This window comes from Rhinolophus hipposideros, assembly GCF_964194185.1.
Source record: "Rhinolophus hipposideros genome assembly, chromosome: 19".
NCBI lineage: Eukaryota > Metazoa > Chordata > Mammalia > Chiroptera > Rhinolophidae > Rhinolophus > Rhinolophus hipposideros.
Genome location: NC_138065.1, coordinates 50,448,362 through 50,520,450, shown reverse-complemented (window position 1 = coordinate 50,520,450; position 72,089 = coordinate 50,448,362). Strand labels below are relative to the sequence as shown.

Below are 72,089 nucleotides of genomic sequence, written 5' to 3'. Positions count from 1 at the left end.
ACCAGTGACTCTCCTCGCTGTTTCTTAAATACGTGACCCAGAATTTTCAACATGGTCGTCAAGACATTGCTGAGCTGTGTCGTGGCACAGCCCATCTGAAGCGTTGCCTACTCATCAGCCTGCTCCGCCTCTACAGGTGGGGCATTGCCACTCCATGGAGGCCCCTCGGTAAAGAGCGCTGGGGTTTGCCCCGTGTACACTCCGTGGAAGCCTTCCTCCACCCTGCCTCAGCCTGTCTTTGGCCATCCTCTGACATCTAATGCTACAGTCACTCACCAATCTTAAAAAATCCCATCCTGTATGCGTAGGGCATCCTACGAGAGCAAACCTATTGTTACGGAGAATTCAGATGTCATTAAACCATTACCTTCATCCTCTGATTTGCGTTTATGTCATTGTAGTTTTCTTGTCCCTAGTCTCTCCCTAGCCCCAGCAGAACAGTCAGAATGATCTTCCTAATATCGAATATTACTCTTGTTCTTACCTCTGATTGTTCAAGAGTTTGGGGTACTTACTGAATAAAGTAGAAAACACTTCTTTCTGAATTTCGCGGACCCCTCCAGTCTCATTCTCCACTACGGGCCCATACACACTGTGTTCGGCTGCACGGTACCCACCAATTTCTTAAGGTGCTCCTCAGATAGTTTTCCTTCTCCACCCCTACGACCCTCGTCCAAGCCACCACCATTTCCTCTGAGACACTACACTAGCCAGCCCCAAGCTTGTTTTTCTGACCCTGCCCTCCCCCCACTATAGTCTGTTGGCACAATAGCCAGAGTGGACTTCCTAACGCCGAAACCAAATCATGCCACTCTTCTGCTCACATCCCTCCAATGGCTTCCCATTGCATCTGGAATTAAACCCCAAGCTTTCCCCTTGGCTACCTGGCCACCCTGCTGGATCTGCTCACTCCCCCTCAGTATATCTCTGACCTCATCTCCTTCCTGTGACTCCACCTCCCCACTCTGGGCCGGTCACACTGGATTCCTCAGGGGCCCTTGGAGGCACCAAGCACCCACTGTAGGACTCTCGCACTTGCAGGTTCCTCTGCCTGCGACAGTCTCTTCCTAGATTCTTGCCCGATGCCCTCCGTCACTACTTTCAGGTTTCTGCCCAGTTATCCCCTTATCCTCCTTAAAATAGCGCATACCCTCATCCCGGCAGGACTCGGCCCTCTCCCCTGCTTACACATCTTACTACTCATCTCCACTTGCTGTATCACGTGTGTATGTGTTTACTCTCCGTTTCCAGAAGGAGCATTAGAATGGGAGTTCCGTAAGAGTAGTGACTGTTTTCGTTTGCTAGAACTGCGCCTGGCAACAGGAGTCTGGACGTCATACACATTCCAGGAGCCAATCTAAAACTTCTTGTAGCAGAAAAGAGCGCTGGATAGGGAGTTGGAAGCCCTAAGTTCTAACTCAAGTTTTTCTACAAATGGGATATGTGCCTGGGTTGGTGGCTATACCTGGCATCTCGGGATCCTCTAACACAGGTAGTGGGACTGGAACTCCAAAAGCCTTTCCAGGGATAAAGTGCTGTCCGTTGTCAGGTGGGAGATTGTAGCCAAGTGGCAGGAATCAACTGAGCCTGGGAAAGGAATGTGTGATCTCTCACTGCTAATGACCTCGCATGCTGAGGGTGTGACAGCAGTCTGACACCTGGCTGAGCCTGGACCCAGGCTCAAATCCCATTTGCTTTCTCGTTCCTATTGACACAGCTGCCTTCCTCAACCTTCCAGCAGCTGGGCTCCCACCAAGATGGAACCGGAGAAGAGCGGAGGAGTGGGGACGCCTCTCTAGTGGGGTTTAAGCAATATGCATAGCTGAGAAGGGCTGACTCAGGAGAATGCAAACCTGCTGGCATTGAGCTGGTTGTCTTAGATCTGCTTTGGCTTTTTCCCTGAGAACTAGAGTTAACGTGGCCCAGGGTTCAGGGCCCATCCTTTAGTGTTTCCCAGGGAGGGGGCAGTCGAGATTGCCAGAAGCTTCCTGGGTACGGTCACTTGTGAGGCAGCAGTCCTGGGCGTCCCTGGCTGTGACTCAGCTGAGAACATCCTCAGATCAGACAAACCATAAAGAGTGGATTTGACCTGAGGCCAGAACTGACTAGACTATTTAGCCAAGCCAGGGGGTGAAATAATTTATTTTCTGATATACTTTGTCTTTTGTAAAGAACACATAGAACATTTAGAAAAATGTTAAGTCCTGTTTCATAAAAGCATGTGGCCTTTTATAACAACCTCCAAAACCAGCAGTCACGATCACATGTGAGTGAGTCATAAATTAGGAAATCCCGGATGAACTGAAGGGTGTGTTGATTTCTCTCATCAGATACTCATTTGTGGCAATGTAATTGGCCGTGGAATAGGTCAAGTGCTTGATGCGGTTCTCACGGCCACAGTCAGGCCATATCTATTCAAATATTTCTGATGTGTAATTCTCCTCCCTTCCTATCAACAATGTATAAACACATACAAACACAATCACACGCTTATTTTCTTTCCTCTCATTTAATAGTTATGTATTCTCCATGTGGGTTGGTGAAATTCTCTCCAAGGGAAAATTAAGGGTTCAAAACATTTTATGTGAAGATTACCCAGATAGAAGACATTAGAAAGGAAATGCCCTTCCCAACTCTTAATCTGAACACTAATTCAGGACCTTTTGCCCTGGTTCTCATAACCCCAAATTCCTGTTAAGGTTTTCATCTTCTCCCAATTCTGAGGATGAGAGGTCTTAGCTGGAATCCTGATAATAAAGAGGACATGTTCTGTTCTTGGTGGGATATTCAGGTACCAGGGGACTCGACTACTCAAACCACATGGACTTGTGCTCAGCCCTTGTCACCTCCGTCCTGGGAAATCATTTCTGGTACATGACTTCCCTCTCACTAACTGGGCTTTTGTGATCACTGAGTGTCGTCTCTATCTCTGTATTCCCTGGGTTTACTCTGGTGTTTTGAGCATAGAAGTGGTTCAATAAACGTTTGTTGGTGGACACGTTTCCTAGACCTCGTGAGCTGCACTTTCAATCTTCAGTCATACTTTTTTTTACAGCTTATTAACAGGTATAGGCATATGGGATAGGCATATCCCTATCCCAGGGATATGGTGGATCCAGTTCCAGACCACTGCTACCAAATGAAAATTGCACTGAAGTGAGTCATATGAAATTTTTGGTGTCCCAGTGCATGTCAAAGTTATGTTTATACTTAATGTACTGTATGAAGTGTGCGATAGCATTATGTCCAAAAAAACACTGTACATACCTTATACGTTACTGCTGAAAAATGCTAACCATCATCAGAGCCTTCAGTGAGTCGTGATCTTTTTGCTGATGGAGGGCTTTGCCTTGGTGTTGATGGATGCCGACCGATCAGGGTGCTGGTTGCTGAAGGGTGGGGTGGCTGTTTCTTAAAATAAGACAAAATCATGAAGTTGGCCGCATCAATTGACTTCCTTTCACAAATGATTTCTCTGTAACCTGAGATGCTATTTGATAGCATTTTACCCGTAGTGTAACTTCTTGCAAAATTGGAGTCAATCCTCTCCAACCCTGCCGCTGCTTTATCAAATCAGTTTATGTAGTAATTCTGAAATCTTTGCTGTCATTTCAATAATCTTGACAGTATCTTCACCAGGAATACATTCCATCTCAAGAAAACACTTTCGTTGTTCATCCAAGAGAAGCAACTCCTCATCTGTTTAAGTTTTATCGTGAGATAGCAGCAACTGAGTCACATCTTCAGGCTCCACTTTTAATTCTAGTTCTCTGTTTCTACCACATCTGCAGTTACTTTCTCCCCTAAAGTCTTGACCCCCCTCAAAGTCATCCATGAGGACTGGAATCAACTTCTTCCCAACTCATGTTGATGTTAATATTTTGACATCTTCCCATGAATTATGAATGTTCTTGATGGTATCTAGAATGGTGAATCCTTTCCAGATGGTTTTCTATTTACTTTGCCCAGCTCCATCAGAGGATTCATTCTCTATGACAGCCATGGGCTTACAAAATGTGTTTCTTAAGTAATAAGACTTGAAAGTCAAAATTATTGTTTGATCCCTGGGCTGTAGAATGGGTGTTGTGTTAACAGGCATGAAAACAGTAATCATCTCGTTGTCCATCTCCATCAGAACTCTTGGGTGGCCAAGTGCACTATCAGTGAGCAATGATGTTTTGAAAGGAGTCTTGTTTTATCTGAGCAGCAGGTCTCAACAATGGGCGTAAAATATTCAGTAAACCACGTTGCAGATGTGCTGCCATCCAGACTTTGTTCTTCTATCCATAGAGCATAAGCAGAGTAGACTTAGCAGAATTCCTAAGGGCACTGGGATTTTTCAGAATGGGACATGAGTATCGGCTGCAATTGAAAGTCACCAGCTGCATGAGCCCCTAACAAGAGTCAGCTGGTCCTCTGAAGCTCTGAAGCCAGCCATTGACTGCTCCTCTCTAACTATGCAAGTCCTAAATGGTATCTTCTTCCAATACAAGGCTGTTTCACCTACATTGGACACCTGTTGTGTAGTGTATCCACCTCCATGAATGGCCTAGCTGGATCCTCTGGATAACTTGCTTGCTGCTTCACCTTGCACTTTCTGTTACGGAAACGGCTTCTCTCCTTAAACCTCATGCACCATCCTCTGCTAGCGTCACACTTCTCTTCTGCAGCTTGCTCACCTCTCTGCCTTCACAGAACTGAAGAGATTCAGGGCCTTGCTCTGGATTCGACTGTGGCTTAAGGGACGACGTGGCTGGCTGGTTTGATCTTCTATCCAGACCACAAAAACTTTCTCCATATCACCAACAAGGAAGGTTGTTTCGCTTGCTCAACACTCATGTGTTCACTGGAGTTCATTTTCATTTCCTTCTAGAATTTTTTCTTTGCATTCACAACTTGGCTGACTGTTTGGTGCAAGAGGCCTAGCCTTTGGCCTGTCTCGGCGTTCAACATGCCTTCCTCACTAGGCTTAATTATTTCTAGCTTTTGCTGTAAAGCGAGAGACATGCAACTCCTCCTTTCATTTGAACACTCAGAGGCCATTGTAGCATTATTAGCTGGCCTAATTTCAATATTGTTGTGTCTCCAGGAATGGGAAGGCCTGAGGAGAGGAAAAGAGAAGAGCTGGTAGGTGGAACAGTCAGAACACACACAACATTTATCAAATAAATTTGCCATCATATATGGGCACAGTTGGTGCTGCCCCAAGTATAATAGTGACATCAAGATCACTGATCACAGATCACCATAACAAATACAATAATAATTTAAAAATTTGAAATATGGTGAGAATAACCAAAATGTGACATAGAGACGTGAAGTAAGCAAATGCTGTTGGAAAAATGGCACCAATAGACTTATTTGACTTGGGGTTGCCATAAACCTTCCATTTGTAAATGCAATGTCTGAGAAGTGCAATAAAGTGAAATGAAATCAAAAGACATATGTTTATATTATACTGTCACACTTAGCTATAGTAGAAGCATTCTATGCTTATAGCCCAGTGTTTCTATCTTGATGTAAAGATCTAATCTGATTTCAAATGAAATCAAACTTTACAATCTGTTAAGAACCACAAGTTGAAAAAGGCCTATCTCTCTATTAGAATATGAATTTCCTTTAAGCGGAGCAATTCATTCACGCTTTTGCCTATGACTCACACCAATTTTTATTTCTAACTTCACCTTGTCCAGCTCTGCAATCCAGGGCAAAAGCTCTTCCTACTTTGAAGTATGAGAGAGGATATACAGATTCAAGATACTGTGTCAGTGGTCCGCCTAGAACTCTGTGCTTTAACTCATAATATTGGCTGGGGGTAGTTGGTTTGACAGCACTTAGATGTGCGCCCTGCAATAAGGACCAGGGGCTTCACACGGGATAGAGAAATGCACAACACTGGTGAGCAGCTGATTGCTCAGATGTCTTACCTCTCCACTCCTACTCTACCTGAAACCTCATTACCTGGCGTATTACATGAAAAGCTTAGTGGCGAGGTACATCAGAGAGACCCGGGCTTCAGGCCCAGCCTCCACGGCTTCTTTTGGCAACCTTGGGCAAGGGACCATCCCTTCTAAGGCTCAATTCTCTCAAGTAAACTGTAGACAATACTACCTGCTTCTTAGGGTAGTTGGGGAGGGTTCCGTAAGGGTAGATATGATCAGTCCTTTGCACAATGCTTGGCAAAATTGATCTGAAACAGTAAGATCTATTATTTTCTAAGTACCATAGTGGATCAACTTCCAAGTAGGAGAGAGCTTGGCATACAGCAGGAGCTTGTGCAGACAGCAAATGCAGATTACATTTTCAAATTTAGCTTTTGTTCATTTTGTTAGAAGTTGGAGTGTATTTATGAGCAGAGGAGAAAAAAACAGGAGAGATTCAGCTTTGTTTTTTTTTAATCTTCATTTTATTGAGGTATAATTTTCATCCAATAAAAGTCATCCATTTTAAGTGTACAGTTCAGTGAATTTAAGCAACTGTACAAAACAGATAACTACCACTATGAGATTCAGGGGTGTCTGAAACAGGCCTCTGAGTTAGGGAAGCTACTGGAATTTAGAATTGAAATGCAAGGTTTGGCCTAGCCTAAGAAAGAGGGAGTTTTTCTTTTCCCTCAGGGAAAGAGGGTAGGTGGATGGAAATGTAGATAAGTAAGCAAGGGATGGGTTGGGAACACTGAAAGCATTCCTTGATGTTATCTGTTCTCCTGTGCGGTGGGAGGCCAGTATGCGCTAAGAAGAAGGTAAACAGGAATGGGACAAGTTCTGCCATACAGTATGAAAGTTTAAAATAGCCTATGCGAGGCGTGGCTGACCAGGGATGTGGATGGCGAGAGACGGCCTAGCTCAGCCTAGCTGTGGGCATGGAGTATCCATAGCTGGGCCTTTCTTGGGGCATGGATGAGGGACAGACCACAGAGAAGAGTGTTCTGAGGGCTTGCAAGTCTCCTTGATGAACCTTGGAAGGGAGCAGAGAGGCAGGAGACAATGCAGGCAGGGCCTCCGGGGGTGGGTGGGAGTTGATAAGATCTACCAGGAGTTTCTGGCTGGTTGGGTTTAACATCCCACAGGTAGACCTGTTCCGAGAGATGACAAAGTTCAGGTCACACGGGAACGGGCTGCTGAAATCCAGTGGAATGCAGAGTGATCAGCTAACAATTGATCAAGACACAAAGACACGGTCATTTAGACAAAGCTGGGCTTTCCAAAAGCACGGCCAGGGTTTCACTGGGAAGGGTTTCCCATCGTGTTGGGGTACACAACTGTTATGTTGAACACTGTCCAACCTGGCAACAAATCTGGTTGGCTTAAAATATGTCCAGACTCCACCACGCTCACTACCTGCATTGCTACCACCCATGCACATGGCTCTGCAGTTGAATCCAAACTGGTCTTCCTGTGATTACCCAGGCTCCCTAGGGTCAGTTCTCAACACAGCAGCCAGGAAGATTCATGGAAAGCATAACACACAGCATGTCACTTTTGGTTCTGAATTACAGGACAACTTCCCATTTCATTCAGCAGAAAACATCTAAGGACTTTCCCCCTCCCCTAACCTACCCTTTCCTACCCCTTCCTCTCTGGTCTCACCTTCCGCTCTCCCTCTTGCTCAGTGGCCCTCTCCAGCTGCTGTCCTTGCTATTCCTACACCGCCCACTGTGAGTGTCTCTTGCTGGGTGTTTGCACTCCTGTTCTTTCTGTTGGCCCACTTCTCCCATACACCTGTGTTATTTACTGCCTTACCTCTTTCTGTTCTTTGCTCAAATGTCAGCTTTCTTTCTAGGGCCTTCCCCGGCTATCCTATTTAATATTATCTCCCTTCCACAGACACCTTGTTCCCTCCTGTATTTATTTTTGCTTTAGGACTTATTGTCTGACATCCTATGTTTTTGTCTTATTGTTTGTTGTCTGTCTCTGTTTGTTGTCTGTCTCAGCGTGGGGGCGGGAAATGCCATTACAGTGGAGATTTTGTCGGTTTCTTCGGTACCTATTAGAACAGTGCCTGGTGCTTCATGAGCAATTAGATGAATTGACTGAAGAGATATTTGCTCGTGACCAGAGGGCAAAATTTAACTGAATGCAAGCTTTATATAGAGAGACCAAGGAGAAAAAAACATGATAAAAAAGCCATTTTCTCTGAAAAATGAAAAAGACAGAAGAAAGGAAAAACTCAAAAGCTCCTAATGTTTACTAACAGATCCTTAATAGTCCAAAGGCAGAGGCAGATCAAAGGTCAGAGAGGAAATAAAGGGGAAGGATGAGGATTTCAGAAATCAACCGGAAACCTTCTACTCCAAGTATATATTAAAGGAAAAGCCTGCAATCGAATATAACATCCCTCCCCACCCATACACTTTTAGTGTGTAAGAAACTGCAGAACGTCATTCGAAAGGGTGTTTTTAAAAGCGTGGCCTTAGGTTCAGAACTTTAAAAAGGGGACAAAACAGGATGACAAGATGAGTTTGTCGGGAGTAAAGAACTTCAGAAGAAATTCTTATAACATGTAAAAGAGAAAAAAACAAAAAAACAAACCTGCGTCTTGTAAGCACTGAAAAAGCACAGTGAGTAAAGTGTTAGGGAAACGGGTGTGTGTTGGAGAGGAGAATGGGGAGAGGTAGTTAAATATAAACCGGGCTTTGTTTGCAAAGCTATAATCTTGATAAATGGCACCTACTTAAAGCAAACACCTGGTCCAGGTGTCTCCTAACATATTTATGTTTCAAAATCCAGGCTATAGTCCAAACGACGTCACATTCTGGGGGAAACTATTTAGAATCCATTGTACTGAGTGTTAATATGACAGCAAACTACAAAATATTAAGCAGAAATTAATATGTGATTGTTGAAACCAGGCCTTAATAAGTAGAAATTTGTAAATAAGTCTGTTAGTTCCTTGAGTGCTATTCATCTCTGCAGTACCCAAAGCTTCCTTTTCTATAAATGGTTAACAACAAATATTCGTTTAACTGAACCGAAAGTTGCCAAACATGCTATATTCATTTTCAGGAAAGATGATTATTTGAAATGATTAATCTCTACTAAATGAAACAAATTATAAACAAGAATCAAATGATGTCTATACTATGTTTGAATGTTGATGTGTTTAACATAGGTATTCTTCTGTGAGCCGGATTAAGGTCTTCCACTACCAAAATAGAATGGTGTTCTCTTCCAAAATTACAGGGAAAAATGAGATGAATGGAAATAATTTTCTCAATTTACATTTTTTTCTCCCTTTAATTGTGCTGAACGATTTGGCTTCTACCACAGTTTGCTTCTAATAGAATCTGGTGCAAGAACATGGCGCCATTGCAAAAATTGGGTTGCTCTGCTTTGCAGAGTATGCAATATTGAACTCATCGCCACCGAATGGCTTAGAAAAAATATTTATGATAAGAGCTGTTGTCTGAAGGAAAACTATTTTCCTTTAGAAACTGTAAAATCTACCTGTGGCTTCAGCCAGACCAGCAGAGCCTTGCACTTGGACCACAGAGCACTAGGCTTTGAAGTCTTGTTTTCACTGAACTGTGCTCAGGTGAGAACCCATCCACCTCTCCCGAGGGGTGCATAGGAAACAGCCTTTTAAAAACTGCTCTTCTTACAGGTGCTCTACACATCATATGGGACCTCTTTTTGTGGACCTTCGGGAGGAATTTATTTTTAATTTTGGTATCAAGAAAAGTGCTTCTTTTGAACATCTTTGGGGGGACACTCTATTGCATAACTGATAAGCTTTTTCTTTTTGCATCTGCTATTGAAAAAACTTCCTGCTATATTCAAGCCCACCCATAGCAAGACGTAGGGCTTTATGGTATGCATTTTCATGTCAGCCTCTTTCTTGTTTCCTGTTTATGTTCCTAACGCTGTTTTTGCTTTCTCTCCTACATCTAATGCATGTTATCTACTAGTAGTTTATGTTCCTTTTTATTTAAAAAAAAAAGCAATTTTAAGTCTTTTGAGGGAACAAGATGAGAGATTAATATATTCTTTCATATATACATAAAACTGTTGTGTTAATTTGAGTTTTTATTTTTTGGTTAAGAGCTTTCCAATTATTTGGCCTCCTGAAGAAGTAGGAGAACCTTTGATTTAGAATGTTAGCTGCTAGAAGGGCAGAGAAGATACCTGGCAAATATCAAACCACAATATCACCAGCCAATAATTTTTACAGACCTATTTGGTGCATTGCAGAAAAGTGCAATTTTCACAATCTGCACATGAATCTATACAGCACTATAATCGACCATTCTTTCTAAGTCAGACTCTGGCGCAACTCAGTTAGCTCTCCCTGTTTTACGCCTCCTTAAACCAATCCACAACCAATTAGTTTCTCTTGTTGAGCAAATTTCTACTTAATTCTGTTTTAAATTATCCAATTTGTCTGTGGGTAATTTTCAGTAATTTCTGAATCCCATTCTAGGCCTGTGGACTCAGGACGTAATGCTAATGTTTACGTCTGCCATTAAAAATCTTCCATTCCCTACCCCTGAGAAAAACATAATTAGGTCAGTTAAGTCCACTGAAAAAAGTCAATGCAAGATGTTCAATTCTTTGTTTAGCCTGGATAATTAAGGCTTGATCTCTGTGTGGAAGGCCTCAGAACTCTGGCTACATGTACAGTTGAACCAGACTTGCCACCTACTGGGAAAAGCATGGAGTTACAGGTAGAAAATAGAGCAGCTATAAAAAGTAATGATGGCTGCACAACAGTGAGAACACACGTGACACCACTGAACTGCACACTTAGGAAACTTACCATTCCAACCATTTTTGTTATATGCATTTAACCACAATTTTAAAAAAAGCAATGAGTGGTAGAAAACAAGGTGTTCAACACAGCAGAAATTAACAGTTGTTCATAATCATATCATTATATTGATATTATAGAAATCATATTTGTACTATTGTTGTTATTAACAATGTTAATATTAATAATAATCAATAGCTACATAGTGGTTGCTATGTGCCAAGGACCAGTCCAAGCACTCCACATGGAAATATAGCCTTTGCCACTATTTCCTTAAGACTGCAAAGAAAATGAAAGGTTTACATCTTTATCTGTCACATCTGTAAACATGGTTACCAGATTCCAGACTTTCTGAAAACCTCTTTAGTCAACAAGGTGGACCGCTGATAGAAGGCAGTTGAGATAAATAGAACAGGTAAACCCACTACCAAACTTCTTGTCAAAAAAAACTAGGTGAGTGTATAAAATTGTCTGCACATCATTCTTGGGACATTGAGAAGCTGCCCCTAAATGTAAAATATAAAAGTGCAGGAGAATGAGGTGATTCAAGTGTGGGCTAGTGGAAAACAAAACAAAGGAGAACAATCAGACAAGGACTTCAAAATCTTATCCAAATATACCTGTGTGATTCTCATCTCTCGATTAGTCAGTTTCCCACATATGACACACATTTACCCACCGTCTCCCTACTCTATTACCAATCCCTCTGACACAGGGTGAGAAGACAAGGCACGCCTTGTCTTCTCACCCTGAGCAAGTCAGAATGAATCCTGTCCAATGTGGAATCTTCCATAACACTACGAAAAGTGACCCACTTTTAATTCGGTCACCACCATCCATTATTCACAGTTTGCAGGTTAGGGATATGTTTTGTATCTGTATGTTTCTCTTACCCCACAATCAGGTCGTCAGGTCCTTCCAGGTAGCTGTTGTTTTTATTTCTTTTGACCTTACAAATACACTGGACTTAGGGGTATGGTGTGGGAGATAGGGGGTGAAGGGAGGTGAATAAATAAGCCACTATCAGACTGTGCACACAGGAAGTAGGGAAAATGCGTGGGTATGTCAGGGAAAACTTACAGGGTCCTGAATTTAAGCATAAATCTCTTACATGAGGTGTGATCAAACAACACGGTGAATGTTTAAATAAAACAAATGTATTGAAGGACACATGGCCATTAATCCCCCTAAAAATATTCCCCCCTCACTTTGAACACACTTATCCCATTGTTCTTGCCACTTTCTGAAGCAGATGAGAGATTGGAAGTTCTCTTTTGTGAATGTCTTTCGTTGTGCTTCGTGGCTACCTCAATGTCCTGAATCGATTCAAAATGTTTACTTTTCATGGTCGTTTTGACTTTGGGGAAGAGCCAGAAGTCACATGGTGCCAGATATGGTGAATAAGGTGGATGAGGACACACTGTAACGTTTTTATTTGACAGAAATTGCCATATACTAGAAGCGATGTGTGACACAGAGCCTTTCTGTTGTGATCAAACAATATGGTGAATGCTGCAGCCGAATGCCATCCACTGGAAAGGCAGGGATCTTCAATATGGGAAACGGCGCATTGAACCTTAGTAACAGTGTGTGACAAGTTTCAACTTGTTCGGTACAGTCAGTCAGGTGTGAGGTACTGTTGTGAGAAGGTGTGTTTTAAAGTGTGACTTAAATCATCCTCCATCATGACAACGCTCCGTATCACACAACACTTCTGATACAGCAATTTCTGTCAAATAAAAACATTATCACCTTATTCACCGGATCTGGCACCGTGTGACATCTGGCTTTTCCTGAAAGTCAAAATGATTCAGGACATCAAGGCAGACACCACAGGGCAACTAAAGACACCCAGGAAAGAGAACTTCTAGAACTGCTTCAGAAAGTGGCAAGAATGATGGGATAAGTGTGTTCGAAGCGAGGAGGAATATTTTGAGGGGATTAATGGCAATATGTCTTTTACTTTAATATATTTTTTTATTTAAACATTCATTGTATTGTTTGATCACACCTCATACTTCTCCGATTTTCATTGACCTTTCTTATCCCCATCCAATTCTTTGGGGTTCTGCACCGGTTGCCTTAATATATGCCCAGTGTCTTCAAGGTCTGGGTCAAATCACCTTCTCCAAAAGTTTTCACAGCCTGTCTCCATCCTACATGCATTACTCCTTTGACTGACCTTGTACCACTTGGTGTGTAATCTGCCCATAGTCTGTATTTGCTTCTCATGCTTGTCTTCTCTGTCCAACTAGGTGGTATGTGTTCAAAGAGCCAGAGCAGTATCTTTTATTTTCTTTATATATTCTCCCCTACTATGCCTGCCATAGTGCTTTGTTGTGTAGCTAGAATATGCGTAATACATATACTTTTTAAATTAAGATGGTGGTACCTCTAGGGAGGATAATATTATTGTTTTGTTTCCAAATACCAAATGCAAAATACTGTATATCTTTTGGTGAACACATTTCATACACTCAAGAGATATCAAATCTTAAATCTCTAGTCTCTCCCAGCAAAGTACCTGGATATGAGAAACTTTCTCATTTCCTGGACCTTGACAATGCAAATCTCACTTCACACACAGTTGTTTGTCTGCCTATGTCCTACTGCTTTCCCTATCTCCAGTCTATTAGGAGAATTAGGCATTCAGAATTTTCCAGGAAATAACTCTCCATAAGGGGCGGAAAGAAAAAAAAGATAAGTGGTAGCACGGACTTGGATATTTGTAGGTGTGTATTAGGTCTCCTGCGTTAGGACAGGTGCCAGTTGTAGAACCAAAGTCCACCGTCCTTGACTTGCTTCTTCTTGGCCCATCCAGTGAAGTAAACGGTGAAACATGCATGTTTCTTGGGAGGATCCAAGCTATTTGATTAATGCTTTTGCCTGAATTTGCCAAAATGGTCCTGAACTCAAAATAGAGTAATTATTCAAAATTATTCTAAAACATGGCATGAACTTCTAACAACTTGAAAAAATCCTGGAGAACTAATTCTGTGTTTCCTCTGACCCTTCTGTATCTATGATACACTCATATACCCTCTTTTCCAACTCTCAGTTAGAATGATTAATAATGCTTAGATTTTATCTGTTTTTTCCTCCATGTCATGATTCTACTGAGTGATTTATTTCTTTTCCATAGCAATTAGTTATGATATAACAAACAGTGGACTGGTGTTATGTCATTGGAGAATATATCATATGGCAAAAGTTGTGATTTCATCTCAATGACTTCAAAGAGAGGAATAAAAACATACATTTTTATTTCAAAATAAGAGGGGTTATACTATTGCTACACAGATCAGATATAACCCAAATATCTCATTGGTCCCCAAACAAATAATTTTCAGATCAATTCATAATTCTTATTAATTAATATTCATGTCTACCTGTCTGGGGAGATGAATCACAGTCATTATAATTTCCATTTTATGCCACAGAGACCAGACTGAAAGAGAGGCTGGGAGTCTGATCATCTGCTTTCTGGTTTCAGCCCTGACAGGAACAAGAAATAGCCTCAGGCCGTTGTTGAGCCTTTGTGACCTCATTTTTTCATATATTGGATAAGGAAGTTGGATCTTGGGCTACATTCTCATTTCTTCCCCTCCCTGGCATTCCGCATGATTTTCTTGCCCCTGTTATACCTCGGTCGATTCTAGAACAGAAGAGATCCTACCCATTTCTTCAACAGAGGGACCCAGGACTAGCTATATTAAGTGTGGGGCCCATTATATAGTGAAAAATGCCTCTTTTGCTGATATTTGCTTTCCCTTAGGTGAGCCTATATTTCGAAAGTGTGAGACAGTGCTATGTAGTGTCAGCTAGAATGAAGCCAAGGACTCGTGTTCAGTTCTCCCATGGTTATTTCTGTTCTGTGTCTAATGACCCCTGATCTGAACATCAACATGTGCCATCAGGCCCAAGGGAGACCAGGCCAGATTCACAAGTCCCCCCAGGACTACTGAAAATATGTTTACTTGTATCTTTCCTCATGGAGGGTCAGAAAAATCATTGTCATGTGGGTGAGACTGAGCATTGTAAGCACTCACTGTTTCATATGGTCATATTGTTTTTCTCTCCACTGTCAAGAAAAGTCAACCATCTAAAAATCGAATTTGTTTCTGTTACTCTTAAATCACAGTTTCTTTAAAGAAAAATGTAGGAGTGAAAGCTATCCAGGTCTAGAGGTTGTTTCAAAAAGTAACATCTATTTTATTAATGTGTTTAGGGTTTAAAAGAACTACCATGGGGAGGTTTAACTACATGAATATTACTTTATACAGCATATTTAATCATTGTGAAAGATAAGCCATTTTCTTTTTGGTTCTTGATATTTTCCATTTATATTCAAATTAATGCAGATGTAATAGCTGTCATCTTATTTAATAGTAGAAAGGAGTTACCTTACAAAAGTTTCATATATAAATTTTATTCTCTAATAGAGAGTTTAACATAGCTATAAAATGCGTTGCCCACTCTAACTGGTTCAATACCTTTACAAGTCCTTCCTGTCTCTCTGAGAATTTGGTTCTAGTAAATATCACAGCCAAAGAGTTCCAGACGAAGAGCAATACTCTGATTCCACGTTTTTGGAATGATGCGGATAAACCGAGAAATGATTGGCGGGTTGAAAAAGTTCTTCACGTGTCCTTTGATATTACTGTTTCCTTCAAAAATCTGAAAGCAAAATATGAGAAAGTCCTTAACGATGGTATAAAGGGTATAAAAATCTTATAGAGCCTTTTTTCAATCCTTTTAATTCAAACTGGGGGCATCACGCAACGTACGACATTAACACTGAGATGACCTTGAATCAATTATGGTTTCACACTCCAGGAAGACCTCTTTAGGGATTTCAGCTCACCCGAGATCTGAGCTGAGGTAGGGACAAATAGACACCTGATGTGATGCAGTGGAGCAGCTTCACAACCATCTCTGCCCTTAGGCCCTGGGCAGCTGTGTGGCTTTGAGCAAGTGACTTGTATTTTCTGATTCTCCATTCCGCATTGGCAAAATGGGGATAACAAAATTTTACCTCATAGAAGTTGTAAGGATTAAAAAAATGTATGTGAACATATGACAAGTGCCCAGTAAGTGCCAGAGCTATCGGCAAACGCAGGTGCCATGCTCATCATAGCACCGTTTTCGAATCGTTTTCTTCTTGCCCAGATGCCACCCTTTACCTGGTCCACCATGGAGGATTTCTGCCTGTACGGCTTCCATGCCACTCCCTGGTCACTGTAGTGGATGGCGTAGCTCTTCACGTACATCTCAGAGGACAGGGACTTGCAGCCCTGTGTTACGATCGCAGTTATCTTCTTGACCTTGAGCAGGTCAATTTGTAACCACTGCTTGTTGTTGTTTGCCTATGAACATGATAAGAGTACATGCATAAGACAGAAGCTAAAACCTTGGCTTTTTTAGACCAAGATACTCGGAAATGCATAGAGCGCAAAGGATTTTTTTCGCCTCATCCCTTAGGGTTCCCTGTCTCCTTCTTGTGTGTTGTCCCAGCACACAGATTAGCTTCTACTGAAGTATGTCACACATTCTGCAATTATTATTTGTTTACTTGTGCGTGTCCCTTACTCTTTGAGAATAAGGACGGACTTAGTTGTTGCCAGGTACTTACCTTAATATACGACACACAGTTGGTGTTCGACAAATATGTGTGGTAAACAAATAAATGAAATTTATTTGAGGAAAAAATACTGCATTGATAAATTATCTGTAAATACTATTCTGTTAAATGAGTTTGTTTAAATGCTGTGACCATATTACTGATATTACCAAAGGGTTATCTGGGAAAGAATTGGATAGTATCCTCTGTCTATTTTAGAAAAGTTCCACTTTTCATTCTACTGCTAACGTCAAGTAGGAGAAGTAGTCCAATTTCTTGTTTTCTGATATTTCAAATAAATATCATATTTGAGAGACCTAAGAAAGCTATACCTCAGGCTCGATAAGACATAGTAATTGTCCCGTCTCGGGCCTAACAAAATGCCTAATCACGTTTGATGATATGTACTCGGAGAAGGAGGATCAGAAGTAATCTGAGATGAATTTTCAACTTTGGAAGATTTAGCACGCCCTGTATACTCATTCAATTCTTCATGAAATAATGAATATTGATATATTTTCTCAACATTACTCATATGCACATGGCTATCTGTGTACATATGTATACACATGTATGTATACATATAGTCACATGCTTTATGTATTTTTAAAGAAAATTAATCACATTAAAATGATTATATGAGATCATTTTTTTGCTAATTTTATAACACCCTCTAGTGATATTTGGTGGTGTTTTAGTGTGTCTACAAGTCAAAATTGTACTAGTGATACAGAATATAGGTAGCTAGAGTTTTGTAGGCATAAGAGAGGTGGAGACACTTCAGGCCACATGTGTGCCTGCATATGTGTAGCTTCAATTTTCAGCCTCTCTAAAGGGACCCTATAAAGACATTTCATGCCAATAGGTTAAGTGAAACAAATAGTTCCAGATTTAAAATGACAGCATTAAAAATTAAAATTAGCATTTCATCTTTGGCGCCTTCATGACGTCACAAAGTATAACAGCAAATTACATACGGAGCAAATTTATTTTTAAAGGTTGTAAAATGGAGGGTTGGGTGACAGGGGTTATACCATTAGCAGGCCTAAAGGGTCATCTGGGAAAGAATTCGATGACATCCTTTCTCTATTTAACTTCTTAATTATTTTATTTTTTAAATTATGTAAATATAATGTAACATTATTACTTTTATTATTTTAGCTTTTTGGGTCTCAGTTTTCCCCTCTGCAAAACTGCACAATGGATGTGTTTGATTTGCTTCATATGGTGGAAGGAGCATTGACCTGTGTCTCGGGAGAATGGGATTCCTGGTTCTGCCACCAGACTGAGCTAAAATTATTTCATCCCCTCTGTGCTTAGACTTAAGAAGTCTGGACCGGATGCCTTGTAGAATCCCTCGCCGTTCTGACCGTCTGTGGTTTCTAGGATGGCCCAGAAATGAGTTTCAAGCATAGACATGGATTCATTCCCACGGGTGTCCTTATGGGGTCCAGGTGTCTCCCATTACTCTGCTCGCGCCACAACCACCTTTTCTTTTGTGGTGACCTAATGTAAGGATAGGATGTGGAAATCTATAGGAGCCCAGCGAGGTGGAGTGTCGCCATCTTAAGGAAGGGAGTTAGGAGGATAGAAAATAGGGAACTTGATTAGGTCGGTTGATGGGATTGTTCTGATTTCTGAGGCCATTCTGATTTCTCAGGTCGGGTGAAGAGTGAAATAGAAGTGATTCAATTAATAGTTATCTTAAAACTAAGTTGCCTGAATTACTCCATGGGCTAATATTAGAGGCAATAGAACTCTCTGGTAGATATTTCTTCAGCTTAGATGACTCATTGATAACCCTAGTTCTTCTGTAGCATTTTACCACGCTGCCAATGCTCTAAAGGAATGTCACAAAGTTCTCAAAATCTGGGAACAAAAAAATTTTAAATGGCGTTCTTTAGAAAACGAAAAGTATTGCTAAATTGTGGGGGGATAAAAAGATCTTGTGAATCTTTATCACTAATGTAAGTTGTCTCAGAGGGATTTGCAAACTGTAGTTCTAGGCCAAGTCTGGCCAACTGCCTGTTTTTGTAAATAAAGTTGTATTGGAACACAGCCATGATCATTCATTTATATAATGTTTATGGCTGCTTTCCAGCTACAGTGGCAAAGTTGAGTCATTGTGACAGGGAAAGCATGACTCACAAAGCTTAAAATATTTACTATCTGGAGCTTTGCAGAAAAACTGCCCACTCCTGGTCTACACCGAGGCTAGACGAAGAGACACAGAAATGATAAAGAACTTCTCTGTGAGCCAAAGTTAGAGCGAAAGCCATCAAGACATCATCCTAGATTCTCAGACCTAGGATCATAATCTGCAGAAACAGATGACTGTCTGGCTTCCCAGCCCCCCATGTACCCTGTAGCGAGAGCCTGTGTTTTCTTCTGGAAGGCTCAGAGCACTCTGTTCCCAGGGGCTAATTCACCTTGGCCTGCCAGGCATTCACACGGCCCTGGGCATTGAGACGGGCACGGAACGGCTCCCAGTAATCTCCCCACCAAGACTTTTTAAAGGAGGAAGCTGTGATTTGCGTGTTTTCTATCTTCCCATTTTCCATCCCCAGCGGTGTAGAACATCCTGTTAAGAGAAAAGTAACGTGACTACATACAAACGCACCCCCCAGGTCTCCTGCTCGGGTGTTGTGAGCTGCAGGGAGGCAGGGTGTACCAGTCTGCTAAGAAACAGCAAAAACAAGCACAATAAGTCACATTTGTTTCTAGGCTTTCTGTGTACTGCTGTTTAATGCTCCTGTTTATCTCCATCTTACAAAGGAGAAAAGCATGGCAAGAAAACCAACACACCTAAAGTAACACTGCTAGAAGAATCAGAAACTAAATTTGAGCCAGGCAGCCTGATACCAAACACTGTGTTCTAAGCGTCTAAACTCTTTTCCTTCCTTCACAGTCATGGAACCTTAAGTTTTTGCTGTGAGGTACACAATACTCCTATCTTTGTGTATAAAAACAAACTCCATTTCTTCTTCTAACAATGGCTACACAGAACATAGAATGGATACTTGGTAGTCACATCTAGTACTTTACGTTCAGCCGTTGGAGGGTGATTCATGTTACACACCCTTTAGAACTTTGCCAAGTTGCGAGCTGGAATGTCATAGGCAGCAAGACTGATCTGTGAGTGTAAGAACCGTCACTTGTGAGTGGGCCCAGCTGATAGCCCATCCCGTCATCTCCGTGACACATTGTTCTTGCTGGTAAATCACGAGGGTGTTTTCTTTAAGTGATACGTCACTTTCTCCATGAAAAAAAAAAAGGCTTAAAAAGAAGACAGGCTATTTCTAATGCTAAGTATCAAGAAAGTGAAGAGATTTTTAAAAATGTAATGTTTCTTATATAGAAAAATCGAGGTTTTTCATAGATTAACAGAGTTGAACGTCCCATTTTAGGGTAGCTTGACTCTATCATCTGAAGAAACTACCATTTACATCATATACCATATGGCAAGAAAAAACACAATGACTTACAGAGCTGTTTCAAGGAGCGCTCCTGCCTGTATGAGTTGTGCATTTCACGGGGAGATGTTACATCACTGGTATCTGGGCATTGGCAAAATGCCCACATCCGTATCCCTCATGGATGTCAAGAGTATACTGTAACCTTATCTGCTTTGATAAGCTGATACCAAGGTTCAGCCACTTTCTCCGCTGTGAGCCGTGGCTCTTCCCTCCACCTGAGAGAAGGTACTGTAGCTCCCCAACAGGTGGGTCACAGCAGGTCTCAGGCGTGCCTACATATCGATCTCCTTCCCCCCTGTGCCCTGAGCAGCCAGGTGGTGTCTGGATGAGCCCAGCCCTGGGCCACCTGCTTTGTTCTTTTACCTAAGACTGCTAGACAAATATTTTCTGTATGTGCTATGAAGTGAAAAACCTTTGGAAAGCACTCTTTTAACAATCAGAGAAGGAGAATGATTGTTAAGACTCTTATTAAACATCTGTTACATAGAGTAGAATTTCATTATGGCCATTTATGGTTACCTGGATTTATTTATACTGCAGGTCTCATTACACCCCCTGAAAAATAGTGGCTTGCATAGAAAAGTCGTGGTACTTCCATAGGGTGTGAGACAGACTATAGAGTACCGTCCGGTTTCAGGGAGTTGGGAGGCAGACTTAGATTTCCAAAACATTCACTGGACACCTAGTACATGCCAGAAATGTCGCTAGATACTTGTGTTACATTAAAGTGTGTGCGACCTGCAGGATTTGGGAAGAATAGGGTCTAGTTTGAATCTCAGTTCCTATTGAAAATGGGCCGATGGAGGTCATCCTAAGCTGGGGCCCTTCCTTGGAGGGTCAGGATGGTGTCCGTACCATCCAGGCATTATTCAGCGAGATGGTGCCTGCCCTCTGGCTGGCAGAACCAGTGTCGGTCTCGGTCACAAGGAGAGTTTCCCTGAGTGGAACCTCTGCTTCACAAAGGTTTTTCTAGGAGCCTAAGTGATGGAAGAGAATTAAAATTTCTACCCCCCTTCCACACCTCGCAAATCTTGATTCTCTGAGTGGCAGCAAGATAACCGTGCACCTTTTCCCCTTACCGTTAATCTCGCAGCCTCGCAGCTCCAATCGAAGGGCAGGTTTGTTGTAGAATCTAGTCGGGTGGATCCTAATATATCTAGCCACAATAGGCGGGTCAAACCGATTTTCTTTTATTGTAGAGGCATCTGAATTGCCATCAAAATACTAGGGGAAAAGAGAAAAGCTTAACTGTGTAAAAATTCTCTATAAAGTGATTTTATACTAAAATTTTGGTCTAATTTAATATTGTAATGTTAAGTTTTCATGTGGCCAGAACCAAAGCAATTTGGTCTTAAAAAAATAATTGGGGATACTTTCACTTCAGGAACGTGGTATAGACGTACTTGGGCCTATCCCTCCTGTTAAGTAGAACTAAGAACATAAAAAGACTCTGAAAGGTGAAGAGAAGAAGGGAGACTGGCCAGGATTCTATGACCCAAGGAACATGGTCCTGGGTTCCCTGGGTTTCCTTTTTGCCTCATATCCTAGACTTGGAAGTGAAGAAGCCAGCAACCGGGAAACACCAATAGGTACAGCCAAAAACAGCCCCAGTAAAAACCTGCTTTTTCTAGCTTCACAATCAAGGAAGGACAGCCTAGCCATACAGAAAAGTGTGAGACAACAATTGACCTACTTCAAGCTAAGCACCATAGGAACAACTAGGCCTCTGCCCACCCAACAGTAGCAAAGGCCAAGTGCGGAGTCTTGACTTCCACGGTCGCGAGACTGTGATGAGACTTCAATACACTCACTGGGCTTGTGGCATAGAAGGCCCAAAAGGGACCCAGCACTCTCCTCCTCGCCAGCTCCCACCCCTGCAGCGTCAGTGGAGAGCGTCCATCCCTACCCTGCAGCAAAGAGGCGTAATCCCGCCTTAGGTGGGGACCCTGGACTTCAACTCCACCTGGTAGTAATGAGGCCGTGCCCCATCTCCATCCCCTGACAGAGCAGAAAGACGCAGCCAAAACAGAAGATAAGTGAAGACTAAATAAGTAACTGAGTAAGATTGAAAACAGAAAAACTATAGATAACAGCAATGAAATAAAGAGCCAGTTCTCTGAGAAGACAAAGAAAATTGGCAAATCTCTAGCAAGACTAACAAAGCAAAATGAGAAGAGATGCAAATTACCAATATCAGACAGACATGAAAGAGGCAATTCCACTCCAGACCCTGCAACATCAGGACAAATCAGGGATTCTAGAAAACAACTCTACACCCATAAATTTCACAATTTAGAGGAAATGAACCAATTTATTGAATAACAGACTATCCCAACTCACCCAATATGAAATAGATAATTTGAATAGCCTATAACTATTAAATAACTCAAATTTGTAATTTTAAAACTCCTGGAAAATAAATCCCCATGGTTTTACAGTGAATTCTACCAAATGTTTAAAGAATAAACACCAATTCTAGACAATCTCTTCTAGAAAATAGAGTAAAAGAGCATGCTTCCCTATTTATTTTATGAAGCTGGTATTAGTCTGATATCAAAATCAGAAAAGACAGTACAAAAATAAAATAAAATAAAATTACACACCAATATCCCTCTTGAATATAGATGCAAAAATCTCTAAGCGGCAGACTCTAATTAGTCTGTGTTCTCTCTCCAATACTGATTAGTAGTAAGAACCATAATTTACGATTTTTCTGATTTGTCTTAAGGTATGGTGCAAATAATTACTACTAGAAATAGCTAAGTGACAATATAGAAAATTAGGTATGGATAATATAAAAAATTAGGATATAGAAAGGTAGTAAAAATCACAACTCTCCATGACATATTTTTAGTGTCAGTTCCTTAGGCACAAGAGCAGATATTCCCCTCAGCTGTATACCATGTGTCAGTTTGAGAAGTCTGCATATTTAGTTTGAGGATGAAGTGATTTTGAAAAGTTTTGTGGAGTTTGGAAAAGTCAGGAGTCAAGCTTATCCCTTTAATTTGTAATATAGAGACTCATCATTGTACCACTTTTCTTCATAAGGCCCTAAGAAGGCCATTCATACTTCTAACACCCAGAAAAGTGTTTTAAAAAAAGAAGTAGTCATGGATATAGTCATAGTAACCCTAGGGTGATTCTGGGGACTCAGAGAGAAACCGTAAACACAGACCATCACGTTCTTTGTGCTGTTCCCTCTGAAAATCTGCCAGTTGGTCTGGTCGGAGCTATACGCCACCTGGAACTCAGTGGTGTAGTAGGACTTCAGGTAGTGTTTGGCACCTTGGGACTGGATCCCCGTCAACAGGACATCCCTTTGCATGTCCACCTGCGATGGAACAAAGCCAATAAACAGACTGTCCTTGCCAACAAGTCACACAATCCCTGAATTCACTGTGCAGCCAGCTTTCTTTAGGACTAAAGAGTCATCACTTGAGGTCTTAGCAAACTAATACAATGGCTAGATGTAACTCGTATTTGAGCACAGAGTGCCTGGGCTTGAGTCCCAGCTCAACGGCCAACTAGCTCTGTGTGACGCTGAGAAGTTACTTACTGCCTCTGTATCTTAGTGTTTTCATCTGTAAAATGGGATATCACCATAATAGAACTAACCTCGTAGGGTTCATTTTGCGTGTGTTAGGTGCTTAGAAGAATTCCTAACACCTAGTAATTGCTTTTTCCCCTAATAACATTGCAAGAACAACAAGAAGAAATTATTAAATTAGTGTCACGTTTATTATTACAATAGAAGGAAGTATTGTCAGATTAGTAAGTCATACCTGGATCCAAGGTTTAGAGTCAAATTCTGCTGACATTTGTCCTGTGATCCAAGCATTGTATGATCCACCATTGTTTAATCTTGCTAATTTGGGCTCCCAATAACCTAAATCCAAGGGAAGAAAAACATTTATTCCGAATTAAAAAAAAACAACAAACTTACAATTAGCAACATCTGAAAATAATTCAGTCCTAGAGGAAAACCAGATCCTCAGAGGGCCTTCTTGGCAGTTAGGGAGACCAGGAAGTTGACAGAGGCCTCAGACACGGGCTTCATCCATGGTGATGAAATCTAAGCTTCAGGTCTGTGCTTGGTCAGCTGTCAACTAACACCCACCCGCTTTCTTGCACAAAGGTCATGCTTATCTTTTCTCAGTTATGTGTATGTGCTTGCTGCTGAGTGTGCCTGCTTAACAGGATCAGATGGGAGGGATTTATGGGAGCCTCATGGTCCCTTGCAATTGACCTCTTGATCTTTGGAAGGGCTTTGAGCAGAGTGAGGGAAACTAGGAGGAGTTCCTGACACACAGTGTGTGATCACCACAGTTTCCTGAATAGATGAATGGTTAACGCAGCAAAGCACCTAGTAATGGGGACTCTAACACATGGCTCGTAAGACCCTGGGAATGTGGCTGCAATATTATATGTGTGGTCAAACCCAGAATGGGAATGAAGGGGGAGAGTTTTGAAAAAGGGCGCGTGCTCATAAGAGCAAGCTACCTACTCTTGCCCAGTCTGCTGACCGGTCAGCCTGCCTGCGTCAGTGACCAACGACCCCTAGCTCTTGGTCTTCCTTGGGAGGCACTCTTTGGGAACACTATACACTGGAGGGGGTGGCGGTGATAACGGGGTGCCAACTGGCTTCTGGCGCCTTCCTCTACCAGGTGAGCATGGAGCTGCTTTACCACTACGTTGTGATGGAGAAAAGCCTGGAGAGGAGCAACAATGCATAGATTCAGCAGGCAGGGCTGTCGTGTGTGGTTTGGCTGGCTGTGTGCTGCACGGTTGTAGGTGCCTTTCCCAGGCTAGGAGTCTACTGCTCACCCAGAAAGTCGGACGCCTTGATGTGTGAATCAGCTATGACACCAGTGCTCAGTCCCAGTGGCATCTCACAGTCTGCAAAACAACAGAACAATGAATACTTTTTGCTTGGAAAATACATTTAATGAGATAAAAGCTCCATGGCTAGGTTATACCTCTGGTGGGTCAGTAAATAGATATTGTCATCGGCCTTGTGTAGCACGTATTTAAATATAGCTGATAAAATGGTCAATGCGCTAACAAGACTGGTGCTTTAATAGAAAGAGTGACATCCTAGAGGAAAACAACTGAAATCCTCAAATGCAATTCATTTTTAAGCTGATTTCCATATGCTTATATCTTTTTTTAAACTTTTAATTTATTTTTAAGTGTGTTTTTCCAGGACCCATCAGCTCCAAGTCAAGTAGTTGTTTCAATCTAGTTGTGGAGGGCGTAGCTTACAGTGGCCCACGTGGGGATCGAACCGGCAACCTTGTTGTTCAGAGCACCGCACTCTAACCAACTGAGTTAACTGGCTGCCCCTTTATGCTTATATCTTAAAAGAAGCCATTTTACACCGTTAAGTATTATCCCTAAAAAGACTATGTCCTAAAAAAAAATACACCTGAAAGTTACAGGGTTATTTACATCCTGATCACGGAAGGGAATACCACCCACGGGAATACCAGCCACTGGATGTGGACACAGTGCTTGGTACTCCTCAGGTGCTTAAGAAATTCCGGCTGAACGGGTGGTTGGACAGACAGATGGAAACTGTGTTTCTCAAGTACTGAGATGCCAAATTCAGTGACTGTCTTGGTTGTTGAATTCCCTATATCTTTTCCCTCTTCTGTGCTAGGCATCTGGGGAATTTCTTCCATGCACTTTCCCGTGGATCACAAATCATGAAGGAGGAGGCTTTACATTGCTTCCCCGTTGAGGGGAATCCCTTTGGGCTAGACCATTTGATTTCAGTTTCCTGGATGACTAACGTGTGCGGTGTAATCAGACCGTAGCCGGAAGGAAAGCAATTACTGCTACAGATTGTGTCTTTGTCCCGTCGGAGTTCTGAGTTGAATATTTCCTTCTGTCTAAAAGTTGGTAATAGTCTAGTAACAGGACTCTGCTGCTAAACAATGTCCTGTGGCTCTTGGCTGATACCTCTGTCTACGATGAGAAATGGCGTCTGCATCCCGGCTTTCTGGTTTTCTCCAACCTCTGTGTCTAGGAGCCACCAACCAGGTTTGGATGCCTTCATTTCCAGAGTTTTAAATGAACCTAAAATAGAGGGTGAAGGACAGCATTACATACCCAAAGGCTAACAAATTGCTCATGGTTGACTGCTGTCAAAGAATCCTAATATCACTGCATCACAAGAAGTTTTAGAACTTAAAAGATATCTATTTCTCTTTAGGGAGAATTAGAGGTTACCAAACAGATTAAAACACTAATAATAACAAAACACACACACACACACACACACACACACACACACACACACACACACACACACTACTACAAGTAAATCGCCCCAGGACTTTAAAAAAAAATCTCTAACACCCCTTACTAGAAATAAGCTTTCATTTAATTAAATAAATTCTTACAAGTTACCCCACACATAATACTTCACAGTCCTAAGTAGCAAAGCCATCTTGAATGACCCATCATTGAGCCTCAAAAATATTGTCCATGTTTCCTTTCTCTCTCGTCATTTCGTTAGTGTTTCTTTTTTATACAATAAAATGAAAATAAAATATCCTTCTCCTATGTTTCAAATTTTCGATAACGTTTACATGTTTGGATAGAGATGTACATAAAGTGTTTCAGAACATTACTGAAAGAATGATGATTATCCATCCTGGTACTGAATATTACCCACTGCCACTTAATACTTAAATTCTGCGGACTATAATTTGTGACCATTTCCCAGATTGTGAGTAAAAATGAATAGCGAATGGTCATCCTCCTCAAACACTTAGAAAGGTCTCCAGCCTTCCCCTCTCCGATGCAGGTACTTAGGTTTGAAGATGTAGAGGTACCAGCCAGTCCCAGATTCTCAGTGTTTCTCACAGGCTCGTGGAGAGGCTGGCTGTTCTGGTAATCGTTGGTGAAAAGCAAGGAGTGAGTTTGACCTAATCCGCTCTGTCCTGATTTTAACAGAGTGGGTCTTTATAGCTTTATTAGTGAGTCGCTGGCATGTTTATAACAAACAAGAACACTCTTTTTCTGTACGTTGAACCAAACCAGGCCCATTTGGACTTCTGTGCCTCCCTCTGAGGCTGATTCACACAGCAGCTCTCCCACCCAAACCCTATCAAGGGACCACCTTTACTACCTAGCTTCTGCCACGTCATTTATGGAAGGTAGGCTGTTTGTTAGAAATGCAGACTCCTGGGCCCCTGCCCAAACCTGCAGGATCCGTTTCTGCCTCAGCACCTGCGTTTTCACTGGCTGCCTAGGTGTTCATTATGCCCACGACCGTCTGGGAGTCAGCAGCTTTCAGCACTCACACGCCACGCATATACCTGGGACACACAGACCCGTCTACCAAGAACTCATTGGCACAGAACAGTCTTTTAACTGACTGTTGTGTGTTTCAACCTTATCATTGTTTTGCACATGGAAATCTCTGAATACCTTTGTTATTCTTTAGCTTTTACAATCATTAAAAAAAAAAATGTTGTTTTCCTCCAAACAGGCTCATGAGTCAGTTTAAGATCCCTGTAGGTCACTTGTCAGCAAACATCAGCGTGAGAGAGTGAGGAGAAGTCAAGAAATCAAGAATCCCCAGACCCCAGTAAGTTTCCCGTCTCCCTCCCCGCAGCAGAAAGCTTTGGCTGCCTGAGCCCTGTGGGGTTTCTTTTGTAATCTGCTGAAGACCTGGCCTGTGTGACCTAGGTGGCTTGGAAGAACCTGCAGGAGACACAGTGTACCTCTGGAGACCCATGGGGCCACACGGAGCCTGGGCGGGGCTGCAGACCAGTGCGTGTACTAGCTGATGTTTTGGTCCTCTGCACGCAGCGCTGGGTGTGGCTTGCCTGGGCTCTGTGCCCAAACCCATGCCCGACCCCTTAGGCACAAATGCCCAAGTTGGGAATGAGAGAAAGAGTTACAGACGCTAATCGCCCTCTCTCACCATTTTGTAGCGGGAACCTCTTTTTAGGGCCTAGGTCTTACCGGGCAGAAGGGGCCAGACCCCCAGCCGGTGCTGGTGAGTGCCGTTTTCCAGCAAGGTCTGGCCGTGGAAGTGAACCACGTGAATGTCCCGGGAACCGCCCATGTTCAGCAGGTGCAGCCTCACCCACTCTTGCTCGTACATTCTCAGGCCAGGCAAGTTGTAGATCATCCCGTTAATGGCTGAAAGGACAGACAATGGTGATCAGTTAAAAATCTGTGCCCCAGGACAGAGGCTGGTGAGGACACCGGGAGTCCCGCTCAGCACGCAGCTCCCAGAGCCCTGGTGTGTCACGGTCTCAGTGGGAACCACCAGCTCCTGCTCACACTAGCGCCCTTCCCTAGCAGTCTGCCACGTTTCCGCAGACCTTCCACTGCTCCTGCTCTGTGCGTCAGCCATCTACCCTTTGCATTTATAGCATGATTTTGCCTCTGCTACAAACAGATAAGGACCAGCATGAGCCAGGAAAGGGAACTCCAGTGTTTAGAGGAAAGAGACATGCAAGGGGATATGCGGCATGTTACCCTAAGGCCTCCTAAATTAAGAGGTACTTCCAGGCAAACGTGGGAAGTCAGACTTCACGTTGGTGGTACCCACAGCCAAAGTGATGCATGTTTGTTCTCTCCTTCATGTGGCAGCTACTCTGTCCCCTGCCCAGCTTGACGTCCAGGGTTCTCTGACTTTATCCACTACCCCCTCAGTGAAGTGTGTGTGTGTGTGTGTGTGTGTGTGTGTGCGCGTGTATAAAGCACCTGGTAAATTGGATCACCTTAAAAATACAACATTTTTATGATAAAGCTTAGTGCTTCCGTGCCTTTGACTGGGAAGGGAGGGAAGTTTTTGTTGTTTATTCTTCTAAAATTAAAGAAACCGCCGTGACATTTCAGGAACCCAGCAAGTGACTTTTTAGAGGGAGAGGAGTTGAGATCCTTCTGCCTACCCATTTGATTCTCATACTTTTGCTTCCACCTGGGAACTGTTGAATGCAAAAATTTATAATCATTCTTATTCTAGAAAGTACACATGGGTGATCACTTCTATAGAAATACTTTTCCTAGAGAGGTCAAGGAACAGGTTTGTTAACTCCTTAAATTGCAGAATAATGCCAATTCCTTTTCAGCTTATGCGTAACTGAAGCACACTGGCTGTTTATAAGGCAGTGAGGACTATAAACGAGTGGTTGTTGTTGGCTTCCTTTTGCAGCGGCCTCCTTGCCTGTCTGTCAGACTTTCCTCTCCTTCCCCTGCAGTGTCACCTGCTGGCTGGGGCAGTGTCACCATCAGCCCTGAGACATTTAAGGACCTAGTCTTGTTGTAACTCCTGGTTCCTCAGAAGTATCTCATGTCTAATCTTGTGGAGACCTGAGGGCAGATGTCACTGTCACCGAGTGGGATTAAGTTCAGAGATTAGATCAAAGTCAGAAGAAAATACCATGAAACTCATGGGAGTGTTTTCCTTCTGAAGATGGACGTCTCCAAGACCTTTGGGGCTTCTTTTCGTAGTACCAGCTCTTCTTTTCATCAAAGACCATAAAAAGTAAGACAAACTCCCTCATGTCCACAGGCATGTTGCTCTCCTTATGAAGGGTCCCTTTTCGGCAGATCAGAAGGGGACCTATCAGGCCTGAATGGATATCTTTTTCCTGGAAGACAGTGGGAGCAAATCGCAAACATTCTTTCTCAGAATTTTCTTTGTTCCTCTGACAATCACTGATCACATGGGAAAGGAAACCTTCTTAGAGGCTCTGAATTTGAGGATTATAAACAAGTGGCTTAATAAGGCTGGATATTTATCATCTAATTCTATGGCATTCATATTCCCTTTCTCTGATTAATCATTTATCTCCACGTGGTAGTAATGATAATGATGATAATATTGATAGTATAACAAATACTATTTATTGAGCATCTACTACTGTAATCAACATTTTGCCTATAGCCTCTAATTCTGACAACAATCCTATATGGTAAAAATAATTCACTTATTAAACAAATATTACCAAGTGCCTACTATGTGCTTTATACTGTTGTTATCTCATGTTTAACTCAGGAAACTGAGGCTGAGAGAGGGCAAGTAACTTTCCTAGGGCCACGCAGTAAGTGACAGGACAGGAATTGAAATCAAGGTCTGTGCAGTCTCTACCACACCCAAAATGAAGGCGTCTTGACTTGGCGGGTCTTTCATAGAGAAGGAGCAGAAGAAAGCTAATACTTACTTGTTCAAGGACATTGCAAATAAACGTCTGCATCTGTGAAATAGTCACTCTAACAGGGGCCAACCGCCTCAGTAATCTTTACTCCCCTTCACTGAACAAACGTTTAACTCTCACTCTTTTGCAGATGTGGCCATGGTAACTGTGGACGGTTGACCACTTTCCTTACACCTTCCTTATGGCTGGCGAGACGGGCATTTAACAAGAAATAATCTTGACCCTTCCACTTGATGGACTCGGGTTATAAGGTTGGGGAATGACAAAACCTTTCAACGGATTAGGTACCTACCGGGTTCACTGCTGAGTAGTAGGCCCACGCCCGACAGGCAGAGCCGGGGTTTTCTGGCCCCGCCCGCACGGTGGCGTGCCACACGTACGTATAACTGCTGTTTGGCTGAATGGCATTGTCTTCTTTGAACCATTCAGGAGACTCATCTTCATAAGTCTTTCCTTCCGATGATTTTTCATAGGAAAGCCCATGGGCATGAAGAGAATATGGTCTGGATGCTAGATTTTTAAAACGAACCTAGAGAAAACAGTGACCCACACATGTACTTAAGCTTGACAAAACTCCAAACCAAAAAGTCAGCATTGAATGCCAAAGTGAATGGTAATTAAATGACACCTCATGCTTAAAATTGCAAGAAACTGGTGTATATTATTTCGTCTCATTTTTACAACCATCCCGTGAGATAGGGCCCAAGTGGTTTTCCCCAGAAGCACCAAAACATGTTTGTTTGTAGGCTCAAAGCAAAAGTGTTGACATTACAAATAAAATGATACTGGTAAGTGCTGCACATCTGAAGGGAATGGGGCTTGGTTCTTGCTCACAATAAGCTTTTGACACACTGAGGAAGACTGGCACGCACGTGCGAGTTCAAGTTAAAAATCTGGAGACAAAAGGTGCTGTAAGCAATGCGTGAGTGGGGGGAGTGGGGGTGCCTGGCAGGAGCAACTGGGTTTAGGAGACAGACGGTGTCTCCTAAACAAAACGTCTTGGGGGAAATGGAACTGGCCCATGTATAGGTTGGTGCAAAAGTAATTGCCGTTTTTGCAATTATTTCTAACCTTCTGAACCGCAGTTACTTCCGTACCAACCCATAGAATGAGCAAGAGCTTAGCAGAGGGAGAAATAAAATTATGAGATTTTTTTTTTCTTGAAGGTTGTCAAATTCCTTGGCAAGCACTCTTTGAGAAGAAGTGTCATTATTTTTAATTTTGGAACATGAGTAAATAGCGTATCACGGTCCCGCCACCTTCGTCTTTACAACCCTGTGGTACTTGTGGCAAAGCCTCCGATGACCTTAGCAGCGCTCAGAAGCTGACTTACTTGGATGACGTCATCCACTTCAGCTCTAATGACAGGACCAAGAATGCCCAGGTGCTCTTCATGCTCCCCCTGGGGGTCACGTTTGGTAAAAGTGCTATCGAGGTACTTCCTGAAAACAACTTTCTTGTATGCGGTGCCCTGTGGGGTACCCTCTGTGTACTCAGTGTCCATATCACTGAAACGATAATAGTGGCATTTGTTTAAAACAACAAGTGAAAGAAGACTCTCACCATTTAGGAGATTGTCTGAGTAATCATTTCTGAATACAGCCTCTAGCATAAGGAAGATATTTAATATTTGATGAACAAATAAATGAAAATATAAATGACTGAAAACACAAGCCAGTAAATATCCTTCAACTCCCAGATCACGTATCATTTCTTAGGTAAATCCTCCTTTGATCCTTTACATTAGGTCAAATCTCTGTAATATTCCTATAGTATGACTACAGTGTGTATATATGTTGGGTGTATATGGGTATATATATATATATATATATATAATGTTATATATATAATATATATGTATATTAAATTCCTACGGTAGGTATTCTTATTCTATTTCTGTAGAAGATGTAGTAAATGATGTGTCATTCATTCGGGAGATTATCTATTAATATCTGACTCTGACACTAGAGTGGAAGCCCCATGATGTCAGGCATTGGTCTAGTTTGCTTATAATTTTATTCCCAGTGCCTAACAGGTTTATCTGGCACATAGTAGGCACTTCATAAATATTTGTTTATAATCAAATATAATCATATATTAACACAGCAGATTTTAATATCACAAACAGACAAAACCATGCAATGGGACACCGCCAGGGCTTGGGGCTGTCAGGGAACCATGGTTAGCTGACTTAGAAGACCACCGCTGTGAAGACCCCTGGATGGATGGGTGTTTCATACTCTTCTCACATTTCCTTTTCCTAAACCACATTATTCCTCATGTAGTTTACCAGCTGTTCAGTCTGGGGCCAGAGCACATCAAATTTTCCCATTGACTCTTAAATTTCCCAAGCCTCTGGGAACAGGCCAAAAGCTTATCCATCAATCTCACAGTATTTGTTATATACCATGAGTCACCAACAGAGAATCCCACTCTACCTTCTTGCCAGCCTTTCTACCCTATTAATCTCATCCTTCCAGACTCCAAGCATAACATAGAGTCTCATAGAACACATGTGAATGAAAACAACTGACTGCCATAAATGGAGGTGGCATATCTGGAACAGGATGTAAGATTTGAAGGAACCGATTCCGTCACTTCCTACTCTAGAAAGGCCCTAAATATTACTCCCTTAGGGCTTTGCTTAGAAATCCTCGGGTGAACTGGTTATTCTCATACAGTAATGGGTACTAATTTAAATAGGAAGTCACGGGAGAAGGTGTTTTAAACTAATAGAGTTCTGATGCGGAAATGTCAGGCATCAGATTAATAAAATCATTTCTGTGAGTCACATTACTCTGTGTTTGCTTATTCTAATTATACTTTGGTTTATAATTTATGCGTTTGACAGTTAGCTTTTATAAGAGCTGTTGACTACATTTGGATGGTTTAAGCACAGTTATCACGCCATGTCCCTGAGAATCTGTAGTTGACTAAGCTTTGCTCCTTGTACCTATCTCTCTTCTTTCTCGATATTGTCATTCCAGAACGTAGAGCCCAGGCCACTATGGCTTTCCACCCTAAAGCAAAATTTAATTGAACATTATATTTTTAAAATGTATATGGATGCCTTACAGACTCTCTGTTGTAAGTCAGGCCATTTACAAAATTGCATCAACTCCTTCAATTCTATGGTTGAAGAGTAGCTGGAACCCTAAAATGTTAGATGCCGAGTGGCAATACGGGAACTAATTATACTTAGCATAATTTGCCCAGAATTATCTCCTTGGACTGTTGTAATTGCTTTTTTTTTTTTTTTAAGAAATAGTGGAAAAATGAGAATATAGAAGGAGAAAACTGGCCAAACCTTTGTGCAAATTTGGAATAATCCCAGGATATTTCTTCAGCAGCAATGTAATAATTTTTTCTGTTTCCATTTTTGCTGCGGAGGTACCATGCTGCAATGTTGTCGGGGTTTCTGGAGGAGTTGATATCCGTCCTAATATCAGTTTGGTAAGGGTCATCATAGGTCACAAAATCAATTTCAACATAGTCTTCCTCACTGCTCTCTTCCTTCCCCCTTGGAATAATCTCAGTGTATTCTCCATAATCTCCACTGAAGCCTAATACAACTGGTGGTATAAAAGTATCATTTAGTGGAAGAGATGGCAGAGGAGATGGCATCTGACCAAGGTCTCGATCAGGGAAAGTCAGACCAAATTCTGGAAGAGGCAACGACTGACTAGATTCAGAAGTATAGGATGTCTGATTAAGGTCTGGAGAAAGTGATGTCTGCCTGAGGTCTGGGGAAAGCGTTGTCTGGCTGAGTTCTGAAGAGAGAGTCTCCTGGCTGAGGTCTGGGGAAAGCGTTGTCTGGCTGAGTTCTGGAGAGAGAGTCTCCTGGATGAGGTCTGGGGAAAGCGTTGTCTGGCTGAGTTCTGGAGAGAGGGTCTCCTGGCTGAGGTCTGGGGAAAGCGTTGTCTGGCTGAGTTCTGGAGAGAGAGTCTCCTGGCTGAGGTCTGGGGAAAGCGTTGTCTGGCTGAGTTCTGGAGAGAGAGTCTCCTGGCTGAGGTCTGGGGAAAGCGTTGTCTGGCTGAGTTCTGGAGAGAGAGTCTCCTGGCTGAGGTCTGGGGAAAGCGTTGTCTGGCTGAGTTCTGGAGAGAGAGTCTCCTGGCTGAGGTCTGGGGAAAGCGTTGTCTGGCTGAGTTCTGGAGAGAGAGTCTCCTGGCTGAGGTCTGGGGAAAGCGTTGTCTGGCTGAGTTCTGGAGAGAGAGTCTCCTGGCTGAGGTCTGGGGAAAGGCTTGTCTGACTGAGTTCTGGAGAGACAGATGGCTGACCGAGGTCTAGAGAGATGGTCGTCTGCCAGACTTCAAGTTCTAAGGAAGGGAGCGTTTGTCCAATGTCAGTAGGGGGGTACTTATTTCCTGGGTCATAGTTGAGCATCTGGCCAGGCTCTGGAGAAGATCTGTGGCTGGGGTCTGTGGTGAAGTGCGTTTGATCAGGGTCTTGAATAGGGAACGTTTGATAGCGTTTCTCTGGGGCCATTGTCTGATAAAGATCTAGAGGGGAGCTTGTGTGACTGGTGTCATTTGGGGGATTCTGATTATGGTCAGGAAGTGAGGCAATCAGGCTGAGATTCACAGAGGGGAATGTCTGATTGAACTCTGTGGGGAGAGATGTCCCATTAGACTTGTGAAGTAAGTCTGAAAATGTGTTGGCCCCTCCTCTTAGAGAGTGGAAGCTCCTTGGAGATAGAGGAACATGGTGGGCAAACTTCTCTTCCTTTTTCTTTTTTCGTGTCCTAATGAAAAAGGTGCTGTTCTTCAATCTACTATTTTCTCCAGCCTGTCTTATTTGTAGAGATTTATGTCTAATTCCAGAAAACTTTGGTTGGCCACTCTGCTTTCTATTCTTGTTTATAAGAGGGACCCTGTCTCTCCAAGTCCTTGAGGCATTCTGGGGGCTGTTCAGCAGCTCACTAACAGCCATGTCTTCACCAGCATCTTGGATGATTTCATAACTACCTTTTTCAGAAACCAAATGCCATTTCCCATTCAAAATCTTAGATCGGTTCATTTGTTTTAAGAGTACCAGATGTCTGGGAAGGTCCTTCCACAGCCCCATTCTGGAAGGAGAAGAGTTGCTTAGGCTTAAATGTCTCCCAGTTTTGTGTGCTGGAAATTCTATCTGGGAGAACCTGCGCTTTGCTCCTCGATCTCTTCCTGCCTCGAATATCTTATGTTTAGCATGTTCTTGACTTCTGATTCCTTCTTTACCATGCGGAAGTAGGCTTATCCCCGTGACATTTGAATGTAGAGCGTCCTCTATTGGGTCTTCGGAATAAGGGCTGGAATGCTCTACTGTGGAAAGGTTGAGAACTGAGTTCTTTTCTAAGCTCATGTGTTCCATGTGGGGACCAGCTGTGGTGGCTTCTGGGGAAGGAAGGGTTTTGTGAGGTTCTGTAAAGTTAGTAGCAATGAGCCTGCTAATGTTACTCGGGGAAGAAGAATTTGAACCAACAGCTGCTTCCATATTTGGAGGAAGGAATTCAGAGCTGTTCTCCAGGGCGAGGGCAGTAAGATTGAAATCATCTTCCTCCTGATTCAATGATGAATTTTGGAATGACCTAATTCCTAACGATAAAGCCAGTGTGTCCTGGTAATCGTAGAGATCATCCTCCCCTTCACCTTGGTTTTCTGAAGAATTGCGCATTTTCCGTGTACTCATGGTTGTAGACGCTGGAGGCTCGTATATCTCATAAACGTCTTCATCTTCATTCCGGATACACTTAACATCCCTGAATTTCAGCTGTAGGTTTTTGCTTCTTGGATTGGAATTCATGGTGGTTAACATCCAAGTTCCTATAGAAGAGAAACAAAGAATAGAGAGCTCTAGGGCCAGAGAAAGATACAAAAAAGCCTAGCACCCCCTGTGGCAGGTACCTTCCAGCAAACTTTAGTCAGGGACGTTCAAGTGTGGCCCGTGGTCCACGGCTGGTCTGAGAACTGTCGATTACTCCCTGTTCCACAATGACGGAGAAAAACGGAGAGGAGCGTTTAGGGAACTTTTGAGAATTTTGACTTTGCTGTGACACCCAAGGAGGTGATTAGTGCCCTTATCTCATTTAACAGAATAGAGACCAAAAGTAGCAGTCAGTGGAGATTAGGGAGAAAAAAGTTTTTAGCACAGGTAGTCTGAGAGTCACTGCTTCCAAATATATTTAAAAAGGGACGAACTGAGAACAAAATGGACTTTGAAAGTCATAAACATCTTGTTTGAGAATTAGGGTTGGGGGCAGCATGGTGATGTCTATTCCTAAATAAGAGACACTGATATATTTCTAAGTAGTGCGTCATTCAGGTCCTTCAGGGAAATGTTGAATCTCTTTAAAATGGTGATTTGCTCGCAGAGCGAAGACTTCCCAGGAGGCCCAGGTCGTTAACACTTGTTGAGCGTCTCCTGAGGGCTGGCCCATACCACAATTACGGTCAGAGCGAGTCCACAGGGGTGGTTGTTCTGTTTTCCAGATGAGTAAACTGAGGCGCAGTGAAGTCAAGTCACTTGCCCAAGGTTACAGGATGCTGGGGGCAGAGCAGAACCTGAACCACCCGCACCTGCATCTGATGAGCTCCCAGCCCCGTGTTTCCAGGACACGGTGCTGGCAGTGATGCCCCCCTGAGGCACCGTATCTGAGGATCGTTAACCCTAGGGTGGGGTGGCTGGCTTAAAAAACTGAAAAGGGCATTTTGATCAAAGAAATGTTCTTTTGTGACTGAAGGCCCATACTTCTTCCCCAAAGGTATGCCTGATTTTTCTGTGGGTGTGTGTCTTTACTTCTCGCTTAGCCCAGAGAAGCATACATGGGACCCACATGAAAGGACTGGACTCATTGAAGTCATTAATTCCCCAAATAGAAGTATTGAAAGGAAAGCCTGCAAGGGATCCAGGAGATAAGCCCAAGAGCTGTAGGAGTCTAGGGAGCTGCAGCAGACCTTCAGCGACCAGAGATTCCTCTCACAGTGTCCAGGCTCTTACCAACATTATCCATCGAGACGGTCACAGATTCCCCACGCATGGGAAAGAGGGTCAGGGTATCCTCGTGCCTCTTTCCATAGATGAATGAGTGCCCAGTGAAGTGGAGGGTCAGAATATCATCCTGCATTCCCACGCTGCAAAAGTGCCACTGGACGGTGTCATCAAAGCAGAATCCTAGTGTGGGTATGCTCTCAGGCACATAGCCGTTGATAGCTGAAACAATAAAATCTGTTAAAGCACCAGGCCTATCCCTACAAGGGTATGTGTCTAGTTTTACGTGAAATAAATATCCCAATGTTAATTTGGTTGCATCAAAGCAGTGATTATCTGAGATAAGCTTTACCAGGTCTAACACGTGACTGGAAGATCAAACTGACTTCCCACAGCAGGGCCTCTGGGCACTGAACTTAAAATTGCAGCACATGCCTGAGCTGTGGGTCCGGAATTCCTTCGCTTCTGAACTTCTTACTGTGCATTTTCCAAAGCTCCTGGCTCGCACAGGCACTTGCCCTCTTGGTTTGATTTGACAACCCAGTTTTGGATTACTTACCTTGTTTCTGGCCTGCCCATAAAGAGGATTCATCTTGCACCCAGTGTGAATTCCCAGCTACCACCCACCAACGCCTGTAGCCCTTTCTCTCGCCACCCCTGCCCCTCCTCCTGTTCCTCTGCCCAAAGCAGGCACTTGGGCACGAGCGTGCACACACACAGAGCAGGAAACCAAGAAGACTTGTAAGGATAACAAGCTTTTGACCTCTTGCTGTCAAAAGGTGTGCAATGTCACCCAGTGATTTCATCACCAAATGCCTGGATGGAAGCAAGGTCAAGAGGTGAGTGGACTCTAATCCACGTCTCTGCCCACCTCCAGGCACAGCCATGCTTCAACCACGGAATGAGAAGTCCATGACTTACTGCTCATGACGTTCGATTCATAAAACTTGGGGTCATCCCGGTTCACCTTGTCGGGACTTTCACAAAACTTGTTGATATTCTCCTCAATGTACCAGCTCCTGTTCTCATCGAACACGGCAAACACGGCCTGCTGCTCCCTGTCTGCTGCCCTCTGCAGGGTAAAAGCACATGTTCAGTGAGTCACGGGCCAGCCCAGTACCTGCAACCCTCAGCTCTTCTCAGAAACCAAAGGGGCACAGCCGTTGGGACCCCTGAAGCCAAAGGTATTATGTGAAAGCAAACAGCCAATCAGAAAATTCAGAGACTGAAAGATCCTAACAGAAACATCCCATTGTATCATGGCAACTGGAATTCTGTTTATCTCAGTGATTGAACACCTTCCAGCTCCTCTTAGTTGCAGAAGATAAAACAGGAGGTTGCAAGAGGAAAGCTTTCTACCTCTTTCCACCTGTTTCCTTTCCCAGCTCAATAAATCAGGGCCTTCCAAATGTCCGTTTCTGATTTTTCTAGGCATATATGTATTTCATATGGCTGGGGATGATACTTTTTTTATTATAACTTAGCCTAATTGTCTGTGAATTTTAAGTTAGTAATATGAGACTAGTCAGTGAACATTAAGTCAGAAGATCCATATTTTGTTCACATTCTTCTGTATAATTTAGTCTCACTAGAGATGAACCATCGTCTAGGTCCAATCTCATTAGAAGCAATGTCTTCAGTATCTCTCTCTCACCTCTCTAGTGCAGACATCTGAAAATAACAAGGGTTGGTACAGAGCTTTACACTTTTACCAGGTGGTATCTCAACGAACCCCAAATAACCCTGTAACATTTTTAGGATGGTTTTTACCCATTTGATAAATGGAAGAAATTAAGACAGGCTAAGCGACTTGCTTATCCCACAGCCAATACCAACAGACCCGGAATTGGAAACTATAACAAAATACAGTGTCCCACTGTAGGCTTGACCTTCTGTAGTGAGAGTCCACATGAAAATAAACAAGACAAAAGAGTAACCAAAGCAATAAACATTACCACACTCACACCAAAGAAGACTACTTCATGTTTTCTGTTCTCTAAAACAACCCAATTATTTAGCAAGGAGATCTAATCTGTTACAGCCAGAAGGAATTCCTGGCATTTCTGAAAGTTTATGTCAAGAACAAAATACCTGAATGCCGCGCTTGTCCAGCGATCTGCTCTTACAAATTAGAAGCAGCCCGATCAGCCCAGCAGCGACGTCCCTGCTGCTGTCCACGTTACTGTAGTACGGTCTTGTTAGGCACTGGGCATCGTTTTCTGTGGGCTCATCAGACTCGAGAATGTTCCACTTGTAAGTGTATGTTTCCCCTGGTTGAACTGCTTTGATCATGGTGTTACTGCCTGAAAGAAATTATGGTCAGGACTGTTTTCGTTTTCAAAATTATTTTATGAAAATGAATAGATGAATGAGTAAATAATGTAATTGAGCTCTCATTACAGCCAATTAATATTGGGAACGGAATATTTTTTCAGATGAAGTTCTACTTCACAGAACCCTGAATAACATGTCATCAGTCGTCACATACTGCTCCACTAGAGGCCACTAGGGCACTAACTGGATACCATGTTTTGGAACCACCACCACGGTAAACAAAACCCTCGCGTGAGCAGGGTTGGCCGTGACTTTGAGGGTACCACTACCTGACCGCACGGTTATACTAGGCAATGAGGGCAGCAGAGAAATATGGTAGCCTCTCAGAGGTCAGTAGTTTCAATAGAACTGAAAGGGTCAAACCTGAGGTGGAGGAAGAGTTGACTTCATCTTCAAAAGGAGAGAAGGTCACTCCGTGGGGGTAAATGCTGTAGGGGCGGCTGGCCATGTTTTTGAACACAATCTACAAAGTGAACTCAAGTTCATTATTTCAGGATTTAAGGTGCATCGTGAGAATTAATAGAGAATGCTAAGTTTGCACATTTGCTTGTTGGATGGTGTGTGTGTGTGCGTGTGTGTGCATGTGTGTGTGTGTGTGTGTCTGTAAACTGCTTCTGTTTATCTGAGCAACAACCTCTGCCATTACTTAAAAGAAGCATTTGAGAGTTTCACTCCATAGTAAGGTGGAAAATGGAAAGAGCAGTCTGACCTTAGAAGTGACATTTTCCTCACAGTATATCACCCTCTCCAAGCTGGTCTCCAGCCCCCTTGCCCTCTCCTTTCAGCTAGGACCGCCCCTGCCTTCACATCTGCTCCTTCTCGCTAGACCATGACCCCCTTGTCCAGCCTGCCAGAGCCCCGCGAACCACTGTCCTGGAAGCCATCTTCTTGAGGAGCACAGCAAAGAGCCCAGGGCCTAAACAGGCAGTGAGGTGTACTGATACTCGCTCAGAGCATCTGAAGGATTCAGAAATGGGGGAAGGGACAGAGGAACAGAGAGGCTGCTCTCCGTCCTTTTCTTCTTAAATGAACAGAATTGGCCTTGTCTGCGATATCCCTTCGTTCACCAGCATGCAGAGCTGAAGGGAGGAGCATTACTCATGCATCAGTCCTAGTGAGTCAGGCCCCTCCAGCTTCAAAAGAGCCTTAATCTTCTGCCTGGTTGGTTCCCAGAGCACTGGGACCACCACCCTTCATCTGTAGATTAACTGCGTTCTAGAATCTTGCCGAGGATTGGAACCTTCAATTCTCTGCTTCCCAGTTTACATAAAAAGCTTGATGATGTGCCGTAACATTGAAGGAAAACTGTCTGCAGAACACTCGGTGCTCTTTATACATATCGAAATTTACCTTCATCAGAGACTAGTCTTCAGCGAACTCCATACCTAGATCACAGTGAAGCATTGTTTTTACTCAGCTGTGTTTACTGTGATGTTCTCAGCTCGAATGAGAAATATTATTTTAAAGGACTATGCAACTTTGTAATTGATTGTACCAATTGTAGGCATTTTATCAAGGGTTCCCTCCACTGCATCACACAGGATCCTCTTTCCAAGGGTCTGTGGGAGAAATTCTCCTCTGGTCTCTCTGCTTCTTTTGTGACTACTCTGACTCTTGGCCTGACATATTTCCCTTCTTGCTTTGGCTGCTAGAGAGCTCAGGACAAAATTTGCAGACAGCCTTATAGGAGCAAGTGGTAGGTGTGTCATTATCCTAATCCTAGCTTTTATTTTCTTTGTCCCTATATTATCCACCCCAATTATACCGACTCTTTGTTCCATTCCTTTATAATTTAATAAACTGTCTCAGATTCTTTGTATTATGAGGTAGGCTATAAATAAGTACAAATACTAAATAAGGATTACAAGCTGCATTTGATTTAAAAATTATACAGACACATGTTTCTTTTTAAAATCACCAGTATTTATAAGCTGTCTTTCACTATTTAATTTCTTCCACATGGTTCTATGTTTCTGTTACTTACTTTGAGTGTGTCTCTGACCTGGGCTCTGATAATAGGGCCCAGGATTCCATCTTCTCGGATGCTGGCGTCCTCCAGGCGTTTAGTGAAGGACTCATCTTGGTACTGTTTGTACACAACCTTCTTATAGTGTTTTCCAATTTGGTTTGAGAAGTTATCCAGATGCAGAGACCTGTATTTTCTTAAGTGAAATAAAGTTTTTAAAAAAAGTTACACTGTTTTCTCAACTAGAGACCCCATAGGATGGGAAACCCTTGTGCTTAGAAGTTCTGCTCTTGGATTAGCTGAAAATCTAAGCATTTTCTAAAAAGTTCTTAATATGGTTTGCAGAGTCCTGATACCTTCCCTCTAGTTGGAAACCTGTGATCCGTCTCCTTACCCAAATAAGTCATAGTCATGGTTAGAAGCAGCAACTTGGGGCTTCCTATCACTCTGGTTGCTGGAGAAGACCTTAGTTAGCTCTGGGGAAAGTTCTACCTGGATAAAAGGAGAGGACACAATGCATTTTTCTTAAGTCTTTCCTGTCACTTTATGGTACTTTTATTGGGTGTTCGAGCTATTTCTCAATCTCTAAAAGCACTTTCCCACTCTAGGAAGCTTTCACTATGTTTACTAGACTTTAGTAGACTTTCACTATCTTTACTAGAACTATCTTTACTAGTTCTTTCTGCGTTGCCGATCTATCCCATCTCCCATCCACACAGTCCTGGTGCCAACTGAAAATCACCCACCTTCGCCCATCTTCCAGAGCTCTGCGATAAATGATTTGGGGGCAGCAACAAAAGCCACCTTTTCCCTTGGTCCTCTTCATTACCTTAGTTTGCAAAAGCAGAAGCTCCATGATACAATGTATCCATTTCATGCATTTATTTTGCATAATAAAAAGCACTGACTCTTGCCAGAGAGTCCTGACTTCCTATCTCCGTGCTGTCAGTTATTATATAATCTTGAGCAGTTCTTTTTCTCAGTTATTTGTTTTGAATAGCAACTACATTAAAATGATTTTCATTAGTGAAAACTCTCACTCACTTACTACATCCCCTCAACCCCACCTCTCTAGCCCTCCCTGCATTTTCCAAGTATTCACTGGTCTTAATGTGTATCATTCCAGAGAATCTTTATGTAAATTTGTGTAAATATAACTTGCAAATATAAATATTCTTATCCTCTCACTCCTTTAACACAAGGCAGCTATTTATATACTCTGTGCTACACCTTGACTTTTTTTTTTGCATATTCCCAGCTTTACTGAAGTATAACTGACGAAAAAGAAATTGTATATATTTGAGGTGTGCAATGTGATACCTTATATATGTATATATATTGTTACCACTCAAGCTAATGAACATTTGCATCACATCTCACCTAGTTACTATTTGTGTGTGTGTGTGTGTGTGTGTGTGTGTGTGTGTGTGTGTGTGGTGAGAAAACTTACGATCTACCACCTTAATTAATTTCAAGTATACAGTTTAGTGTTATTCACTAAGTCACCACACTGTATATTAGGTCTCAGATGGTTCATGTTATTAGTTAGCATCCTTTCGTTTCTACTTGAAGAACTCTCTTTCGCATTGTTTTGTAAGGCAGGTCTGGTGATTTAACTCCCTCAGCTTTCCTTTGTCTGGGCGAATGTTGCTATCTCTCCTTTTCCTAAGGACAGGTTTGCTGAGTATAGTATCATATTTTTGATTGGCAGTTTCTTTTTCTTTCAGCACCCTGAATGTGTATCATCTCACACTCTCCTCGACTCCAAGGTTTCTGCTAAGAAATCTGTTAATAGCCTTGTGGAGGTTCCTTTGACTATGGCAAGTTGCTTATATCTAGTTGCTTTCCGAATTCTCTCTCTGTGTCTTTGATTTTTGACAATTTGATTATAATGTGTCTTGGGGTAATCTTTGGGTTGATCATGCTTTGGGTAGCTCTTTTGAGCTCCATGAATCTGTATATTCCTAGCCCTCACAAGATTTGGGACGTTTTCAGCCATTTTCTTTAAATAAGCTTTACTGCCCCTGTCTCTCCTTCTTTTCCTTCAGACTCTTACAATGTGCATATTAGTTCTTTTGATGATATCCCATAATTCCTGTAAGCTTTCTTCACTCTTTTTCATTCATTTTTCTTCTTGTTCCTGGAACTGGATAATTTCAAAAGACCTGTCTTTGAGTTTGCTGAATCTTTCTTCTGCTTTTTTGAGCCTAGTATTAAAGACCTCTATTGAAATTTTCAGTTCTGTCATTGTATTGTTCAGCTCCAGGATTTCTGTTTGGTTATTTTTTAATGGTTCCTATTTATTAACCTTCTCCTTCTATCCATGCATTGTTTTCCTGACTTTGTTTAGTTGTCTATCTGTGTTCTCTTGTACCTCACTGAGCTTCCATAAGATGATTATTTTTAATTATTTGTCAAGCAATTTGTAGATTTCCAATTTACAGATCTTCAAAGCCCTCAGTCGAGTTTGCAAATGGTGGGCTGGTTACCAGGTGTGTAGGTGGGTATGGTCCCCATTTGGTTCTTGGGAGGGCTCTCACCAAGTCACTGGGTAGGTCTCTGCGTGGGACTGCAGTTGGGAGGGCTGGAGCTGGCCTACAGGGCCACTTCAAGATCTGCAGTGGGACCAAGGTCTTCAGGCCAGCCTCCAGGGTCACAGACATTTGTGACTCCTCCTGGGTCCCTTATCAAGTGGTGTTGTAGCAGGACCAAGGCCAAGTGGGGCTATAGTTGAGTTTATAAGGGATGAAACAGTTTCCATGTTTGTAACCAGGACTACAGCAAACCTATTATACCACCTGAGCACTTGCCTTCTCAAAACAGCCCTCCTTGGTCTTGGCTTTCATTGGGATTTTGCAAGTTCCTACTGGGATTCCAAAGTTCTCACAAAGGCACTTTTGTGTGTGGATAGCTGCCAAAGTATTGTTGCTGTGGGGTGTACAAGTGGGGGACCTCCTATTCTGCTATCTTGCTCCCTTGACTTTTTAACTTAACAATGTGTTGGAGAATTTTTTATATTAGTACATAGAACATATTTGCATCCTTTTAAAAACAGATACACAGTATTCCATATGTGGATACACCATTATTTATTAAACTTATTGAGGGATGTTTTGGGTGGTTTCCAATCTTTTGGTGCTACTAACAGTGCAGCAGTGACTCTCCCGTGCACACATCGTTTCACCTCTTTCACCTGTGAACAAGCATCTCTCTCTAGTAAATTCCTAGGGTGACATTGCTGGGTCAAAGGGTGTAGGCATTTATAATTTTGATACTTAGTGCCAAATTATCCTCTAGAATGGCTCTTCCTGTTTACTCTTCCACCAGCAAAAGATGTTAGTGCTTGTTTCTCACAGTCTTTCCAACAGATTATGTCGCCTGGACTGTATGATAGGTGGAAAGTGGTATTTCAGAGACATTTAATTTGCATTTCTCTTACTGCAAGTGAGCTTGAGTATTTTTCATGTGTTTAAGATCGATTTGAATTTCTGAATTTCTTCATCTCTCTGCCCCATTTACTAATCTACAAAATAAATAAGAGCTGTTTCTAACTTCTAGAGTTAAAGTGAAGTCCTCAGAATGGCACAAGACTTCGCAGTAACAAATCCTCCACAAGTGGTAGCTGCGATTACTACTACTACCACAACTATTATTACTATTACTATTATTATTAGTTCCTGTGGTGAGTTTGGGGTAATTCCAGATTGATTTGAACAAGACCTGAATGGAATCCAAAACATATCGTTTCCTGAGAGCTGTCACCTCCTGACATTTCACCCCAGGCCCACAGGCCCCCGTGGAACATGTCTGAACGTTTGCACTGGGGGAAGACCCTGGAACTCACTTGTCCATGTTCGCTGGGATTACAGGTGCGTAGTCCCAGATGACTTCCTCTGCAGCAATGAAGTACTCCCACCTCTTCATGTGCCGCCTCTGCTCGCGAGTGAGAGTGTTAGTCTTCCTGGTTTTCCTGGCGCAGTTTTGAACGTCTATGTTAGCCTGCATCCCCGCTGAGTTAGTACATAAAGACAGGGAGAGAATTTGAGAGAATAAATTAAGGCTCATCAAAATGTGTTACCTTTTACACAAATTTGTGGAAGGTTTAAATAATAACAGTGCAAGGAGTGCTTGGGCAAGTGTTAGACATTTTGGTTGGGAGCTCTTAGTGCAGTACAGACAGGGTCCAAGAATAAAAGCAAGGAAAAGAGAGGATGGGAAAATACTTGGAAAGTTTCCTTTGTTTTGTCCAGAGAAGGAACATTTGTAATTGCCAGACCCTTCCAAAGCTTATGATTTAGGTCTTGTTGATTTCTCATTTTTCCTGTCATCTGTCCCTGTATTTCTAAAATGGAAATAATCCTAGGACACAGTGTATGAAATTGTTAAAAATTAAATAAGTTAATACAAACAGCACTTCACCTCAATAACGTTAATTTTGTATTATTATTAGGTCTCTATCTTCCAGGGATATTGTGATGGTTTCATTACTTCAAATATAATGTTGACTGCTCAGTGCAAAAAGAGAATGAAATGATCCCATGAAGTCTCTCTTTCTTATGTGTTTTGCTCATACACATTATTTTGGTAACAGAATGATTTCTTATAGTAATACCACTTAGTTACATTTTAGTCTCTGTTTACACGAACCCTCCTCCCAACTGCTTTAAAGCAATGATATATAATCGAACACTTAGTTGTTTTGTTTATGGGACATCACATAACAACCCGGGCTGACTTTTTTCACCACCAGAATTTGCTGGTGTTCTTTAAAGGCCACAGCTCAGCTACTTCGATTATACACTGGAACCATGCAACACACATCCATCGGGTTCCTCTTCGTGACTTCTCTGTGCTCATCTCATTACAAAAGATCATCTCTTCATATTTCAACTTTTATACTTCCTGTACCTTGGTGCTTCTATAAAGGTGCAGATGTTTGTCTCCTTCTAACACCCAGGTCTTTTCCTTTAGCTACATACTAAGTACTCCCCAAAAGAGTATCTCTATGTATGTATTGGTTTCCTTCTTCCTTTTTCTTTCAAGGAAGTAGAGACCTCTTCAGCTTTTGCTTAATTTTTAAAAATCTTTGTCAGTTCCTCTAATTCTTCCATCCCCAGCGAAGGTTCCAAGTCTAAGAACAGAGAATCTAAATTCTGCTCTCAGGGACCAAGGCATGTTATGTCTGGAGTGTGGGTAGCTTGAAAAGGCACAGGAGAAGGAGAGAATTAGTGCCCGGGAAGAAAGGATCCTACATTCATAAGCAAGACTGTTGGAAAAGTTTCTTGCCTTGAAGATGTTTTGAGACGAGGGAAGATATGGTCCACTTGCCCTCTGGGCTCATGGTCATGTTTGCAGTAGCAGACGTAGCAGTGACAAGCGTGACGGCTGAGATCTTGTGACGGTTCTGCTCCAGGACCTGGCCATTGAAATGAATGGAGAACAGTTCCGGTCCAGAGCTCATTCCAATCAGATGCCAGCTGACGTGGTCGTGGGCACAAACTGTTATATCTGAGAGAGAGGAGGAGATGGGGGTCAAAATAGGCAGTCAGCACTCTGATAAAAAGCTTCACTCGCCAGGTACATACTGAGTACCTGCTGGGCATCCATCGGGCATTGTGCACGGTTCTGAGGTTTAGACGCTCCCTAAACCTGGTCGCTGCCCTAGAAAAGCAGACGTCTAAGTGACGGGCCAACAAGCAGTGACAGCTCACTGCAGTAAGTGGTGCTACAGAGGTGAGAACAGAGCCCAGAGATGGAGGATGGACATTAGTTCACAAACTAGCACTGCCAAGGGATTAGGCCAAGGAGGGGGCCAACCACCCTGGTTTACCAAGGGCTGAGGGTTTCCCAGGATGCAGGACTTTCCGTGTTAGAGCTGGGACAGTCCCGGGCAAGCCTGGGCAGCTGGTCACTCTAGAACCAATCTGGGCTCAGCTGGAGGGAGCCACCAGAGCCCCCGGTAGGGAGGGCCCAGTTCAAGAGCCTAATCCTCTCAGCTGGACAGAGGAAAAGCTCTGCCTAAAGGGAAAGGGCTGTGAACGTGATTTAAGGATTTCACTTTGCTTTTGTCCCTACTTGTTGATTGTTTTCATGACACAGCGGTTAATTATTCTGTGGGTCGCAGGCTCTCCTTAAAATGCAGCAGAGGAGTCCATTATGCAAGGTCACTGGGAATGTTTCATGGATGGAGTAATGAGAACTGGGCAGAGTTTGACTCCTTTGCTCCCATAGTGACCGGGAAAATGCTCAATGGCTCTGTGGGAGATTCCAACCCTGGCTTTTATCCTTGGCTGGGGTTTTAAGTTTCAGATCCATAATACCAGATCATGGGGGCTGAATTTTGGTCCCTTACCCACAGAGGGGCTGAGGGACTAATTTTTAGGGGACCATTGGGGCAGCAAGGCAGGGATTCCTGGTATCACGAGTGAGAACAAGAAGCTAGAACCTGAGAATGAGAAGGTAGAAGATAGGAGGTTTTGGTGGAAGCATTTATTTTTTATTTTTTTTTTATTTATTAGTTTCAGGTGTACAAGACAAGGTAATACTTAGACTTTTTTTTTTATTTATTTATTAGTTTCAGGTGTACAAGACAAGGTAATACTTAGACTTGGTGGAAGCATTTAGCCACCCTGAAGAAATACTCATATTGAGTTGAGCCTTTAATATATGTATATTAGCATTTATTACATTTATTCAATGTATACTGTTCTGTGGTCTGTTTTACTAGCATTAACTTCTCTCAGTTTCCACTAATGACATTTCCCTACCCTACCACTCTTAACCCTACTCTTCTGTCTTTGTCAGCTATAAATTCATATAGCTTATGCCCTGAGGAAGTTATTAAGTTTTATTTTTGTGCATATGGCTTGCTTTTTTGGGCTTCCATGTACTTACACAGACGATGTACCAAGCCAGGACCCAGATACACTTTCTTTTTGACCACTCCCCTCTAAGGCCCTTAGTACTGGACATGCTATCTTGTATGTTTAAAAAAATTCTTTAAATATTGGTTTCAGGTGTACAAAACAACATAATGATTACACATTTATACCCCTCACAAAGTGATAACCCCCCCAGCCTACTACCCCTCCGACATCGTATATAGCTGTTATGATACCATTGACTATCTTCCCATGCTGTACTTTATATCCCGTGACTATATATATATATTCCTGTGCGTGTACTGATGTGTATGTGTGTATAATTATAGTTGACATTCAATATTATTCTACTTCAGATTCAGGTGTACAGAGCAGTGGTCAGGCATCTACACAATATGAAGTGATCCCCTTGTTACGTCTAATATCCATCTGACAACCTATATAATCTTTACAACATTATTGACTGTATTCCCCATACTGTGTTTCACATCCCCGTGACTATTTTGTGACGACCAATATGTAAACGCCCTCTGTAATAGATGGTTAATCCATTTTTGTAACTTAGCGCCTTGAGACAGCTAGTAGCTACCGAGGCCCACACTAACATAGAGAAATGCACAAGGGTTGAACGTGGATCTCCTAAGGTAGTTGCTAACTAACTTTCGGAACTCTGAACCAAAGCCCAGAGTCATCTGAGCGTGTTTGTAAAAAGCAGGTGGGAGGATGGAGTCAAAGGAAATAGAATATAATGTAAAGGCAACGTCCAGACCTCAATTCCTGACAAGTTTTTAGTGAGTGAAATCGTTTGTGATTTTCAGATACAGAGAATGACCTCCGAGAAGCTTAGTGTTTTAAATGGTTTATTTAATAAAGTAATATTTTCGTTTCTCTCCTTTTTTCTCAGAATATTTCCTTCTAAGGCATTTCTATCAAATAAAAGTAAAGCGGTTTAAGTGAAAGTCAGTTTGTGTTTTTCCTCTTAACAGTTGCTATGATTTTGCTTTTTCACAAGAACCCACATGCAAACGGGAAGAGAAAACATCCTTCATGCCTTTGACTATCACTCACCCATCACCTTTTGAAATGCCGCTAGTATTTTTATATGTTGGCTATTTCTCCTAAGCTCCTGTTATCTTTACTGTGTCTTTATTGAATTCTTCCTGCTAACCCTTTTGGCTAGGGGTTGACCTTGAACTTCTGTCCTATAAGGCTTCCTCTGTGGAAACCATGACCATGCCGGTCACTGTGCAGCAAGGACCCCAAAATTCACCAAAACAGACTGAGCTGCTGCCCTGCAGGTTGCTGAGGTCACAGTAAAACCTGCTCAGAATGCTGCATCTCCGAAGGCTGCCCAGCCTTCACTCAGGCCACTTCCAATTTGTCTGTTGTACTTGCCAGTTCACAAAGGAGCTGACAGCATCTTGAGAACCACTGAGCTAGGTTACGTTATCTTTCTGATTAAGAGTTGAAATATAGCGAGTACGATCCACTTCCCTAGTGCCCTGGAGAAAATCGTCGGCCCAAAGCTACTGATGGTTCCCCTGTCATTGGGAGGGGGCTGCCCATGGGTTACCTGGCATCGTCCCATTCACGTAGCCATTGACGGTGTACATTAGGGAGGAGGGTGACCGGCTCCAGCCCTTGCTTTCGTCAAACACAGCAAACATCAGCACGTGCTGCTTGTCAAACATCTTCTGAGTCCCATCCTCTGTGAGGGTGCCTGGGAAGGAAAAGAGTTGTCAACAGCGTCCCAGAGAGGAGACTCTCATTTGCTGGTCCGAGACAGCAAAGAGTTTCAGGCAAGCAGCCAAGCAGACTGAGACCAACTTTTAAGTTCTTCTTTTAAGAAATAGCATCTTTATCAAGTAGTGATGATTGGAGGATTATTCCAATCTTGGTGCCACATGAAATGTTTTCTCTGGGCACCTCCTTGCTTTTTCACAAGAACCCACATGCAATGGACCCACATGCCCCCTAGGAATGGGGCTTTAAAGGTAAATTTGATCCGGCACAGAGAGAGAGAGAGAGAAAAAAGCATTTGGTGACTATCAAGGCTTTAATAAAAATATCCATTCCCCCCAGTGTCAATAGGCCGCTATGTAGGGACTGTAGCTCAGCTGGTAAATGCGTCACGCTCTGAGTCTAGTTCAGCTATCTTGTTTGTACATATCATGGGGCACGAGAGAACTGACTGAGGGTCCAGATCAATCCATTCGCACATGAGGAAACAATGCAGCTGAAGTTAAATGAAAGAAGAGCTTTTTAACTTTTTCGTGCCATCACACTATCTTGTATATCCCAGGCAATGAAAAGATTTATTTGTGTAGTGAATTAATGAATTAGGAATCTATGTAGGGGTGGTATGCACATAGGTGTAGACAGATAATGACTCCATCGCATTATTTCCCACAGTGCCGTTCGTTGTGGCCATTTGTTTGTTTTACTGAGAGATGAGCTGAATTCTTCTGAGGTAAAAGGAGAGTCTGAGCTTGTTCCAAAGAAGCCCAGCCAATGAAATTTCTTAAAAAGTCAGCTGAGTGTGTTTGAAACCTGCCACCCAAAGTGTTCAGCTCTTCCCTAAGAAAGTGAGTGAGAGTTCTGCGTGTTTGTGGACCAAATTAGCAAGCCAAACCTCAGAAATGTTAGTGAGAATTCTTTCCAAGTCCCTTCAGCAGAGTGCAGGCCACTGTACACATGCAGAAGCACTTGCCGTGAGGTGACCGTCACGCATTACACAGGCATGACATCAGAACATGCTTTCAGACAGGGATTCCTGTACTCGGGAGCTGCTTGAGGACCGCAATGAAGGAGGATTGCAAGAAACAGGATTCCAAGCCCTCAGTGCCCGTGTCCAGCAGCGGTCTGATTTCTGCACCCTTCTCCCTCTGCTTGATTTACAGAAGGTTCCAGGGTTCTCCCAGGCTTCCCTGCGTTGTAGTACTCCTTAGCTCCCCAGCATCTTGGCTGTAGTTGATTTTTTTTTTTTTACCTTTCTTACAAATGAGCAGAGGTCCAATCAACCCAGAGTTGAAGTCCTGTACCAGATTTTCATAGGAGTAATAGATATATGTGAGGCACGGCGGGTCGTCCGGTGTGGGCCCGCTGTCCTCACTGATATGCCACTCGTAGGTGTGCTCATGGCCCGGAGGGACAGCGTCATCCATCTTCTCCGCAGGGCACGTGTGGTCAGGGTAGGAAGCACCTAGAGAAGGAAAAGCCATGAAGACGTCTGGACAGTTGGTGAGCACCGCCCGCCTTTTCATACTCTCCAGGGGAACATGAGTTCTCCGTAGAGCTACATCTGCCTTTCCATAGTGAACCTCCATTATTTGGAAAGATTCATATATGTCCCCTTCTACATTTACATAATTTTAAAGGCCTCCAGTCCATGGTGATTTGAAGTGAATAAGAAACGTTACTAGTGCATTATTTAAGGTTTCGCAAGTTAATTTTCCAGGGTCTCTAAATAACTATTATTTCAATATAATCAGAGACTTGAATCACTTTTGATCAGTAAATAATCTCAGATTATGACAGTGGGTTGTATTTTCTCCGCGGTCCTTGACAAGACATCTTATATTTAACCACCTATTAGCATGGGCTCTAACTATGCTCAGAGCTGTTTACATATTGTTTTGTTTTGATCTGTAAGTACTTCAAATCTTCTTTCCAACTGCTGCCATCCTGTTTTATTGCTTTATCATGTCTCCACCATCTGACTATCCCAACTCTTTCCCCAGAGGCTTAGACGCTAGCTTCTGTATGCAGTCTAGTTGTCTAGTGAGTGTGAAATGTGTCTACCCTCTGACGTTGAGATATCTTACTTCGGTCCTTTGTGTTCCCAAATACCCACCATTAACACTTTTATGTACACTCATCGTTTTCTGCTAGTGGGAGAGGGGGAGGATGTAGAAATTGGTCTTCCATACTGAAGAGAGGGAACTGACATTCTGAAGATTTTTAAAAAGTGCAGACGATTGGGTGGGGCTTTCAACAACGAAAGGAAGAAGTGGCCAGTGATGGAGCAAGCGAGGTCAGGAAGGGAGAGGTCAGTGTCATCGATGGCATGTAGGATGAGCAGCTTCCCCTGTCTGGGGCATGTCTCATTGAACTGGGTGAAAGTTATACCATCATCAGCTGGTGCCAGAATTTCTCTTTGGGATACAACTATCTATATTTGGTACAACAGCTTGATAAATTCCTTGAGGTGAAGGTGAGACCATCAGAGCAGAGTGTGGATACAGGCAGATAATAAGGATAAAAAAAAAAAAGGAAGCTAAAATGTTTTACATGATGGGGCAAAAGGCAGTGGAAAGTATTCTTACTGACGTAACTACTTTTTGAAACCAGAAATGCTTAAATTTTGTCCTTTCCTTCCTTTTTCCTGTTCCTTTTCTTCTTGTTATTCCAATCTCTCTATATATATGTACAGATATAGATTACATATAGATATAGATATATATATAGATATAGATATAGATATAGATATAACCTTCCCCCCTTCCTTTTACCATCTTTATTGAGGTATAAATTACATACAATAAAGTCCACCAATTTTAAGTGTACTATTTGGTGAGATTTGACAAAAGTATCCAGTCCCATAGCTACCATCGCAGTCAAGGTACAGAACAGCTCCATCCATCACTCCCAAACTTCCGTCACTTGTACCACTCATGGTCAATACCTTCCCACCCGCTAGGCCCAGACAGCCACTGATCTGCTTTCTGTCACTATATTTTGTTTTCATATAATGCCATAAAAATGGAATAATACATTCCATAGCCCCTTGTATTTGATCAGTTTTAGTAAGGTGTATCTTGTTTTATCCTTTACTTTTTACCTATCTTGCCTTTGATTGAAAGTGGATTTCTTGAGTTCAGCACACAGTTGGGTGTTGCTTTTTATCCAGTCCTACAATTTCTTTCTTGATTATAGCTTTCTTCCCATTTGCTCTTCATATTATTGATACGGGTGGGTTTATACCACACTGCTATTGTTTTCTATTTGTCCCTGTGGTCTTTGCTTTTTTTCCTCTTCTTTCCTGCTTTCTTTTGGATTACTTGAGTATTTTTTTATTCCTTTTTATCTCCACTATTGGCTATTTTCCTTGCTTTGTTTCCCACCCTGTAAACAGAATGAGCCCTTAAAACCCCAGATTTCTTTGCCACGGTCCTGTTTAAAACCCTGATTATGGCTTCTTATTTCCCAAAATCGGTAACAGGAACCACAAGTCCAGGTATGACCGACCTGTACTTCTCTCTCCATTCTCATCTTGTGGGACTCTTTCCCTTGTACATTATGTGTCAGTTACTCGAGCCTCTTTAGTTCCCTGGACACGCCAGTTCCAGCCTCCCTTAGGGTCTTTGCCGATACTATTCCCTCTGCCTAGAGTGCTCTGCCTCCCTCTCTTCCTCTGAATAAATGCGAGCTCATCCCTCAGATGTCACCTGAATGCAAGCTTATCACAGTTTATAATTAAGTATGTGTGATGTTATATGACTCAATCCTTTTTGTCCTACTCGATAAGAATGATTTGCACCCTGCACAAAATCTTAGCATCTCTGGTGCTTTTCACAGTACCTGGCGCAGGCACGATGCTCAGGGAATGTTTATGGAACCCTTAGGATGTGAGGTCCTGTGGGCTAGAACCAAGGTCATCAAGTCTTAGCTCATGGGTGTGTTTTGTTAGGATTTCCTGATATTAAAACAGATTAAATTCCAACAATAATACTATGGAAATAGCATATAAGAGTCTGGATTGCTGGTTCCTCTTAAAAAACAAACACACCCTGGAGATCTGGTGACACTGGACCAAACTCTTGCATAGAATTTGGCTGGACCTGAGTCCTCACACCCCCTTCAGATAGGACACTGGCTCTCTGATCACCAGTCCCTATGGACTTACTCTTCTTGAATTGCCCTCCTGGATACTGTAGGTATCTGAGTTTGTGACCCTTGTGCTAGTAAAAGGCTTAACATGGGATTCTGTTGTATCTTTTCCCCAAAAGATAGTTTGATATTGATCACCAATGTTTACCATAGGCCGAACTTTCACTCTGTTGATAAAAAAGGATTTGAGTGTTAAAATGATCAGGAGCTGAAAAATGTTAAAAGCCTCAGTAACTTCCTGTGAGTAATACTGTTCCAATCTAAGGAAAAAAGAAAAAAGCGTTTATGAAGAAGAGCCCTCTGCTACAAAACAGGAAGGATTCGCTCTATAAAGTTGCCAAACAGCGCAGACAGGAGTGATACGGAGAGCTGTCCTCGGGCCGGGCCTTGTCTGTTGATTGGAACTTGGGAAGCAAATTGCCGGCCAGGTCTGTCTCAAATTGAGCAAGCCGGCCCGTAGTCAATGCTTCATACTTTGTGGCCTTGAAAAGTTAAAAAATGATGTTTCTGAACATGACGCTTACACTGTTCCAACTGTTACAACAGCACAGGGGATCCCTAGCATAGAAAACAGCATTCCTTCCATTGCCTTCCCAAACGCTCAAAAGGACAAGATGTAATATTCTTGGTAGGGTGAGAGAGCACTTTGAAGTTCTTCCTCTGTTTCTTTGGGTAAGTGTGTGCCCATCCTTCAGGTATCAGCTTAAATGTCAGCTTACTCATTCCCTGATCTCTGATTATACGTATAACCCAAGATAGGGATGTGTATGTATGCATATCATCTATACGATATGTAGGTACGATATGTACGTATACCTATACGTACAGGATTCATCGCAGTGTTAATTAAATATTTGTGAGATTGTGTGATTAATGATACTTTCTCCTGTTACACTGTAAGAGAAAGCATGTGAGTTTTGGGGTCAGAACTGACATTTCTTGGTTGTATCACATGCTAAGTGTGTGAACTTGGGGAAGTTTCTTAACCCCCTCTTTGCCTCAGTTTTTCTCATTCATAACTTACCATAACCCCTTTTCTAGCAATAATAATCATTTTTGATGGGTTATGAGGACCAGGAAATATACGCAAAATGTCTGGCACCTAACCAGTACTTGTGGCAACCTGTTATTTCCTTTCGCAGCCATTTTACAATTCATACAGCCTCTTTCCTTATATCTTACTTCTGATAAGATGTATCTAGGGCAGGCCTGAGGCGGTTGGAGCTCTGTGCTCCTAACTCCGAAGGCTGCCGGTTTGATTCCCACATGGGCCAGTGGGCTCTCAACCACAAGGTTACTGGTTCAACAATTCGAGTCCGGCAAGGGATGGTGGGCTCCGCCCCCTCCAACTAAGATTGAACACAGCACCTTGAGCTGAGCTGCCACTGAGCTCCCAGATGGCTCAGTTGGTTGGAGCGTGTCCTCTCAACCACAAGGTTGCCGGTTCGAGTCCCGCAAGGGATGGTGGGCTGTGCCCCCTGCAACTAGCAACGGCAACTGGACCTGGAGCTGAGCTGCGCCCTCCACAACTAAGACTGAAAGGACAGCAACTTGATTTGGAAAAAAAAAAAAGTCCTGGAAGTACACACTGTTCCCCAATAAAGTCCCGTTCCCCTTCCCCAATAAAATCTTAAAAAAAAAAAAAAGATGTATCTAAAAGTGTTCTTGAGTTCTCTGAACACATGTGAGAGAGATTGAGGTGGTGCTCTATTGTAAAGGTGGTAAAAACTGGTAATAAGATTAAGTGATGGCTCACAATCACCAGTGAAATTAATAAATTTCAGAGCAAGGGGAAAATACCATGTAGTGTCTACTTTCTAATCCAGCCCCTAGTTCCTCAGTTTGGTTCAGTCACCACCACCACCATCATCATCACCATCATCTAGGTTCCAGGCTCTGTGCTAGGTTCCAGGGCACAAATGTAGAGAAGGCTGCCTGAGACCCTGGGGGGCTCACAGCCCAGTTCACAGTAGGGTACCTGCTGGTGCCCTAATTGTGATGGATTTCACCTCTAGATTTCTTCTAGGGCCACTTCAGTGGGGACGCCACGATTAGACACATTATCCATCTGTAAGGAGAACCAACCAATATAAATATCTAAGAATCACCTAGCAGGCTATAACACGTGCTAGATAGAGCAGTGTGAATGATTTCCTGATGATATCACACTTCTTTTTAAATGGCCAAGGTTTCATATCCAGGCTTATTGGAACGCATAGTGGTTTTTAAATGTCCACCTAGTTGACCAAAGTACATTCCTGAGAATTTCACATTTGTGTGTTACATATAAGATAAATTCCAAATGATTGAATGAATGATTTTCATCAATCTACAAAAGGTGAATTATGGGTGTCTCGAAACAAATAGTAAACCATATAGATTTGTACAAGGGGCTACATCCTGTAATTATACCGAGTGAAGATTACTAATAAGATAGTTTGGGGATAATTTTATCAATGCTTTTTTTTCTTTTCACTTCAAAGTATTTTATTTTACCTTTAGAATAAAATAGGCATGCTGTATCTTTGATTTTGCAACCTATGTAATATGAGGCATGAGCTATAAACAGCTAATATTTAGGGGAAGCACTTATGAAATGCAGTTATGGTAAATCTAACTTTGACTTTGGAATCATAATCAGTTAACACTCTTAACTAAAAAGAGGAGAAACGGATGGGAAAGACGACTGGGCTGGAGCACAAAAAGCCCTTGTTTGGTCAGTTCTTTACATGAAGGTCGCCCTTCATTTTGTATTTCTTTAGTTCCCTTCACTTCCTGCCCAGTCCATAGTCAGCTTTGTAATTTGTTTACTCTTGTCTTGATGCACGAATTATTTGCCAAAAGGCTGTCAGTGGATTTCTTTCTTTCTTTCTTTGTTTCACATGTAAAATCTTGCTTACCAGCTTTGGGAAAGTGAAATTCCATAAAGAGCCACTTCGGTCAACCATTTGGGTGTTCCTTTGTGAAATCCTCCCTTGTTACTTCTTTTTTTGAACATCTCTTTTCCTCTCCATTTAAAAAACTCAGGGAATGCTTCAGTGCACATTTAAAGATTGAGAACATTCTTTAAGACACCATGACTTAGGTGATAGACAAATTAGAACGTTGATGTTTTATCAAGCACCCGGTGCCATTACCTGGGGCATGCAAGTCCCTTTTTGAAGGGGAGTCTGCATTTTTGAGATGAATGAGAATTATTATATGAGCCATCATAGTTTGTTCCAGGTATGGATCATATACTCAAAGAACTTTCTATGTAAGGCCAAAATATTCAGATGGAAAGTGGAAAATGCAATTGCCTACATTATGTCAAACATTGGAATGCTTGTGGGGAAAACGTAGGAGACTAAGTTTTCATATAGAGAATTTGGCAATACTTAGATGCCAAGAACAATCTCTGGTGGAAGCTTCACTTCTTAATTTTATATTCGGACAGTTGGCTTACCAGCAGACTGCTGAGCATTCTAGAACTCATTTTGTGGTCTAGTACTTATAACACAACTCACACACTTAAAATAGGAGAATAGAAATCAAACCAAAGGACAATATTAAGATTCACTCTGAAACAAATGTTTGAAGGTAACTGTACAAAGAACTTCAAAGATCTTAATGGACGACAAAATTTGCTTGAAGGTTCAGCATTACGGTCAGTCAGTGCGTGTTTCTGAAATTTGAGCTTCAAATCAAAACTTTTAGTGATCACGAGTTTTAAAATGATTAGGTACAGTTGTGGTTGCAGCTTAAACATCCTCCTATGAAATTCATTTGTGAAGGAAATGTTCTTGTAACAGTTTTACAAATCACCGTTTGTCCGTCCTGTCAAAAGGGTCACTCATCGCTGCCCTCTGGACCACTAATGTTTCTTTCAGGCACACCTGCGGAGGGGTGCCTCTGGGGGCAGCTGGGAAACACCAACCTACAACTTGGTGTTTGTGTCAGATGCTGCCAATTTATGGAGGAAAGGCCAGCGTGAGACTTCCATGCTGAGTACAGTAACGCCTTTCCTGGCCAGACTTCCACCCATCTCCTAACCATAGCATAGCCAAAACTTCAAAAAACAACCACCCTCATGGGTAACGTCAGTTAGAGAATTATGTGCAAAACCCACGAATGAAAGCTCAGTGTCTTTCCCTGTAAATAATACCATGGACAGCACATAGGTTTTCATTTAGAGTCTGTTTACTCTTCGACTGTATACAGTTTTCACATTTGTGGATATCTGTAAAATCTCACAGAATGGTTTAGAAAGGAATTAGGATTTTGCTTCTCATCCTCTGTTTTAAAAAGGTCTGGGAAGTATAACGTTTAGAAAAAAAATATGCCCAGAGTGATTAAAAGAAAATGTCTTAGACAGTTAAAGAAGTAAACCTCAAACTATCTGAAAAATGTAATTATTCAAAATGACTCACTCGTTCCTTATGTGCTATGGATAACTGAGGTTTTCTGTGCAAGTTTACTTCATTCTAAATTCTAAATTCTATGGGCATCTAAATTCTACGGGAAAGTTTTATTTCATTCGAGTAGAAATAAAATGTTGAGCGCTATCCAAGGTCTAGGCTTTCATTCAATCTAAGCGTCTAAGAAATAAAATTTAGCGCCTTCACTAAATAGCCATGAAATAATACAGCAACACCACCTCTCATTATTGTGTGCCAACTAACATATATTATGATTAATCCTTGCAGTAGCCTTGGATGGGAAGAATTGCGGTCCCTATGTTACAGATACACAACTGCGTGTTAGTGGTAGAGGAAATTGCCAAAGTGTCCATAAGGTTCAAATCCAGGACATTCTGTCTCTAAAGCCAGCATTCTTTCCATGGCTATCTTTTCCTTCTAGCGGGTGAGAGAAGATCCCCAAATCCATGGCGGGGCTCAAGGGTTAACTCCCAGATTGCTGTCTAGGTTGGATCATTCACTGGTTAGATGGGGCGGCCTCATGGGCAGGGATTGAGTCCTCTCTCCAGCCTGTTCTATCATCTCCCACCATCCATCTCTCAAATATCTACCTCTGAGGTAAAGAAATCTAGATTCTCATGGTAGCTGGCTCAGCATGTAGTTCGTTGATCTCCACTGCTGAAAAAATAATTCAAACCCCCGGAGGAGACTGTGCATGAGGCTACGTCAGACCTGAAGGAGATGATGTGTTTTAATGCATAGGGCACAATAAAATGAACAGAAGGCTTGTCTTTTGCCATAAGGGATACTCTTTCTGTATTTACCAGATTTGCGCCTCATTTCCAAGACAGAATTTGACTTTCCCCACCAATCTGTATTTACCTTTCTCAGATTCGTGGAGCTGGGGCAATCATCAGGTGACCAATGGAAGTGGCGGGAGCATTTTAAACAATTGGTCATAAATGATGGCTGGCTGTGGGGGAGTGTGGGGACAAATAAACAGTAAAGGAAGGGGACTCATGTTGCAAGGTTCACTTCCTGTGTAAACAGCTCAGCGTGAGATACAAAGTCCACACCACTTACCTCCTCCCACAGTGGAAGTGGAACCTGCATGGGCCATGTTGAGTCTCTGGCACTGCGGGCAGAACTCCTGACAGTCACCCGGAAGGCTCCTACGTGGGTTAAGTGCTCGTTCTGTGTCACCATATGATTTTAGGAACATGGGAAAGACTCCTGTGCATGCTACCTCACCCAGAGTTCGGCAAATTGGCTCTTTAAGATGCCTGAAATTTTAGTTAATGCTCCATTGTTTTCCCTCAAGGCAAAGGTTAAGTACTAATACAAACGCTCCAGCAGGAGGCAGGTCACTGTCCTATTATCAGTCATGTATGTCTCAGTCGGAATGAGTGTCACAGTAATTTACACAGGAAACAGTAAATGTAAAAGTCACGTTCCAATCCATAAATCGTCAAATATTACATTATCTGAAAATGTTTTTAAACATTTTAATTGAGATATAATTGATATGTAACATTATAATTTGAACACATTTTGATTGAAGAATCACCTTTACCAAGTGCTTATTATATGCTAGGCTTTGTTCTAAGTTTTCATGACTGCAAACCTGTATGAGGTAGGTATGATTGTTAGTCCCATTTTACAGATGAGAAAGGTGAAGCATTGAGAGGTTAAGCAGTCACAGTTAGTAAGAGTCTGAGGCAGGGTTTGCACCAGGCAGTCTAGTTCCAGAAACTACTCTGTGAACCACTCTTCTGCTCAGTTACTCTCTTCCAAGGTGTGATGGCTGGAACATATGGTAGAAAGAAGATTTGGGAGTCGTGAAAGGTCTAAAGTTATTTTTAAATGTTATTATACCAACATCCATCACAATATGGATACAATTTTCCTATATCAGTTCCTCCCAGAACTCTACGCTGCCGATTGTGATCTCAACATCAGCACAATGGAAATTGTCAGAACAATATCAACGAAGGCGCTTACTGTCCTGTGGCTAATGTGTCACTTTTATCCCCGTCATCTTCATGGTCTCACTGGCATCATCATTGTTGTCATCATTCATTGGGGGCTTACCAGGTTCCAGGAGCAATGCTTACTCTACTGCCTACATGATCTCATTTCATTTCAAAGCCACCTTATGGACTAGGGATAACGATTCCCACCTTACGGACGAGAAAACTGAGGCTCAGGGATGCTAGGGTCGTAGAACCAGCAATGACACGGCTGGAACTTGAACCTAAGTCTGTCTTCAAAGCTTATGTTCTTAACCACTTCACTATGTCCAAAATTGTAATACTACTTATTAAGTGTCATCTATGAGCCAGGCTAGCCCAGTGTCAGGCTCATCCTACGTCACTATTTCAAATGATGGCTGGAGGTCCAAATCCAGCCATCTCCCTTTTCTTTGTACATAAAGTGTTATTGGGATGCAGCCATGCTCATTCATTTACATATATATTGCCTTTGGCTGCTTTTGTACTCAAAGGTAGAGTTGAGTAGTTGCAATAGAGATCCCATGGCCCACAAAACCAAAAATAATATACTTTCTGGTTCTTCACAGAAAAGTTTGCAGAACCTGCCTTAAACCATCTTACAGTGTATGTATGACTATTCTCGTTTTACAGATGAACGTATTGGAATTCAGAGAGATGAGGTAACCTGCCCACCCAACTATTTTTTTTTATTCCCAACTTTTCATTTTAAAACATTTACATCTATTGAAAAGTTGAAGTATCATACAATAAACACCTATAAACTCTTTACTTAGATTCACCAGTTAACATTTTTTCACATTTGCTTTTTTTCTATATTTAAATATATAACATTTTGTTGAACTATTTGAAAATAAGTTGCTGATACCATAATACTTCACCCCTAAATATTTTAGTCTGCATCTTCTAAGACATCTCCCCCCAAAAAAGAATAGAGACGTCCCCCTTTATAGTTACAATACCATTATAATACCTAATGAAATTAACAGTTTTATAATGTAATCCATACCCAGCCCCTATTCTAATTTCCCAATTGTTTTCAAAATGTCTTGGGTAAATTTTTATTTCATCCAGCTATTCAAGAACAAGAACCTAGTAAAAAACTGAGGTCTAGATGATTCCAGAACTTTTTCATTTCTTCTCTGAAACTTATAAAGGCAACGATTTTTATAACGATTAGTTGTAGGACAGGAGAGTTCTCTGACATGTGGTTAATAATATGGTTTGTAATGTTTGCCACTGGTGTTAAGGAGTTGTACATTACTTGTCGGAGGGATATGAAGGTCCTCTTACCTTCTGAGAATTTACTGTACTGAATTCCTTGAGGGTGGATGCTTATGGGCTTGTCTGCCTTATTTTTAAAGTGAACTTTCATGATGTCTCCAACTTCAGCATATAAAGTAGGCCCAAGCAGTCCTATGGAAGCAAAGATTTAAAATACATCAGGATCAACAAAAACAGAGCTGCAAAGCAAAACAAACAAAACAAACAAAAAACACTGTGCGGAAAACCACGGGAGCAAGTGCTGTCGTTCCTCCAAGAGCTGAGGTCCACGTGCTCATTTTCAATCTAGAAGGTTTGCCAGCTCATTAACTCTGCATTACACGCAGTTAGATAAGGACAGAAAGGTAGAAACACTTGGCTTGGGCCCAAAGCATATCAAATGAGTAAGAAATTGTTCTGATCACCCATGCTGACCCACTGTCATTCTTTAGAAACTATCCACCATCTTTGGTCAAGAAAAGGATGTTTACTTTTGATTGTCCAGGGTGCTGGGAGGGAGGGTGACTGGCGATTTTCTATCTCTCTGACGTGGGAGACCTCGGGGCCCTGAATGAAGTGAGGGAACACATCACCCAATTCTCTGTTCCAGAGGCAAGTTCAAAGTCCCTGAGGCAGGAGGGAGCTTGAGGTATCCAAAGGACACTAAGAAAACAGCCTGGGCAGAGTGAGAAGAGACGGGGGTGGGGGTAGGTCACGTACGGCCCTCCCATCCGCAGTAAGGACCCTGGAGTTTCTTCTAAGAGGAATGGAAAAGCACGGGTGCTTTGCGCAACAGAGAGACAGGGTCTGATATGTTTTAAGAGTTCACCCTGAAAAAAAAAACCCAAAAGACAAAAAATGCATCCTAGCTGCTGTGTAGGGACAAGAGTGGAAGCCTGAGACTGAGTGGTGTAGACGACACATGGGGCCAGTCAAACGGTGAGAAGGGTTGGATTCTGGACATGTTGAAGGTAGAGCCAGCAGGATTTGTTGACAGGTTGGATGTGGCCCTGAGAGGGACAAGTCAGGGATGACCCTGAGGTTTTTGATCTGAGCAACTGGATAAATAACGTTATCAGTTACTTCAGTGGGGAACGCAGCGGGGACAGTGGGGGAGGGGTGCAGAAACTAAGAGGACGATTTCGCCTACTGCCTGCCAGGCGCTGTGCCAGGTCCTGGGGCCACAGGGATAAATCAGACAGTCTTGACCCCAAGGAGCTCCCCAGCTACTTTGGAGATAGACATACGGGAGGAGCTTCTGCTGAGCTGAGGGCAAAATGCTACCGGGGCAGAACAGATGGGGGCCAGGTCCCCCTGGGGAGCTCGGGGAAGTGTTGATATCTGAGTCAGAGTTTTGAAGAATCATATTTTGAATTTCCCAAAGTGTAGCCCTTGGGTTCTCTGCATCAGAATCACCTGGGGTCCAACTGTTAGGCTCAGGGACCCCAGCCCCAGTGAACCCAAGTCTCTGCAGATGGAGTTGGGGAAGCTGCATTGTTAGCATATGTTCTTGCGTGATGCTGAGGTCCTTTACAGCTAGAAGACCTGTCAACAAAAGCCCTACGTCAGACAAGTGATGGAACTGACGACCTAAGCTCTGCCCTGTAAGAATCACAGGAGCAGACGGCAGTTCAGCAGTCATTCCTTGGCAGTAGTAGTGATGATAATTATAATCGTAGGCCTTCTACTTATTGTCCCTCTTAATATATTTGAGCTCTGTAGGTTCTCATATTAATCCCTCCAACAAATCTTTAAGGTAGATATTATGATCCTCATTTTACAGATGAAGAACTGAGCCTCAGAGCATTTGTATATCTTACCCAATTTTATACTAATGAAGATGCAGACCCATGGTTTACACTTAAATCTGTCTGATTCTAGATCCTGAGCTTCTCACCACCTCTTTATATTGCACCTTGTGGTCATGCATTTATTCATTCAACACATAGTAACTGGGTGCCCACGATATCCTAGAGGTCCAAACTGCAGTGGTGAGTAAAACAGACGCTGTCTCTGTGTTTATACAGCTTCTGAAGGGAGCAGAGAGGGTATCTTGTCCAAGGTCAGCCAGTGATTGGGTGGCATGGCTAGGACTGGGACTCAGCTCTGGACTCCTAAACCAAAGCTTTCTCTGCCACTTCCTGCAGGGCAGGTTCAGACCCCCACTTTCCTGGAATAGCCCCAATGTCAACACCATTTTTGACTCCTGACCACCTCTGATCGGTTGGCTGACCCCTCTTTCCTGGCTGCTACACTCAGTCCTGGCTCCCAGGGGAGCTCCGCTGGCCACTCCCACCTACCCGGGTGTCCCCGGTCCCAGTAGGCTGCTGCCTGTGCTGGCACAGTGTGCCCTGCGGTGTGCTGCCCTGTTACCTTGCTTGGTTCATTGGTTGGCATCACGTGGCTGCAAGTGCCAGATGCCCCGAATAAGTCTTCCAAGTTATCTACCCTAATAAGACCTCCTACTGCAGTGAATATTTGGGGGTATTAGTTAGCCACTCTTTCTGCTCTTCAGAATTAAGGCAAAACAAAGGAATGTTTTCATAAATACAAATCAAATACCTTCATACATGAAGAATGTTCTTTGAGCTGCTGTTCAGCTCCTCCATCAGCCAAGGATCCTAAGACCTTTCCTACTCTGTCCCCAGGGCCCAGGGCCAAACTGGGGGAAGGAGTAGCCTACGCCGGGTTCCCAGGAGGGTAGCACACTGCGTGTGCCCCATTTCATAGGGGTTTGGAGTTGGCAAGGACTGCAGGGATCAGCTGACCCAGTCCCTGTGCTGAGGGGAATAATGTGTTACAGAGCACAGGGCGACCCATGGCTGCAGCTTTTTAAAAACTCTTTCAGGGACAAACATTTCATTATTTTCCTTGAAAAGATGCTGAGACTCAAAACTCGCCTTTTGAAAGCCCAAGACAGAATTGGAAATGAGCGCAGCCCGTCCACCTGTCCACACGGCCACCAGCTTCACCGGCCAAGCCCTGCCGCAGTGACAGTGAGGCCTGGCCTCCTGCGGCAAAAACAGGTGGGCAGGTGGCCTGTTTGGGCTCAGGTACAATCATCCACAGCAGAGGAGTGGAGCAGGGAAGTGGGGACGGGCCCCGTGACACAGAGCTAGGCTGGGCAATGGGGTGTTTCCACGGCAGCGACAGTGTTCCCATCCAGCGTCTGAGGCTTCTTCTGTCCACTGGCCTGGCCGCCTTGTCTCATCTGCTCTTTGGATACGAACAGGAGAAAGTTACCACTCCTGCCCTTCAGGGGCTCCTCATTAAGCGTCTTTGGGAGTTTGGGAAGAAGCTGCATACAGATAGATGTAAAATGCTGAAGAGCTCATATAAATCAAATCTGTTGACCTGCACAATCTCGTAATGTTTTAAGGGCACAGGGCTTACCCATAAATCAACTGTCAGGGTTTCCTTCTAAAGAATGAGGCTGAATCAGAAATCACTACCAAAGTTTCTCATCTGAAAGGATTTGGATGCCAGCTCTCTCCTCCCCCAAACTAGCCATGCCTCCTTATTGCTTACCGAAGGGTCCTGTCCCTCTGGGCGGGTACCCTGCACAACGGCTTACACAACACAGACATTCAAATTCAGTGTACTTGGCAAAATATGCTTCCCGGCTCATTTTACCTTCACGCACCTACAAATGCCTTTAATTTGATGGTTCTTAGGTATCTATTACACTAAACTTGGTGAAAAGGAAGAACCTGTGACAGAGGACAGGAGATCCTTTAACTCCCTGCCCACAACGACAAACTGAATTTTATTAGTGACCTTACTGCCTCAGCCCTTTACCTGGTCCCCAGGGAGGGTCCTGTCTCTTTTTCCTCAGGCTGACCCAGCTCAAGCTTCGAATCCCATCCCTTCCTGTTTCCTCTGACTCTGGCTCTATCGATGATTCTCTCTCAGATGTCTTTACCCTCTCCTTTTCTATTACATTCTTCCTTGGGCACTTGGATATTTTAAGTCACTATCTTCTTTTTTTTAAAAAATTCCAAAATATCCTTAAACCTCTGTTTCCTTCCAGAAGTACCCTGTCTCCTCCGGTGTGGAGCCAAGTTACAGGAAGGAGTTATTTATTAGTTCATCCTGCTTCCATTTCCTTATCTCTGTTCACTTCCATTCCACTTCTATTTACCAGGGGAAGTGACACTAGGGAAAGCAGGTTAAGAGAGAGTTTCACGAAGGGGGAGCATTTAATGTCCCAGTAATGTCAGGTCGGCAAAGACCTGGGAAGAAACCACTGGCTCTGGCAGCTAGACAGTCATGGGTGCCCTCTTTTGGGGTAATTTTAGGGGACTCATACTAGAGCAGATTAGGGAGGGAATGTAAGGAGAGGAAATGGTAAGACAGAGAATGAAATGGACCATTCACATGGGAAATTGGTAGTGAAGGAAAGAGAAACAGGAAAGGCAGGCAGAGGCAAGGGGACATTTTTTCTAGATAGAGGTTAACCGAAACACAGTTGTTTGGTTTTATTGTTGATTTTTGATTGGAGGGAAGGCTTCAGTAGGGGTAAAACTGAAGACACAGGGAGATCAGAGGAGGCAGGACAGAATAAGCAGCAAGGTGGAAGGATGAGTCCAGCACAGATGACTGGTCTTTACCTGGTTTTGGGGGAGGGATGAGTGAATTATTAACTAGGGGACGCAACTGGAGGGACTTTTTTCTTAATGGCCTCTATCATTCCCGTGGAATATGGTACCGTGTTTAAGATCCCCAAACCCATTCAACCTACTTTCCTTGAATAAAGAAGAGATGAGAAAAAAAGAAGAGATTTTCTTTCACAAAAATGATAGCTATTGCGTACCTCACACTGAATAAAACAGGAGAAAGGATGGGGAAGATAAATCCAAAAGAACCAGCCATATGCTGCTCCTTTGAATGAGTGTAGAGGGCCAGATGGAAGCGTAAGACCATTTGTGGAGGCTCATTTGCACTCACCAAACTAGACCATAAGCTCCAACAAGGCAAGATAGGAGCCTGTTTTGTCTCTTATGGCGTCCACAGAACCTAGTTCAACGCCCAGCACATAGCACGTGCTTGACAGTAGTTTATTAGATGAATGACTAAAAATGCAAACACTTAACAGTGGGGTTTTTTGTGGTTTTTTTTAGCTCTTTGATCAGGTTAAAAACAGCTGGCTTCATGGGCATACGACCTGTGACCTGTGCAATTGCACTGGGCCCCCTGCTTGGCTTAATCTTTTGCTGTCATTGTTCTGAAATTCTCAATACTATGAATACGGGCCCCCCACATTTTCATTTTGCACAGAGCCCCAACAAATTACATAGCTTGCACTGGTTAAAAACAACAAAAGCACACATTTCTATAAAATGTCACTAAATGGATATTTTAGATATAAATACCAAATTATCTGTAGAGATTTATCTTTAAATTAAAAAATATATTTCAGGCTTACCTGAATTTCTAGACCGTGGTTTTTCCTTCTTAAAATGTGTTTCATATTCTCTGTAGACAATTTTCTTAAAGGAAGTTGCAAAAGGATTCAAACTGGAAATAAAATACAAAAATTAATTTTTAAAGGCGTATATGACATCTACTTCTCAGATTACAAAAAAAAAAGATCTTTCGTGTCCTCAGAGTTGCATTAGCAGTAACAGTATTTTTAATTGTATTTCAGAAACCCACAGTTTTATGAATATGAATGATAAATGAAGTTAATAAAATAATTGTTCTCTTGAAGAATATTCTGCTGTGATAATCATTCTATTACAGGTTAAGTCTTCCCAAACTAATCCTGTTACTCAGAATCAATTTTCTAAAAAAGAACCCAAGATCATAAACGTTAGGTTTAGATTCTAACTGATTGAAAATATGACCAAATCCTTTCTGAATCAGTATGTGGGCTGTTTTTAATGGATCCATCAAATACAGTGGTAACTGCTGGGGGTATTGTAAAGATCTGCTGGCTGGGGGATCCTATTTCCAGTCAACAGGCTGGCGATGGCTAATGGAGGAAAAGCCCTGGTATTCTTATTAGGGACAAACAAACAAGGAAAGCCCTGGTATTCTTATTAGGGACAAACAAACAAGGAAAACAAACAAGGAAAACTAAGTCTCAGGAAGTTTAAGTAACTTGTCCAAGGAAACTGCTGATAGATGGCAGAGCCAAAATTCAAAAAGGTGAAACCATTGTATTCGTGGTGAAGAATTCAGAGATGGAGAATGAGATAATTTCCAGTCTTGTTGCTTCTGTATCTCCAAAGACAGGACTTAAACCCTCTCCCTGTCTTAAACCCAAAGACGAAGGTAAAAGGGAAGAGAATTGGGGGCATTTCTTACAAATGTCTGAACCAGTTGACCAGACTGACTGTTAAACTTCCTCAGCCAGAGAGCGGCCCAGCTGTGACCAGAGCATGACAGAGCAGGACACCAGCCCCACTCACCCAGACTTCTGTGCAGCACAGTGGCCAGGAGAACACGGTGGGGATTCACCGTCTGAATTTAAATCACGTATTAGTAACTGTATAACCTTGAGAGGTATACTAAATCCCTTTGTGCCTAAGGTGCTACAGTTGTGAGATGGGAATCATCGTAAAATCTCCCTGACAGAATCGTTACTAAATAACGTATTAAATAAGTTAATATCTGCACAGGGCATATTGCTGGCACATCGTAAATATTCAATACATGTTAGAGAGTCATATTTTAAAAGTGTAATAAGAGTTGGTTTTTAGCCTTCAGGTTTTCCCAGAAAGCAGAAAAATCTGTAACAATGTATTTGTCGTAACATTTTAAATATGGGATTCAGGAGCTGTGTTGATAGTTGAGGGCAGAATGAAAGAAAGCAAGAGTAAGTCTTTTTGGAATGACTGGCTATTAGAAGTAGTGAGTTCTCAGTCACGGGAGGCATTCAAGGAGAAACTAGGCGACCACTTGGTACCGTGTTTCCCCGAAAATAAGACCAGGTCTTATATTAATTTTTGCTCCAAAAGACACATTAGGGCTTATGTTCAGGCGATGTCATCCTGAAAAGTCATGCTAGGGCTTCTTTTCTGGTTAGGTCTTATTTTCAGGGACCACAGTAGCCATCTTGGGGCTTGGCTGTGGGGGAAAGTAGAAAAGGAAAACACAGAATTTGAAAATGAATGAAAGGACCTCTTAGAGTTCTTAGAGCCCAAGCAGCCTAGGATTTTAGGTGTCGATTTAGTCCCTAATGTGGGATTCCATTTTTATTTTATTTTATTTTTAGTAAAATTGAAAATTACTCTTCTTCCCCCACTTCAAATCTTTAAATACAGCACTACAGATGATGATGTAAAAGCTTTACTAAGAAAAATTAGTCTTTTGCGTGGAGTAATTTTAATAGAGGGTGTTTTCCTAACATATTTCACTGCATATATTGTGTGTACATACTGAGGTGTATCTATTTTGATTTTGAACAGTAGAATTACTATTAGAAAATAATCTGAACAGAAAGTTAAAAATGATATGAATTCAAATAATGTGCATGATGAATTTTCCATTTGTGAGGATTTCTTAAAGATGATTTATTTGTGGTAAAAGTCATATAATGCTAGAGCCCTAGATGGAATTTTTTTTCCCCCCAATATCTGTTACTACATGCGTGTAAGTGATTTCCTTAGGGAAATTGTCAAAATCCTTACTTTAGACCTGGAGCAAGAATAATAGAAACATTTGACTTCTAAAAGGCACTGTCTTGATAATGTTAGATGAAATAAGATGAAAGATCTTCGTGCTAAAAAACACATTTCGCCAAAGGATGGAATCGTCTGTGTTAGTTTCCTATAGTGAGTATCCTTCAGCTCTGGATGCCAGACAATTTTGAACCAGTTCTTCATTTAAGCAGGTTAGACTTTTCACATGAAAGTACTAGAGAGAAATGATATCATTTGAGGCTCAAAAATATTGCGAGTTGTCTGGGGTCTCATTCTGTGGTTTTGACTCAATAATTGACACCAGAGGAATGGCTCTTCCCAGAATTCTGGAAATTCAGCCACAAAGTGAGAGGATGGGCTGACCCATCGTGGCTCCCTGTAGACTCACCATTTGAATTAGGCTTTTGACCTGGGTGATTCTGCCTCCAGTTTCCTGCATGTTTTTTTTCCGTGTTAACTATGGAAGAAAGACCAAACTTCCAAGCATAAACACAGCAGGCCACAGGAAAGCCAGCAACCAAATTAGTTCTACCCAGGAGCATGAAAGATTAGTGTTGGAAGGACTGTTATTTTCCTTGGGGTTTTAGTTCATGGCAGTTCCCTAAGGGACCCTAGATTATCACCTTGAAATGCAATATTTAAAATGATTCTTTTAAAAGAAGGACTTTTTATTATTACAATACCAAGAGAGTACGCAAATGCCCTCCAAAATAACCCAGTTACAAAGAAAACTTTAAAAGGGTTAATGTTATATGCTAAAAGGCTCTTACGATATTTCTTGGTAGATCGGTTTGTAATTGTAAAAGAGGAACGCATCTTTCACAACCCTTTAAAGTGTAATGCTAAGTTTTTAAAAATTGAGCAGCTTACTATTAAGCAGCTAAAAACTAAGCAGCTTACTATTAAAACAAGTCAAAATATAACCAACTGGAAATATTGAGTAGATCCTATAATTTGTCTCATTTCTGGGAAGTTTTATTTTTAGCCTTTCAATTAGGAAAAATAGTTTGCTACTCCAAGATAGAGTTCTAGTATTCAAACCTCCTCTTATTCACAGACGCCTTTCAATAGCGACCCCACCCAGATAGCCAGGGTAGACCGTATCCCAGGAAGTGGTTAAGTACGGGACAGAAATGAAGAGTCACACGAAACAGGAAAAGATGAAAGAACAAAAAGGTTGCATTTTTATAGACTGATGACGTCTTGAAAGTCATTTACATATAAGAAAACATCAAAATTGTGGCAACTGTTACTGAATAACCTGCTTATAATAAAGTGTGCGGTGTACATCTTTAGTTTTAGAAGGTGAAGCTCTGTGCAAAGTGGAATAAATGATATGGAACCAGAAGTTCCATCCAAAGGCTGGACGACTAAAAATCTGGCACAGGAGTTTGCAGAAGGGCCAATGGGGGGTGTGGGCGCCTGGTGCTGTTGAATCAATCGATGTGTTAAACCAACAACGACTCACACTAGCAAGACGGTGTTAACAACAAATTCTTGAAAGCCGCAGTCACACCGAGTCTTTTCTGCATCCTCAGAACGGCCCACCATCATTGGAGGCAACATTAGCACCTACCAAGTTTATTTCACTCCTTATCCCCTTCCATGGAGTCTGTTTCCTTACCTGCTGTCAAACACACACACACAAACCAAAAAAAAAAAAAAAGAAAAGAAAAAGAAAAAAAAAGGAAAAAAACAAAAACCCCATGGAATTGCGAAGGGACTGCTCTCTAACGGGCACACCCGCGCTCCCCGAAGAAGCCCCCGGGACCCCACACCTGCCTTACCTGTGGCTGGCGGGCTCAGGGCGGTAGTCCCAGAGGACCCCTTGAGCCACCACGTAGAACTGCCTCAGCGGCGCGGCGTGGGCGCCCAGGCTCCCCGCGCCTGCCCAGCTGCCACCCAGGACCACCAGGACCCAGAGACGGGGGCAGCCTGCGAACATGCTTCCGTTGGAGCTCCCGCCCCCCGCCGCCACCCCGCAGCCGCGCTGGCCCCCCGAGCCGCCGGGGATCCGCTGTCCCCGCTGCGCCGAGCTCCGGGAGGCTGCGGGCGGCGGTGTCCGCCTTCCCCACCGCTGCCCACGGCCCCGCCGCAGCCTGGGGCCGGCCCCGTATCCCAGGGCCGGCCCCGCCTCCCAGGGCCGGCCCCGCCTCCCAGGGCCGGCCCCGCCTCCCAGGGCCGGCCCCGCCTCCCAGGGCCGGCCCCGCCTCCCAGGGCCGGCCCCGCCTCCCAGGGCCGGCCCCGCCTCCCAGGGCCGGCCCCGCCTCCCAGGGCCGGCCCCGCCTCCCAGGGCCCTCCCAGCCACCGGATTGGCTACATCACTGCCCGGTGACCAGAGGGATTGGGGAGAGGAAGCAGAGGCGGGACTGTTGTACTGCAGGCTGGCCAGGGCGGAGCTCCGAGGCTGCGCTCAGGTGGGCAGTGCCCAGCGAGTCCCAAACCTCGGGCAAAACCCTGTCCCGCCCCTCCCCCCGCTAAGCGCTGCCCCCTCACCACCCTCCGTGAGACCTGCGGGGCGGAGTCCACACTGCCACGCCAGGGTCTCCATCGGAGGGAAAGGGCCGTATGGACTGCGACTGGCACAGACACGTGTCCTCAGGTGGTGAGGAACCCGGGCTGCCGACCTGCGCCACCTGACCGGCTCCCAGCCGGTCCAGTTCCGTCCAGATCGGGGCCTGCGGCCACCGGGGCTGCAGCGGCAGAGCAGAG

At 42.8% G+C, this 72,089-nt stretch overlaps 1 protein-coding gene across 2 annotated transcripts; it reads right to left on the bottom strand.

The window, feature by feature from the left end:
* Window positions 1-13,990: 13,990 nt before the first annotated feature.
* F5 (coagulation factor V) lies at window positions 13,991-71,460 on the bottom strand. 2 transcript variants are annotated; one of them, XM_081025075.1, is made up of 25 exons: window positions 71,165-71,460; window positions 67,157-67,248; window positions 61,762-61,884; window positions 51,163-51,375; window positions 49,747-49,893; window positions 46,579-46,800; window positions 45,137-45,302; window positions 41,311-41,488; window positions 39,690-39,789; window positions 39,084-39,295; window positions 37,914-38,064; window positions 37,002-37,214; window positions 33,334-35,827; window positions 31,360-31,534; window positions 30,319-30,555; window positions 29,249-29,459; window positions 27,820-27,999; window positions 25,804-25,920; window positions 24,667-24,738; window positions 23,625-23,728; window positions 23,018-23,173; window positions 20,922-21,066; window positions 18,796-18,947; window positions 15,930-16,112; window positions 13,991-15,423 (listed from the first exon to the last, which is right to left on the bottom strand). In XM_081025075.1, exons 1-25 carry the CDS (start codon window positions 71,320-71,322, stop codon window positions 15,277-15,279), a joined length of 6,348 nt encoding a protein of 2,115 aa, XP_080881201.1. In that variant the 5' UTR covers window positions 71,323-71,460; the 3' UTR covers window positions 13,991-15,276. The 2 variants fall into 2 exon arrangements, 1 of the variants encoding a protein (XP_080881201.1); XR_013991678.1 differs by lacking the exon at window positions 18,796-18,947.
* Between the last annotated feature and the right edge of the window lie 629 nt (window positions 71,461-72,089).

Excerpts from the sequence above, each read along its gene's own strand:
- F5 (XM_081025075.1), bottom strand. The coding sequence starts at position 71,322 with ATGTTCGCAGGCTGCCCCCGTCTCTGGGTCCTGGTGGTCCTGGGTGGC. Across the intron at positions 67,249-71,164 it reads CCTGAGCCCGCCAGCCACAG|TTTGAATCCTTTTGCAACTT; the intron begins GTAAGGCAGGTG and ends TTTTATTTCCAG. Across the intron at positions 25,921-27,819 it reads GGTCTGGCCCCTTCTGCCCG|GTTCATTTAAAACTCTGGAA; the intron begins GTAAGACCTAGG and ends CCTCTATTTTAG.